General features: G+C 42.6%; 2 protein-coding genes across 3 annotated transcripts; both read right to left on the bottom strand.

The window, feature by feature from the left end:
- Window positions 1-1,373: 1,373 nt before the first annotated feature.
- Window positions 1,374-37,417, bottom strand: LOC142951873 (supervillin-like). Its single transcript, XM_076093729.1, has 29 exons — window positions 37,082-37,417; window positions 25,682-26,192; window positions 22,495-22,529; window positions 19,968-20,023; window positions 18,220-18,317; window positions 16,786-16,885; window positions 15,298-15,932; window positions 14,941-15,073; window positions 10,517-10,664; window positions 9,932-10,015; window positions 9,520-9,606; window positions 9,048-9,231; window positions 8,734-8,906; window positions 8,004-8,165; window positions 7,591-7,727; window positions 7,308-7,455; window positions 7,036-7,181; window positions 6,681-6,856; window positions 6,347-6,482; window positions 5,826-6,126; window positions 5,360-5,514; window positions 5,056-5,158; window positions 4,713-4,920; window positions 4,491-4,624; window positions 4,221-4,376; window positions 3,906-4,049; window positions 3,595-3,704; window positions 2,889-3,044; window positions 1,374-2,777 (listed from the first exon to the last, which is right to left on the bottom strand). Exons 2-29 carry the CDS (start codon window positions 26,050-26,052, stop codon window positions 2,691-2,693), a joined length of 4,563 nt encoding a protein of 1,520 aa, XP_075949844.1. The 5' UTR covers window positions 26,053-26,192; window positions 37,082-37,417; the 3' UTR covers window positions 1,374-2,690.
- Window positions 37,418-38,989: 1,572 nt separating this feature from the next.
- Window positions 38,990-43,976, bottom strand: LOC142951874 (glycylpeptide N-tetradecanoyltransferase 2-like). Of its 2 annotated transcripts, none has more exons than XR_012954615.1 (12): window positions 43,847-43,976; window positions 43,648-43,750; window positions 43,239-43,383; window positions 42,340-42,458; window positions 42,112-42,203; window positions 41,456-41,572; window positions 41,136-41,306; window positions 40,417-40,525; window positions 40,064-40,234; window positions 39,781-39,948; window positions 39,473-39,606; window positions 38,990-39,154 (listed from the first exon to the last, which is right to left on the bottom strand). XR_012954615.1 is itself a non-coding variant. In XM_076093730.1 (12 exons), the coding sequence occupies exons 1-12, from the start codon at window positions 43,864-43,866 to the stop codon at window positions 39,131-39,133; spliced, it is 1,377 nt and encodes a 458-aa protein (XP_075949845.1). In that variant the 5' UTR covers window positions 43,867-43,976; the 3' UTR covers window positions 38,990-39,130. The 2 variants fall into 2 exon arrangements, 1 of the variants encoding a protein (XP_075949845.1); XM_076093730.1 differs by having other exon boundaries at window positions 39,473-39,610.
- Between the last annotated feature and the right edge of the window lie 28,113 nt (window positions 43,977-72,089).

Below are 72,089 nucleotides of genomic sequence, written 5' to 3' on the forward strand. Positions count from 1 at the left end.
TTAATGTTTGAATATGTGTTTCCTTTATTAATAATACACACTTCATATACATCTCTCTCTGTGTATTAACAGTATGTCAGTGACCCCGGGGTGTGTGATGCACAGATGTGCTGCATCACAGCTTTGAGTCATGAAGAACCTGATGGAAATGCATGGCTGTTTTTGACACAATTGTTCGAGCTCAATTAGTTCTTGTTTGTTTTATATGTTTGATGTTCCACTCACCACTTATTGATTATGTATGGCCCCAAAAGGCTGCACACATTTTATTAAGGGAGAGCTTCACAGAAGGTAGAGGTTGGACGGACAACGCCCCCTGGTGGTTAAATACGCATAAACACACGGCAGCACAATCAGAGTTTGATGCATATTTCTATATCAATTTGACAACTTTAGGGGCAACAATTTAACAAAGAATTCGTTACTTCCCCGAATTTTTACTTTCAGCATCTTTTCACCGAAGGTTTTGTTTTTTGGAAACCGAGAGCTGAGCTAATAGGAGACTTAATTACTTACATTTCATAAAGTGGACATAAATGATGCCTCCAAATGACTACTAATGTTGCTCCGCATCTGCTGGGTGTGTAAATGCGCAAGTTAGCCAACAAGCTACTTTGTCAGCTTGTTTCTGCTGCTAGCAAAAGTGACCAAGAAAAGTGTATTGCAGGTTTTAATTAATGCCACTATAGTGGCGTCAAACCCTAGTATTTCTAAACTCCTGAGTACAATAATATGTGTAACAAGGAGCTTACTGAGCTAAATAAATCAATACAGGCAGATTTGTCTGCTTGAGTATTTTTTTAATGAAATGGGTTTCTAACAAAGATTTCAAAGCTTCTAAAGAAACTAAATTATATATGCAACATCCGCAGAAACGTTCTCACAGTGGACAGTTTGACTTGTCTGACACAGATGTTACTGATAACATAAATACTGGCTGTGTTCAGTTCAGATAAAGTAGTTCCAGGGCTCTGGTATTGTGCTCACTGATCATCAGAATGCTTTCTGAGAGCCCTAACTGACATGGAGCCATTGTTGCTCAACACCTGTACTTTTTCTGTTGTATGACATACATGCCTGCCATTAAAAAAAAAAAACCTTGAAAGGAGTTTAGAAGTGTAGTGCCTCTGTAATGTTATGTTTTACTGGTCCACTGGAAGAGTACAACAGAAAAAAACACAACGAAATAAATGTACATTTCTAGTCATACCAAAGAAGTATCATGTTGTATGTCTACTGCAACAACTTCTAGCCGGCTGTTGTAATATTGATCCCAATCAACCGTTCATGCAGAAAGCATTCTATTACTAACACAGGTGTTACTACTAAGAAAGGCCAACATGCTGTTAAAAAAAGACGATCAGAACCAAACGTGTTTTTTTTTAAATACTTTATTTAAAAGGGACTCTTGAGCATTAATATCTCATTTCCCTGCCACCAATGTCGACCGTTATGTGCCATGAAATACAAGCTGGCCTGGAAGCTGTCTCCACACGCAACGCCGATTTTATGTATCACAAAAAAAAAAAAGATGCATGTTGCAACAAATTAAAACACGATTGTTAAGCAAAATATTTTTTTGTGAACATCATGCAGAGAATTTCCTAATTCAGACATCACAGGCAGTCATATCAACAGCATTGTTTATGCATAACATACCATTGCATCACATTTGCAGTACGCACTTGTGGTGTCAGCTCCAGCTATAAAGGCAGTTACTCTCTCTTACATACCCACACACACTTAATACTTTTAAAGATGTACATTTACACACTCTTGCGCACACACACATACAGATACACAAAAACATGTACAACAAGACAAAAAGACTTGATTTGGTCCAGTTGATCAGAGGGCTGCCATCACTGGCACACACGTAGTTATTCGTGAGAACCAGGAAGTATTCAGTACCAAACTTGAGAAAAAAAAAAATTTGTATGGGCCAGTTTCAATGATCCAGACAACAGTCAGTCTCATCAATGTGATGGTTGCAAAGTCACAGTTAACTTTTCATGTTTCAGTTTTCTTTGGGATTTCAGAGTTTACTTTTTCACACCCACATACAAATACATCTACAGTTAGAATAAAAGCTGAATATATATTTTCTGTTATAACTATATAAGTCAGACGTAGTACAATTAAGTACAATCTTGGTTTAAGACCACCGCGTTTCTTTCAAACGTCCACAAATTATAGGGATTGTTCTCTGAACTTTGACTTGTTTTGCTTCTTTTCTTTGTCAATATTTTTGCTGAAAGGATTTAATCACATTTTCCCATGAAATATAAAAACCAATGAATAACTCCCTCAGTTTTAACACCACAGGCAATTCTCATACAAACACAATCTCACATGAAAATTGACACAGTCTGGTGTCAGACATCAAAACACATTCATTTTAAGTATATTACATATTTATAATGTGAGAGTAACTATTTTTTACCATACAAGGAAAACATCTTGCCATCAGAAAGATTAACAATTGCACATAATGATTGGCTAAAATATTTCAGTGATACAGGGAAACATAAAACAAATGGAAGTTATTCAAAATAGAGCAATATTTCAACAAAATTGTATATTTGCTGTTCTTATACATTACAAAATGAGGACATGATTTTCTCTCAAATGTTAAAAAAGCTGCTGAAAACATAAAAAAAAAACAAGATTTGTGTACAAAAAGCTGTGTTTTAAAACAGACCCTTGCTTTTCTTTAGATTATTTTGCTTCCAGTTTGGCAGAGCGTTGAACTCAACTCGACTCATCTCAAGAAGTGTCTGAAAAACATGAAAGTAAGAGGAGAAAAAAAAAGAAAAGTTGATCAATTTTGGACTGTGTGTACATGTATATTTGCTGTATGACAATGGGACTGCAGCCGAGTTCCCGACCTTGAAGTCCTGGTCAGACAGGTAGACCTCCAGCCGTAGAGGGTCCACTCCCTCTGGTAGCGGTTTCCTGGTCAGCTCCTCGATGGAGTACTGCAGCTTACTGAGCTGAGATAGCGCCTCCTTTACTAACATCACCTTGTTCTTGGAGCTTTCCGCCTGCGTACACGTGTCATTCACAGCACGTAAAAACAAATGCAAAACAGAACTTTTGCAGTCTCCACGGCTCTATTTGTGTAGGACTGAATTATACATGAATCATAACAGATTTAAAATTATATTAAAATATGGGTAAATGGATCATTCCTGCAGGAAATAATGCGGCGCACTGGAGTTTACTGAGGCTGAAATGACACTGGTTTCAATCCAAGATGGTGAATTTATGCCCCGCTTGCTACAGAGACAAGGAATTAGGCATTTAAACTCTGTTGTTCTCCGTTTCACTGCCGTCTGTAGAATTTATACTCTACACTTTTTATTTTCTTCACACTGAACATGATTCTGCATGCCAGCTTTAAATAGACATGTCTGGGGCATGACACCTTATCTGAACAGATCTGGTTGAGTGAGGTGATTTGGATTCCTTCTAGTGTCAACATACTGTACATGGAGAACAGCAGTCTCCTGTCTTAGTTGTGATATACTGGGAGAGCGCTCTTAACCCCAACTGAGACATCACAATAACAAAAAGAAAAAAGAAGTCTCCCACCTTTGTGATACTGGTGTCCTTCTCCCAGTACGGGAAGATGTTGGTGAAGGTGAGAGGTTCACAGCCTGCTAGGACCAGATACGCCAGAGGGGGGCGCCGAGGGTTCTTCTCTATAAATCACACCACAGTGAAGAAGATATGAAAAACATGCGTTTGAGTTCAGTTCCAAATTCAGATATCCACTCTATCGGGACGAGTAATAGCAGTATTTCTTTAAAGACTATTTGGGGAAGTGTTTGACTCCTAACAATGTCTGGATCAGTTATTGTATATGCAGACTATTTATCTCCAGTGGTCGTCTGAACTCTGACCTTTGCAGTACTGCAGCACAGTCTCCATGGCACACTTCCTCTCGTTGTTCCAGCGCATCTTTGCAGAGCCGGTGCACTGCGTGTCTTCGGGCTGCCAGCCCTGCCACAGGTACACCTCCATACGGTTATCCAGCAGGAACAGGGCTGGAGAAGTTAAGACAGCAGAGCACTTACGTGTACATCCAGTAGCACCGAGAGGTAATGTAGTAATGTTAGGCAGACAGCAACAATAAAACATATCCACCGACAGAGCAGCCTGTGAAAGAGTCTTTTAAACACACCAGCACCTGACATGTCTACAGGTGTGTGTGGTACCTGGCTGGTGTGCGGAGTAGAGGTTCTCCTGCAGGAAGGGCATGGCCATGACTCCCTCCGTCACCCTGGCTGGATACAGCCGCTCCTCCCCCTCGAACAACCCGGAGCTGGCGCTCAGCCGGAACAGCCGCGGTGTGAAGTTGTACTTCCCTGGATCTGGAGACAACACACACACACACATCTGGTCACACATTAGCAATACATATTTTTCTCTCTATTTATTGCTGATAACTAGGAATTGGTTTTAAGTGTGTGAATGTGAGGACGCACCTTGCAGCATACAGTCGTAGGCCTTCTTGTCCTGCGGGCCCAGAGCCTTCTTGAACTCCGCGGGTTCAGATCCTTCCTCCACCTCCTCAACTTTCACGCCGCCGGTGCTGCTCAGACCCAACTCCGAGGAACACCTTGAAGACCCAAACACAGAAACACCGTCGGTCCACCACGTTATGTCCATCCACAGGTCATCTATTTGTCCATCTGCCCTTTCCTTACCTCTGGGTTAGTTTGTCCGCGGCTCTTTTGGCCACCTGCCTGGCACTCGCATGTGCTTTACAGCCGTGCCACAAGAAGAGAAGGCCTTTCTGAGCATTGAGAAGCACCAGGCTGGCACGAGAGCGCAGACTGGCATGCTGGCGATCTACCTCCACCAATGAGGCCTCCACCTCTGCCTCACCCCGGACACAGAACAACCGCCAGCCAACTGGAGAAGTGAATCAGAATTTTTGTTCAACTGTTTGATACAGTATTTTATAAAATGAGCCGAAGTCTCTACATGAATCCGCAGTAATACAGCACATCACTGAAAACAATAAACAATGTTTTTGGTGTTTTGTACCTGTGTTTTGGGCATAATCTTCTCTACTGCCCTTGTGGATGATCAAACCTCCCTGGAAGAGCTGCAGGAAGCACGGAGGCTCTTTTCCCTCAGTCACCAATACCTGGAGAGCCAATCAGATACAACGGATGAAGACAGACACACTTTGATTAAATCCTACTTGAACACAGCCATTCATCTGTTCATATCAAGTTAATAGACGAATGGAAGAAACACAAACTAACTATGAGTCCTAATCAGGAAACTTTACCTTTAAAAATGACATTTTATTGATTGTGTGTGGCTATGACGGACTGATACCCACTTGTGACCCCCTGTGGCTGCCCAGCTCCACTGTCATCAGAGCAGATGTTCCTTTCTCGCTGATGCTGGAGTGACTGCCTTGCCAGAAAAAACAAGCGGTCCTCTCTCTCCCTGGTGCACCGGCACTCAGCTCCCCGGGTTTCTGCCGCTTACCCACTGACAGAACAAAACAGGAGCAAACCCAGCGGGTAAAATCAGGATTTCTGCTTTTATTTTGGACTAAAATGTAAGGCTCAAGAATTTCTTCTTTCTACACCTTGTTAACCACACTTAACTGTGCTTCTTCCCTCCAAGCACAAATGCCGTTCTTCAGTTGCACTCCATCACGATTAAAAAGCGAAGTCAGGCAGATCGATGCCATTAATCTTCCCCCCGGTCTTACTACTTTGTCGCCGTATTAAAACCTCCTATTTAACACGTCCGCTGTTTGTTCTTTAGGCTACCTCTGTGCCAAACGCACGACTCACCGAGTATGGTGATGGAGTACTTCCAGCGGATGATGTAGGCGTCGGCCTCGTGCAGTTGGCCCAGGCTCTCTTTTGGCACTTCCTCCTCTCCGTGCTCTTTGATGTGCCAGGCGTCTACAGCGACTGTAGCCAACTCTGCCTGTCGTCCGTCATCGGCCCTCACCAGGCCGTGGCCCCGCTGGACGTTCACCCCCTCCAGAACCGTCTTCACCGGCCCCGGCTCGTTGTCCAGCAGGGCCTTGGCGTCACATGACTGCAGCTCCAAGTCAAAGTTGGGCCGTTCAATGCAGTGGACGGGGCTCTGAGCAGACAAAGAACATTCTCAGTTAGTTTCAAATGTGTTGCATTAGTCGGGATATTCATGAATTTAACAGCTACTTCTTAATTCCTTTAAAACAGATTGTCAGATATCTGCAGATTTAACAGGCAACGAGAAAAAAAAACACTGATTCACACATTACATGAAGGCAGGGTCACTGCTAAATTAAAAATCCAAACACCCGTAGCCTAATCTCTTCTACCTTGATTTCATCTGCTTGAGCTGCTTCCTCCTTCTTCCTCTCGGCCCAGTCCAGGAACTTCTCTCTGAACAGGGACGTCTCATTGTGCTCCGACAACCGGCCAAACAGAGTCCAGCTCGGACGACCCTCCCCCTGCCTGGAAATCACACAAAAACGTCTCCTCTCAGCAGCTGTACTGGCAAGATAAAACCACTAGGGGCTACAACAACACAACCAATAACGCTCACTTTATATCAGATAAAACTGCATTTATTAAGTACAAAGCTAGACAGATGGATACAGATAATACAGTTATGTTAAAAGCTATTAAAAGGGATCAACATGTGATACTCACTGAGGCACATCCGAATCTGTGAAGGAGGCATCTAAAGGGTTGACTCTGTAGGTGCTGTAGTCATAGCTGCCGCTGTAAAGCTGTTTGCCCAGTTTCACAGCAACTTTTCTGTCACCCAGGGGCACGTCTTTCCCGTGCCACACGTACACTTCGCTGCCAAAATCAAACACTAAGACCTGGTGTGGGGCGTTGGCAGCAGTGGGGAGAGAGAGAGAGGAGATGGATCGCAGTTAAAAAACAGATACAATGTGTATTCAAATGTCTGTCAGGACTATCACGGGTGCTTTATGAATATTTCTACCATCTCTTTTCACACTTTCTAAGCAGGTCCCAGACTTGGGAGTAGGGGTGTTACCTCTTTAGAGTCGAGCAAGGTGACACTTGGAATGGAAGCCCAGGCTTCTTCGTGAGGCACCAGTTTCTCTCCCTGGAGTCTGTACACCCCGTTAGAGTCCAACACCCCATTCTCATACAGCTCGTCCTCCTCTGGCTCCCCTGCCCCTAAAACACACACACACACACAGCACAAAAAGACAAGGTTATGAGACAAGGGCTGTTTGTGCCTGAGTTAAATACAAGCTGCTTGTAATGATGTTGGAGAGACAGATATCATTAACGAGTATGAACCTCTGTATTGGGTTTGTCCGCCCAGCAGGCTCCAGAACTCTTTGGCCCATCTGGTGTCGGTGTTGATGCCCTCCTCCAGCACCGTCACCTGGGACGCCTTACACCCGAGGTCCCTCTTGGCCTGAACAAACGCTGCCATCTCCGACGCCTGGCCGCACAAAAAGCACATTGCACATGTCAACATCTGTATTCAAGTGGAGAATTTGACGTTCTGCGTCGTCCCCCTGTCTGAACATTCAAATCCCAACAACTGGTTGCGGATCCCGTACGCGAGGTTCTCTACCTTAGCTTTCTCAATCACGTTGGCAAACTCTCCGCTCCACATATAGCAGTGCTTCGGTGTTATGAGCAGGAAGCAGTCGCCGCTGTTTAAAGAGTGGGCTGTTGGCTCCACCAGGCGCACCTGGATGTGCCTCCGACCTAGAGACAATGACAAAGCAGCTTATACCTCCAGACTCCAGCAGCCTTAATCTGAAGCATTAATCACTGACATAGATATGTAATTGACTATCATTTATTTGAGGTTTATTAACTTTACATTCTTAAGGAATAGCACAGGAAGCACACCTGAGAGTTTCTCTTTAACAGCAGTTAAAGTCTTTGCTTTGGTTGTGGGTGATAGAGCACCATACCGCCACTCAACAAGTATAGATAGAAAACAAACACACACACAGTTGATTTGCATGTGTTGCTGACCTTTGATGCGAATGAGCATGAGCTTGTTGAAAGGCAGTGTGCTGTTGTTCGTCACAACATCGGTGGACTTCACGCTGCGCAGGTTCACCTTGCGGAAGTTCTCCTTGCTTGCGAGGCCCGCCAAGGCCACATCAGCCAGGTTGCTTTTGGAGTGTTTTGCCACTTTGAGGGAGAGAAAAAGAAGAGGGACCGGGGACATTAAGAAAGGAACAGAGTGGAATTGAGACACTGATCATTACTATTCTTTAATCTAATCTGCCATCTTGCTAATTATAACAAATAGAGACCAGATGTAAAGCAGAGATCTTAAGAGATAGAACTTGTTTTCTTATTTCTTCTTTCGTGCGAGCAGTGCTAGACTGCTTCCTCTTAATTTTCAGGTAACCTGTGAAAAGGTCACTGAGGCCAGACTAGTCTGTGAAAAGTATCGATGGAGAGGAACTAAATATAGGAAATAAGTAGCAGACTACACTGAAAACGATCTCATACTTTTGCTGTTGTTTTTATGTTGTTGTTGAAGTTTCAGAACCAGCTGAGCTCAGTGCAACCTTCAGAAACCACTAAAAGCCAGTGGAACGTGGTAGGTTTATCAGAAACAACACAACAAACCTTGGTATAGTCGCTACACATGGTTATGGATTAAACTTTTGGTGATGCATGAAAGTAAGAGTCTTAAGCCTTGCTATGGAGAGAACATTCATAGTGCCAGAGTCAGTATGAGCAGTCTTACTCCTCTCCACTTGGATCCTCTTGGTCTCCAATGAGGCCACGTTAAGCCTCTGCTCAGTATAGACCTGGCGGATGTCGTTGCGGGCAGCCAGAGCCCGCAGAGGGTTCCTGGAGCCCTGGTTCCTTCTGTTTGGTCGTACTGCTCTCTTGTGCTCGGTTACAGCTGAGGTGAGTCTAAAGACGTACATGTACACAACACAGTGGTCATTTTCCATTAAAGCAACCAATGACTCTTGAGAAAAATAGGAAATCCTTAGTCATTCAAATTGTCAAAAATACTGCCGTTCATTATTGTTATGATTTATAGGAACTAACTTTGGTGAATTGTCCTGAATCTGGCTGAGATCCTCCTCCGTCAAAACCACACCGGAGTCGTGGAGTCTCGACGGGGACACAGTTTTGTAGAAGTTGCCGAACGTCTCCTCGTCATCCAGAGTCATCACTTCTTTCTCCGTCTCTGCCGTCACCTCGACGGTGGAAGTCCTGCTTTTGCTCACGCCTGACCGACCCGCCATGGCAGGAAGCAGGAAGGGGAAAAGGTGAGTCAGATATGAGCCAAATGTTTTGGATATCCTGTCCTGTGAGCTTACGGGCTCATGTGCGTGTCATGTCCGTAATGTTCAATATACACGATGTCTATGTGTCAGTAAAAGAGAGTTAAGATTGAAATTTAACGAATGTGGATTAAAGAATTTGTAGACATACATACATATACATAATAGATCCTCCTTAATAACTAATACATATTATCTTGTGTGGAAAACAACAACAAGCGAGGGTACGGTACCTTTACTGTGGAGCTTGTCGAGGAACGACTCCAGCTTGTCGAGCCTTTTATCTCCTTCCACTTTGACATCAGTTCTACTGGAGATTTCTGTCCAGCAATAACAAACAGCATTACTCATAGCTAAGAACACTCAGTGCTACAATACAAAACATTGGCATTAATATTGTTTTAAAAAAAGGTATCAAATGCTTTTAAAATGACCAGAAAGATTAAATTGAAATCTGTCATCTGGACTAAACAGCATGTTATGACACAAATGGCCCAAAGAGTTTAGTTCAAGTAAAAATATACTTTCAATATTCACAACATCTGCTGTAACAACAGATGTATCGGGTTAATAACTTTATGGATTAACTGAATGATTCACACACTGATACGTATGTAATAGAAGTTGAAGGGAAATGTCTCCTACCTTCCAGTGGCTTCACGGGCGTGGCATTAGACTTCTTGCGGGAGATGAGAGTAGACTCTTCCTTTCCGGTGTCTGTCACCACACCTGGAGGAAGACAAGGGGGGAAAATGTAAGGCTGCAACTAACGGTCATTTTCCTCATCAATGAATCTGCCGATTAATTGTTTTGTCTAAAAGCAGTGGAAAAAGTCCATGGTAGCATATTAAAAAGCCTTGTATTATCAGAACAACAGTCCAAATGAAAACATATTTTTACTTTCAAGTATGAGAAAGACAAGCATCAAATTCTCACATTAGATGAAAAAGGTGTTTTGCCAGAAAAAAAATAACTGAAACTATCAGAGAATCAAATTTGTGCCAATTCATTTTCTGTTCATCAATTAATCAATTAATTAACTCATCAACGCAGCTCTAAAGAGAATTGTTTTTAGGTCCCATCTTCACAGGTTCAACAAGGAACGTATCCAAGTACCGTGATGATATCCTTGATAGGACCAAATGCAATGCAGAAAAATTGCGTCATGTAGCAGCACGGAGAGTCTGCAAGTCTGACTGTCACAGCACAACAGCTTGTGTCAAGCGTCACCTTTCTTGGCCATGCGTCCAGCCACAGTGAACTGGACAGAGTCGTTGGCGGCTCCCTTGCCTCTGCTCTTCCACTGCTCCTCCTTGTCTTTAAGGACCTTCATCCTGTCTGCCAGGGACATCTTGGGCCCCAAATCTACACTGGATTTCTGTTGGAACATTAGGACTTTCATTATAAAAAGGAAAGCTGGCCATGCACTCCACTGTCTATTCATGTCACACGGGGAACAGAGAGTTACGAGGACACAGCGAAGTAATCATGGGTGAGCACAGAGCGAGAACAGGAGAGACTACAAGTGATGGTGAAGGAAGATAGTAAAGCAACGAGGAATACATTTAAAATGGAATTATGAAAGATATCATTACTTTCTTATTTTTTTTCTGGGAGAGAGTGAATTATCCCAAAAACAACAACCTCCACAAAAAACATGAAGAATGTCGAGTCCTGACAATAAAAAAACAAAACTGTACTGAGGCCATCTATCACCAGCTATTCATTGGAGCTTTCCTTACGTGATTTATTCCTGCTGCCATTTTTGCACCTGAACGCCACCATTAAAAATGAATTAGCAGAGGTTTACTGCCCCCCCTGGTCCCCCTGGACCCCGGGAGCTGTAATAAAGTAATTAATGATATTCCACTCCTAAATATTTGAAGCGTTTTACGGCCCTGCCAGAGCTTTTACTGGCTGCCACCCCTTCATCCTTGGCTAACAATGAGCAAATTCACTGCGTGTAATGTACCATGAGTTGCACACGGGAGAGAGTCTCGCTAAGGGAGAACCTATCTCCAGTCCACAGTATGACTGCACGGGAGAAAAATGCAGAGCAGATAACAGCATGAAGAAAAGTTATTGTACAAAACATTCCAACTTTATTTTCTATAAATTTGTCTATCTTTGTCTTTCTCGCTTTAACTCAATTCTTGAATGAGAATTATTTCTTCCAAACGATAAGTTCAAATCTCTGAACAATTAGTATGTCGTTCACAACAGATTTGAATTTCTCGTGAGCTCAAGCTAACTGCACATGTTTTGGGACATTCAGGCAAAAGATTAAGTACAATTGTTTACAATTTGCACATTAACTACTTACTTGTGGCTCGTTGATGAGTTGTTTCTCAGTAAAATTGCCTTGTTTACACAATGAGCCATCACATCTTAAAATGAACCATTCGATGATCAGAATCTGTCAGACATACATGTATATTCCATAAATATACATGACATGGTGTTATATACTGTGCCAGGGAAATCAGAGGACCGCATTTGGTCTTTACAACTGACAATAACATCGTGCATATTTACAGCCCACTTGAGTTTTCTCCGTTTTTGTATTTCTATGTTTTTTTTTCAGTTTATTGTTATTTGTTAACAATCAGAAGAAGGCCGTAGGTTGCAAAAAGGTTGAGAACCTTAAAAAACAAGCCTGAGGAATCCTACGTGCTATTTGTCCTGAATTAATGTGACACATGCTACAATACACAAGCAGCAATGTACTAACAAGAGAAACAAGAGAAACACCAGTTTCCCTCAATCCATCTTCCACTCATATAACACGTAACACCCTCTCTCTCCGTCTCTCACTCACTGCCCACAACGTTTTGTACTTTAATGTTAAACAGGTTGCCCAGAGTAGTCAAATATTAGCCTGACATGAGACAAAAGTTCAAAGAAATGCATTTAATCACACTGGCGCGCACACAGAGACGACACACTGGGTCTGAACATCAAAGTGAACTCTCGCAGATTTCACAACATAAGAATACGATACAGCTTCTGCACATGTCTTAAACCGAATAAGACAAGCTGGGATGAGACATTCCTCTTTTAATACTTTAAACTATTAATACTCAGAAACATGCTAATCACATTAGTCCCTTAGTATAATGCTAGCGCTTGCAAACTACAATCGCATTCTCACACACTTACAGACGGACACAGCTCCTCCAGCTAGCAGCTCATCTCTGGAGTCAATCAGAGAGGGGAAATACCTTGGTCTGACAGGACCCTCGAGAGAAGGGGGGGGGGGGGGGGGGGGGCTGGGCCTCAAACCCCCACAGGAAGCCATTTTTCTCAGCCCTGTCTTACTGTACAGTGCAGGCAGCACCTCAGCCAAACCTCTGACACAGATATCGACCAACCGAGGGCCGGCAAACCAGCATCCATGTACCAACAGCAAGTGTGTTGACAGCTCTGATTTATCAGCGGTAATTCTCAGAGGGTGTGTGAGACGCTGTCCAGAGCACAGGTGGAGAAATAAGGGCTACAATAACATTGAGATAAAGTCCATGCAAAGAGGCACATGCACACGCACACTCACCTGAAGGGGCTGGGAAAGGTTGACAAGTGGGTGGCAAAGTCAAAGAAAGGGGGCAGAGTCCGCAGGTGAGGACAGAAGATAACTGGAAAGAAGGGTTAAAGGAGGAGGAGGAGTCGCAAAAAGGAGATAAGGAAAGGAAAATTAGCAGAGGAGAATGAAGGAGAAAAGAGCAAAGCACGGCAACATTAGACTGCAACAGCTGGAGAGAGCGGGTTTCAGCGTGGAAGACTAGAGATGAGACGTGGGTCATTTAAAGCCTGGCACAAAGTTTGGGAGGATGGGAGAGAAAGGAAAAGGGAGATAGAAAGCAACGCAGGGTGTGAAACTAGCCTCACGGTTTAGTTGTAATCAAGTGAAGATCTCTCACTCCGTTGGCGTATTTAACGCAAAAAAGTTTGATTTCTTACAACGCATTAACTTGTGTTTTTAAATGAGCTATTTCAAGGACATCCTCCAATACACTCATCTTCAGTGGATGGTCTGAATTTAGATTAAAAAAGCATGATTATTATGATTAACAATACTTATTTAAGACAGACCTTCTGTAAAAGGAATTTACAACACAGCTGTGATGCAGAGAACAGCTTAGCAGGCTTAACAGGAAACATCTGGAGCTGGTTGAATTTGACCATGGTGTGTACCATGCATGTCACATTCCCTGGGCCCCCACATATCAACCAAACAGCAACAACATCTGCTCCAGATTGGCAGTGTATGAGATAAAAATGACAAACCAACGGCCTTTCCTCGAGAGAGAGAGAGAGAGAGAGAGAGAGAGAGAGAGAGAGAGAGAGAGAGAGAGAGAGAGAGAGAGAGAGAGAGAGAGAGAGAGAGAGAGAGAGAGAGAGAGAGAATGTAACAAGAATAGACGCATGAAAGGAAATGCCCCATAGCTAATGTTGACATGGCATCAATGCCGATAATTTATCCAAGCCGTGTATTATCTACATCTCTGAGGTGAGTTGGTTTCACAGAGTTCTTACGGTCGAAGCCAACGAGGCCAGCAGGTTACAGACCAATTCACAGGCAAAAACCTCGGATACAATTAAAGTGGGAGTTGAGGATGCAGTTTGGACTTTGTGTTGACTTATCATAATGAAGACAGACCACATGACATCAGTTTCCAGTATTTAATTGAGTGGGGATTTGCTCAAATTGCTGGCTGTCTGTACTTACTTATTAAGTGGCTTTTTCCAGACTAAGAGTGGATTTATTCGAAGGTTAGCTCATCCTTGGAAGAAGGATGAGCCCAAAACCAGAAATCCCTCAAGAGGATCATTGATCTGGACAGACATCAAACCAACAGATGCTCCGTATGAATAAACATGACATCATTACAAACTCACTGTCCAGTATTGACTGTTTTTGGGGGATATCCGTGTGGCACTCAGTTTGTTTTTTCCCCCCCACTGCTGTCCAATTCTTTACTTGCACTATCCATTGAATGGTTATCATGCTGTTTTTCCACTTTAAAACTCAGCAAGGGTGGTCATGTTTGAACAGGAGAAGAGCATGCAGAAACCTGCATGCACTTCTATCGCCACTTCAAAAATACGTCAGTTATCTTAGCATGTGTTAAACATTAAACCCCCTCGACGCTGACCCGTGTTTAACTGTATGACGTGGATGTTTCTATACATGGAAGTCTATAAAGAACAAAAAGCTTGCTTATGGAGGGAATTGTTTGTTTTTTTGTACTTTGCGGACAGGGGCATTAGCTTGGAAGGTTTGCAGGTGTTTGGTCATGGTGTAGGATTGTAAGGGGCGTGTCTCTCTCTTTCTCTTTGGGAGCCCAGCTAAGCCCTGGATCTCTGGGCTTTGGCGTCACCACTCCCAAATCTGCTGCACCCCACAAGCCCTCCTAACCTCACATCCTTATGGCAACAAGTCGGGGGGAAATAAGCTGATTCAGCAGAGCAAGAAATGTGTCCAGCAGCCAAATCCTTCTTTCCCTGCACACAAAGCTGAGGGCAAGCTTCAACCTGTGGCAGTAAAAACAATGCACTCCAACTCCAGTCTGGTAAACCTGTTATTCATACTAACTAACCAACTGCTAAACCCCACAACAAGAAGGAAAGAGTCTGCTCAATAAGCAAAAATCTACCTTTTTCATCCAGGCATTTTCAGCATGTTGGAGTTTGCCGAAGCGATCGGCCAGTGATGTGTGGGTCAACTCGGATGTTTTGGGCTTCTTCGGTCTATCCTTCTTCTCACCTTCACTAGTGAACTCTGCCAGTCTGAAAAAGGTAAAAGACACATTAGTTCTTTCCCAATTAAATAAACTGTCGAACCTACTTTTGCTATGCATTTCAGAAAGACCTAAATGGAGCCTTAAGTCTGGCTATTAAATACAATTACAGTCGGGTTCTTGTCCATTTAATATTTTGTAAATTCTCTTTTCATAGAAACAAATATGCACATTTCATCCTAGTGCCTGCTGTGTTTGTGTACATCCAATGACCTCTGTTTGAGCGAGGAGCCCTGGCTTCCATCCAAACTGCTCTCCAGTTCCTCCACGTCCTCCGACACCGTGGACGTCTTCTCCGCGCTCTCGTCAGACGAGGGACTCCGCATCTCCTCAAAGCTCCCTCCACTGCCGCTGCTGCTTCCCTCTCTCTGTCGTCCGTCGATGCTGACGCGCCCGCCGTCTGCGATATCGTCAGTTAATGACTCATCCTCTCCGTCATTTTCCCCATTGACCTCTTCCTCGATCTCCTCCCCCTCTTCCTCCTCTTCCACCTCTTCTACCTCTTCTACATATTCCACCTCTTCCACCTCTTCTTCCTCCTCTTCCTCCTCTTCCTCCTCCTCCTCCTCCTCCTCCATCTCCTCCATCTCCTCCATCTCCTCCTCGCTCTCAGGGTGGCTGAGGGTGACACCGGTTTGTCGGGCTGGCGCGCAATCCGGCGCCGAGCCCTCGCTGTGGTCAGACTCCATGCTGGTGGAGCGGCTTTTCTTTAGGATTCCCCTGATGCCCCGAGACCCGGAGTCTTGGCGCTGCAGCGCGGCGGCGAGCTGGCAGGGAGGAGAGGGAGGGGGGGAGGCGTCTCGGTTCTTGCTGAGGGGGAGAGCCCTGTCAGAGAGGAGACTGGAAGGCTGATGTAGAGAGGGAGAAAGAGAGAGAAAGCTTTTATTACTACCAGCCATAATATTTATAAGAGCTGGAAAAGCGGATTAAAGTTGGGAGACTACTGTCAGTGTATTCTATGGTCCTTGATTATGGCGTGTAACTCGCTCTGACCAGAACAACTTTTTCCAATGTCAGCTCCTTTGCAGTTTCCACACAAGCAGCAAAACCCCCTTTTTTTCTGTCTTTTTTTAACACACACAAACACAAACTCCTGGACGTAAGTAAGAAGAGAAGACGAAGACTTAAGAGCTTGAGAAAAATGAAATGACTGTGATTAGAAAAAGGGATGAAGTGAAGGCTTTGCAAGACTTGTTTGGGATGTCACTCATGTTTGTTGCTTTTCTAAGAAAAGAAAAAAACGTGTGAAAGTGCAACGCAACCAGGCGGTCTTCTTAAATTAAAAACACTGGAGTGTGTAATGCACGGGGTCATTAGTGTGTGGTATAAAGTACGTTTACATACTTTCATTACCTTCTGAGAAGATCTAGGATCTGAGAAAAAGTAAGAATGTGTGTGTGTGTGTGTGTGTTGCAACTGGATATCAGCGACATGAAATACAATCTATAAGTCAACTTTAAAAAATAAATTTAAAAGATAATGTAATCTAAACCAGACCCAGAGGTAAGAGAGCCAACGTTAAGGTGAGTAAGCGTTTTGGAATTGGCTCGCATGCGGTGCAAAAAAAAGCAGTGTTCAAAAATATGATCTTTCCAAAATACAATCCAGAGGGATGACTTTTATATTTCAGCCTGTTGAGTTATGGAAACCATGTGGCATTTAAAAAAAACAAAAGTATAAAATGGAAACAAAAATACTGACCTTTTCTTCGACGGTGGAAGCATTTTCATGCGACTCCTTCCATGAAGGTTCATCTGTGGCGTCTTTCTCGTCCATTAACTTGCTTTCAGTTTTGGGAAGGCTGAAATATGAGCGGAAAAAAAGATGACGATGATGGAAGCGGACAGAAAGAGAGAAAAAACAATATTTTTCTTCATAAATTTGATGTAAAAAAAACAATTCAGCCATTACATAATGGAATTTGCAGGAAAGAGCTGGCTGCAAGGTGAATTCAAACCACACACGTATGAAACACTCATTAGTCTGCTGTGCCACCACATCTTGTACTGTTATGAATACATCACTAGTGGATAGGGACATAATAGAGTACCATTTATATTTACGAGGTTGTACACTAAATGTACTAAGAGTAGATAACCACGCTGAACTGATCTGGTGAAGCTTGAGCCAAAGTTGACTTCTACACAAACTGCAGAAGATTTTGTTTTTGCCAAAATTAAGAAACATGTCACTTTGTAATTCATGTAGGGGCGGGGCCAGCATAATGGTAAAGACACTGAACTTCAGACACCACTGAGCTCATAATCATCTCATCTTGCGAGTGCTTTCTGACCCTTGACAGGCGGCGATGCTCGGACACATTCACTTTTGCTTCGAGCCTGCTTGTCATCTCCTGAGCAACGTCTTTGTTATGCAATCATTTTCTGTTTTGTCGCAGACTTAACTATCTATATGGAAATGTTTGGTTTGTTGCATGCAGGCCAATGGAGCTTTGCTGAAAAGGTCATCTACATCTCTACATCGAAAAGATTCAGTTGCAAATAGTCAAATGTACCGATATCACTTCTGACTTGGGAGGAAACTGAAAGCAGTTTAAGTGTCAGTTCAAACTCCATGTGGACAAAAAGGGACAGGAATGAACTTATGGTACTTAAATCCCCCCCCCCCCCCCCCACACACATATGCAAACATGGGGGGCATTTCTCATAGATGATAATACAGATACACACACTCTCCAGCTCAGTCCAGTCTCCAGTGGTTACAGTGCTAAATACAGTGTTGCTCTCACTGCTGCAGCTATTAACTACAGCCTGGTTTGGTTTGCATCACCATGGCTACCTCACAGCCCCGTTGTGTGTGTGAGAGTGTGAGTGTGTGTGAGTGTGTGTGTATGTCTGTGTGCGAGAGATAGTGAGTGTGTGCTATTAAAGGCAAGCTCTGCAGGTTTATCTGGTTTATCGCTCCAGCTGTTCACATCATTTGACAGCCTTTCAGTTGGTCTGTAGTTACCTCTGTGCTCCGCTCTGTCTGTGTGTGTGTGAGAGTGTAAGTTGATTTGAATCTGTTTGTTCTGTCTGCGCCGTGTTGTGACGTACGTATTGTGCCGCAGACCACTGCATGCATTACTCAAAACTTGTGAAAAAAAGAAGAGCCCATTCAAAGTTCAAATCCTACCTGGTGGAGGATTCTTCTTCGTCACTGCTCATTCGCTGACCCTCGACCCCGTCGTCGGGGCGTCGGCCACTGCTTCCATCCTCCGACCCCTCCTGGTCCTACAGGCAGACAGAATGACGGCCGTGGCCTAAAGGTTGGGATTGTGTTTGCGAGAAATTCTGCTTATGCCCGACACTAGCTGTAAAAAAACTAACCGTGATAAGGGGAGTGAATGAATGAACGAGGCTCCACCCACACACTTAAGCAAAGCAAGTAGTTAACCCTTCAAATGCTCAGTTGAGTTGCTCATGCCAATGCTGTAGTTTGTGAGTGATTGTGAAACAAAACTACCCACCCAGAGTACATAAAGTAAAAACTAAAACAGAGAGAGACGAGTACTGCATTCTCTACATCAAAGTCCACTCAAGGGAGCCATCATGGTTTGTTCTTACTTTTTTTTTTTTTCACCATCTTTAAAAGGTTGAAAATCCCTTCCAGAGCATCCTTTCAAAAGTTTAAAGGTGTCCTACTTCACTGAAAAGTCCATTGTCAGCGTATGTGGGCTGGAGGCTTTCAACGTCACACTTGTGTAAGTTGCATATTGCACTTTTTTTCAAACATGTACAGTGCAAACTATCCAGCTGTGTGAGACGTGTGTCACTAAACACTTAACTGAGGCCCTGGTGCGACCTGAAGAGAAGTGGATCTCCAGCTGTTAGCCAAGCAACAGAAATCAAGTGCTCCTTACTCACAAAATGACACAGCAAAGCTTATAATATTAGAGGCCTCTTTCAAACGGACTGATTCTCTCTGATTATAAAGAAGGAACTTATTTTCCACTCCAGCAGAAATGCATTGCCTTCATGTTTTTATATCCTGGGGAGGAAATTTAAGACATAAATGAGCTGTATCTTTCTCCAGAAGTCCACATGCACACATTTTATTGCCTCCATCCGTGCTGGAGAGCAGACGTACTGTAACCTCACTCCTGCTCTGTCTCTGCTGCTGGAGACACTGACTCATCGGCTCTCAGCAGGGATTCGCGGTGGAGAGTTCAGCGATAAGGGAAAAGTGAAGACAGCGAAGGGGCTAATCTGTCAACGCTGATGACTTTCAAGTGAGACGCGTAGAAGTAACAAAGATCTGGGTCAAAACAAAGGACGGGGAGACCAGGGGGAAAAAAAGAAAGCAGTGTGATTGTGAGATAGTCTCTTTGTGGGAACTTGTTTTGCCAGCAGGTTTTGCTCCCATCTGGGTTCACTTGGCCAACCTTGGCACTGCTGCTGGCCTGAGAAGGCCAAGTCAGAACAGCTATTTACATCAAATATCAGGAAACCTAACCACTTCTGAAACTTAAGCAGCCTGGGAAAGACACATTCATGTTTAAGCACACGTGCATATATCTCCCATAGGATTGGGGGCATTATCAAGATCTCTAGACTTCTTCTTCCAACCGTCGCTTTAAGACGTCCACAAACTATGTGTGTGAAGTCATGACTTTGGCTAAATGTGCATCCAGGTGCGGGGCAGCTCAGTGCTGTATGGAACGGCTCAATTTGTTATTAATGGAGCAAAGATCCAGGGGGGGGGGGGAGAGAGGTTGAAGCGAACACCAGCTGTGGTGGAAAGGGCTGGGACTAAATCAACGAGGACACTGAACAGAGACTGTAGATAAATATCACTCATAAGTTTATCACACACACAAAATCAATCAACTATATGAGACATTTGAATGAAGGGAATTAGAAGACAAACTTAAAATAGCGTACTTTAAAAAGAGACATGGTGGAAGTCCTCTTGGCTGAGTCCATAGGCTTCTCGTCATCTAGAAAGAACACGCACACAAACACATGTATGGTTGACAATGAATACAACAGTGAGAGGACATTTTGAATTGCTTCCTGCCAGTGTAGTGTCACATGATCGGTCAGGGTGTCGCCTTAGAATGAGGGTTTAAGGCGGACACGGCGTGGGTTTGGTATCCGCAACGTAATGCGTTGTTGATGGTCTGGGAGGCGGTGAGGAGGAGGCACGCTGGCTTTTTTTGTAAATACGGTAACAGTTGCACGCAAAGGCCGAGCCGAGCACAGAGACATAGAGGGAGATTCAACAGGTAATTCGATGCAGGCCTGTGCATTACACATGCACTAATGATATTTCTCTGGTGGTCGAATCAAAAGCAGCCCTGAGAATATACTCTTCTAATCCGCACAAAAGGAAACCATTAAATTTAATGATACTCCAAAACAACACAAATTTCTTAAGTCAGCACACTCAAATCCATTCTCCCACTCTAAATCCGTTTTTTATTGCTTTGACAATGAGACATTGCTCGCTAAAATCGTTCCACCTCCAAAGAAAACAAATGAACAAACAAATCTGAAAAAGTGTGCCTGGCAAACTCCCCCATTTCAAATAGAAAAAAAGAAAAAAGCTAATACTTTAATAAATTTATGTTCCCAAGCTCCTTCTGCTGTCCAGAATTGACCCTGATTTAGTTCAGATGATGACACATTGCAGACCGGTGATTCCCCGCAGACCGAACTCTCTTAGTTTTGAATCCGGTCCAATCTTTTTCACATCAGCATCCATCCAACATCCAAGAGAGAGACGGAGGGGAAAGAAAGACTCCACTTAAGTTCACTGACTTCCAGAAGTGTTTTCATCCATCTCATTAGACTGCTCAGTCAGAGCTCCTGAGAGCTTATTTGATGGGCTTTTGACCTCGTAATGGCCAATAGAGTCTGAGGAGTTCATTAAATCTGCATAATGTTTTACAGCAGAATTAACTCCCCCCCCCAGCAGGGAAAATCTAATGGAGAGTATTTAAGTCATAGTGAGCTGAACTCATTCTGAATGCACTCTGTACTGTGATAACACGCATCTAACTGAGGGCTTCTTACATATATGTTTGTATTGCTGGCTGAGGGAACGCTGACTCATCAGCCGTGCGAATGCACCGCCGAGGCTCTCACACTCTCTTGCTTTCACTTTCACACACACACATACACACACCTCGATTACAGATGTGCGAACACTGACTGGTCTTTGTTCCTCTTTCTGCATCTTTGGTTCTTTCTAGTACAATTTCTAATCCCGTCTTCCAACCAGAGAATATCTTCTACTTGAGGACATTCTACTTCTCCCAAATAAAACAATAGAAAACCATTAAACTCAATGGAGGTTAAAATGGGTTTAACTTTTTACGATGTCATTTTAAATACTTTATCAAATATAATTTCTGTCAACAGACCAGAAAGGCTGTTTGACGAAAATGCAGCAGTGAGCAGATAATTAGTAGCCACTGACTGTTTCTGTGCTCGTGTTGTGTTTTATATTTCATATTCTCTCATCATAGATCAGACCCGGTTTACTGAGAAGAGGGTAGAACCTGTGCTGCTACAATGAAAAAAGGCTCTACCTCAGCCAGTAGGTGAGTCAGCACTTTCGTGAAATACACTAATCATGATTTAGCTCTGCCATCGACTATTAATGCCTACCGTGCACATGTAGGTGGAGAAAGCCTCTGATAAAATGCAACATTTTAATCAATGATTGGATTGAAAAACTAGCAAATACAAGAGACTGGACGGCAGACGGGCTTCACCTTGGTTTCACTTTCATGTCCCTCTTGCATGATTAAATAATAAGTTTTTGATTAAATGTGAGGATCACTTAGACTTGGTCTGCCACACTTCCTGATTAACTGAGTAGGTCGAGTTTACATAACACTGCTTCACACGTCTTGAGATACTGACGCCTGGGACCTTCCTATCACCTCTCTCTCTCTCACTTTCTTTCCGTCTCTTGTGCAGTCGAGCGTTCACACGCACAGCCGTGAGCGGAGAAACACACACAGACCAATTTGGTGAAAAGGCAGGAGGCCACTGACAGAAAGACGGGCGACGGACAGACTGACTGACAAGACTCCGGATGTGGGCTCAGGTGGCTGAATGAGAGTGGGAAAAGCAGCCTTAACCATTGTCTCGAACATTATCTCCCTTATTTTAGGAAAAAGAAACCCATCGCTTTGGGCAAAACGTTCTCTTAATATTATAAAGTGCACCAAACAGAGCCAGAGACATCAGTAGATTGGTTTCCTTTCACTCCTCCTCAGGGGCAGAGTATTAAACAGCCGGCATCGATAAACCAGGTAGGTGATCTGACATCAAGCAGTGAGCTCAGTATTCCTTTAACGCCGAGTAATAGAGAGAGACCTTGAATGAGTTCAGGGAGAAAGCGGTCCGTGGAACGAAAGAGGATCTGAGTGCAGTGAGAGTGAAGAGTTCGTCTTACCCTTTGGCTCCTCTGTGTCATCGGTTTCCAGCAGACTAGGGGAGAGAGAGAGAGAGAGAGAGAGAGAGAGAGAGAGAGAGAGAGAGAGAGAGAGACAAATGAGGTCAGCCTCTAACACACTGATGTGACGACAGAAATTGTGTCTGGCAAAATTGAGGTTTGACAGAAAAATGAGAATATTAAGTCTTAATAATCCAAAAATTGTACTCTCAAGCCACCTAAAAAGGTGTAATATAAACCAAACTAGCAACAGAGCTGCACCCCCTTACTGTGCTGCGTATGATACGCATCTTACAACAATTACCCGTGCCGCTCTTCCAGTCCCATGTTGCCGATGATATAACAGCGGTGCCTGTGTCGCCTGCAGAGATGGCCACTCATCTCGCAGTAATGGGCGTTAAATATGGATGGGGACAGCAGCTGCCTGTGGGGGGGGGGGCAGCGATGATGTATCAGGAGGAGGGGAGAGGACTGCTTTTAACACAATGGAGACTTCTGGTGGGCGTTTGGGAGGGGTCAGAGGTCACTGAAGAAGGGGAGCCGGCACTCAAGCTAATGTGCTGGTTCGGGGTTGAGGACTAGAGTTTGGTCAATTTACGATTTTACCGGTCCGTTCCGGTTTTAAACCAATTACATTTCATGCAAAGCGGCTGAACCGTCATTTGTCATTATTGCACGTTCTAGGGAATACTGGAGTCACTACATTCTCATTCATGGGCTCAGTGACGCCGAATCAACCCCACCCGTACTTTGAGTGCCGGCTGAAGGGGAGGAGCTGCACGCGTCGGTCCTAAGCCGCCATTAAAAACTAACCACAGTAGAAGAGTAAAGCGCAGTGCAGAGAGGCGACGAGAGGAGCAGTAGTGAAAAGCACAGAATGACAAACACATTCAAATCAAGGCAGGGAAGTCATTCATCAAACACAGTGATAATGTCATCCACACAACACATTAAGTGAAACAGGAAGAGAAGAGGATGAAGAGAATAGAAGGGATATAATCATCGTTAAAAGATTTCATTTGAATGCTTCTAATTTGTGCACTTCAATGTTGGGAAGCTCAGTTCTTCGAATGGCACGTACTGGAACGGTATAATGGTTCAGCCATGTAAACAATAATTAGTCCAAATCCCATTCAGTCCTGTGTATAATCCAAGGTGTTTGGCGAACCCCAAAGTGCCACTAGCCCAATTTACTGGCGTTTACTACACATGCTTGATGACACGCAGAGCATCAAACCCCAAATAATACAACATACGCTTCACACTGCAGGTGAACTCCTACGAATCAACTGCATTTTTGTACTGTGTATGTAACATGCAATGATGTAAAAACACTTGCATGAAGAGTTAAAATGTTCCCTATCCAACAATCTCACTGTGCAAACGCTGCACGGAACTTTTTACTACCAAATCAAGGAACCTGATGTCACTGTGTTGTCTCTAGAAATGAGATCAAGGTGGCCAAAAAGATGAGATTCATGTACATTAACAGGTAACAAGTTAGGTACTTTGACAGGACATTTTTATTTTCTTAAATTACTACGAGGGATTTTTCAGTAACAGATCATTGTAAATGTTTTGGAATGTCACCCTTCAACTGTAACCTCACTAGGACAGGAATCTTGTCTGTGACAGTTGACAGACAGTTTTTATTGTCGCTGGAACAGCTGAGTCCCAGTTTCCTTTGTGCTATTCCTGTAACAGACACACGCCAACATTGTGGTGAATATCTGCTCCAGTCATAAAGCACTTGCAACTCAACCAGGACTCTTTAATATATTGTTTGATATACAATTCATGATTGCCTGTACGGATGCTTAATGAAACACAAACAACCCCAATTCCCCCCCTGGGATTGAAGGTGAAACATAATAAACACACTAATATCTGGGGATGCCAAGTTATTGGCTCATAATAACAGTTTCTATAGAGCCTTCTCTGTTGAACTCTGTATGTGGCATAAGAACGCCTGCACGCGAGACGGCACAGCTGGATGTCACCACGCAGCCAACGTCATAACAAAGCTGACAAGATTAGTAGCCAACGTGACAGGCACGCGAGACAAACACGTCAACCCTGTCTCTGTAATTAAAAATGTTGTCCAGAACTTTGTGTGCGACTGTATTTTGCCAAGTATTTTTTTCCGCTGTGCTAAGCCAAAAACAATTCCTTTCACACTGCATGATGTGCAAAAAAATAAATTAAAATCCTTCATATCCACAATTAGACAAAACCGATGCTTGAACATGTTTTATACTGAATACATTTCAACACTAAATTTGTCATAAGCAGGGTCATTAAAAAAAAAAAAAAACATGCACATAAAAAGCTTTATGTGTCCCATCAGGAGACGATCAAGTACTTGATGGCTGAGATTTGCTGAAACATGCCGCTGCACGTCCATCGCCTTTCCCAATCTTATAAAATAATTGGTCCATAATACCTAACAAGTCATCACTCACACAGCTATTGAGTTGTATTGCTTCATTAAGCACAGGGGATGAAAACTTGGCAGATCCTAATCCCCCCCCCCCCTGCAAGCCCCAATCTGTGACATTATCTCAGCACTCTGTCCATCTCACTTCTTCTCTCTTTATCATCAATCCCCAAGGCTGTTTTTCAAGCACAGACATGTCTGCCTGTGCGCGGCACAATCCCCGGCTTGATTACAGCTCAAACATGTTTTTGCTCCATCTATGCGCAAACATTTTAGAAGAAAATTCCTGGCAACCAATGAGAACAACTCCACAAACGTCTGTCAGGTCAGCCTGACAATACCGGTTTGTTACTCTGAGACGGGCTGAACATGTGAGAATCCCCAAAAGTGACGAAGCAGCTTGCATGTCATCACAGCAAAAATAAATGTAGCATTGCTCCACTTTGCACACATGGCCAATTTTGGAAATGTTAGCGACCATGTTTCCTTCAAACGGAAGATGCAAAGTGTTCTCCGAATGAGCCGACTTGTTGCCTCCTCGTCTTTACTAGCTACACTGAAAATGATGATTAATTGCAATCTATAGCCTGGGTTTCTACTTCTAGCGGCCTTCTGAGTCTCTATGCCTGGACCGCTTTGTGTTTCATGTCTCATGGCCAAGTTTATGTCCCATTGAGAACAACTCTGTGGCTGGTCTTGCACAAACAACAGAAGTGCGCTATTATCTTGTGACAATGTGTATTAACTCACCTCGAATGAGAGGACTCCTTCATGGAGGAGACAGCTTCTGATTTAGAGGATGAAATTGTGTCCGTTTTGAAGTGCGTGGGCTCGTCGTCAGTCTGCTCCTCCACAGGTTCTGCTGCTTTGGTCCTGAAGCCCCTCCTGGTATACGTTTGCTCCGATCCATTATCCTCGTATTTTTCCTTCTCCTTGGTTTCTGACGACACCGTTTCGGCTGCACCGCCAATTTTCCTGTCCCTGCGGACATATTTGGAGGTGACTTCGTCCGTGTTGCCATAGCGCTCGGCGAGCTCCCTCCTCCTTTCTGCCTTGTATCTAGCAATTCGCTCCGCCTTGGTCTCTGGGGCCGAACTCTGCAAGGTGCCTATTCCATCCATTTTTGAAGTTCAAGGGTTCCAACGCAGGTGGGAAGTTTCCAAGGTGCTACTTCAGTTTGTCCTGAACCAGATATGTGGATCGGCTTTCTTGTAGATCTCCCTTGACAGCGGTGTCTCACTCCATTTAAGTCATCCCAGTGCTGCAAACAAGAGAGGCAGAGAGGAAGACATCATTAAAGCGTCATGATCCTAGAGTACAATTTCAGATGACGGGCACTCTAAACCTGTGTAAAGCTGTGTGCCAAGCAATGCTTACACTTCTCCAGCTTTCATTGGAAACTGGCTCAGCTGTAGAGCTGCGAGCCAAGCCCTGCCCCAGCTAACACCACCCCCACACACACACACACCACCCCCACTGTGAGAATGATGTCAGCCAGCTCTGCTCAAAGACAGCCGACCACCGCAGCGAGACTCTCATATAACCTCTGTTCCATCGACTCACTTGGAGCCAGTTGGAAAGAGGGAGGAGAAAAAGTGAAAAAAACACATCAAATAACATCTTCATCCCATTTCATTCCTCACTTAGCAGAGGCTTTGTGCCAGCGCCAATCACCTCTTCAACATTATCCTACCTCATGATGGTTCTGTATTTACTACAAACAAAAGCAGGAGGAACTTTAAATCGCCGCCGAGTGTGGATGTGTTTTTAGCCCACTGAGAGACTAAGAGTATACCAGTCTATTCCCAACCAAATGCATGCTGGGACAGGCCACAGGCTTCAGCTTCCCTGTCCACATCCAGCCCAATAAACAAAGTGAACTTTTAACTAACTTTTCAAATTTAATTTAGGAAGCCGAGTTGAGCTCATTTCGTTCCATTAAGTATTAACGCAGGGCAGAAAAAAACCACACATATGGCTCGGGACGCGGAGGTTTTGAAAACTGCACTCGCATAAATGCATCGCCAGCTGTCAACGGGTGATGATAAAAATATGCGTGCGCCGCTTCTGATCGCACCAAACCAAACACGGGGGCTTTTCCACAGACATTTCTCTCACTTACGATGCTTCGGGGGCTTCTGTCCGAGGACGGCCAAGGACAAGAGAAACGATAAAGAGGAGGTATATTTGTATTAAGAGAGGGGCAGAGGTTTGAGGTAGCCCCTGGCATCCCTCAAATTACAGGGCACACACAGAGAACATTGGTTCTCACATTTATGATCCAGGAACAGGGGTAGGGGAGAAATATATAAATGAAAAGTGCTGTGTGTCTGGACAATGTTAGCAATGAGAGACGAAATAGGGGGGGTGAAGAATGGGTCGAGGCAAGAGGGAATAGAAGAGTGATTCCGGTCATAAGGTGGAATAAATGAGCTGCCTTCTCTGTAACGATGACAAATTTGAACCAATGTCAAGTGCACCCCCGACCACCTGCTGGGCCATAAAACTAACCCGGAATCAGGACTCTTTAAGGTCCCCTTAAAACAAATATGGCTTTGAAATATTACATAGGAAATAAGTGTATATGTCGGGGGATGTGTGTGTGTGTGTGTGTGCATGTCTTCACCTTGACCTCAACTATCCCGCCTCCACCTAACATAACAGTGCTTGGCTAAACAGTGCCTCTCTTGTGTAGATTTAAATTTAGTCTAACCATAAACTGTAACTCTGCAGGACGCCGTGTATTGAGCACCGGAGATGTCCAACACACCTTCACGCTGGGAAATGTACGCTCTGCGCCACGCAAAACTAAATTCACCATCTGTTTGTTAAATTAACAAATCAGCGCCAAGCACATACTATTCCAGGTATAGTGCAGCGACAAGTACCCATAGCCAATTGAACTTAGCCAGAACACACACTAGAACATATTTTAGGAATGAAACCAGGATCAGCTGCTAAAGCTTTGAGAAAGGAAGTCAGTGTATAATATAAAAACCCAACGGCCTATCAAATACGCAGGCATAATCAATTGGTAGCGATAAATCCCCTTCTAGCCAGCCTCAAGCCTTCAAGAGCTCCGCAGCCCAATAACAAAATGATGTCATCGGGGTTAAAAAGCGTAGCGTTTCAAGATAAGGTTTGCTTTGGTTGTGTATTCCATGAAATATAAAATGGTAAAAACATCAAATATTATCTCAAATTGAAGCAGCAGCCGTTTTCCTCATCAAAACCTAAAGCAGATATGTTTAACTTGACTTGTTTTTGGGGGTTTAAACTGAACCGTCACTCCGAAGCCGGTGAATTGCCTTATGAAGGCAGAGCGATCCTGAGTTCGGATGTTGATTTCAGCGCTGTGCACACGCTTACATAACTCACCTAGGTCACTACCTATAAAAGGAGTGCTACACAGTGCACTAAAGCTCGGTCCGTGGAGACCCGGAACATCGAGGCTGCTTTGTTTGGAAGCTGCTGGTGTTATTTTAAGCAACAAGGGGGACTGAAAACACAGTTGTTCGTCATACAAGAACAATTATCATCCCTATCAGTGAAATGTGAACTCACTCGGGAATTTGTTTTTTTACACTGCCAGAACACCCCAAGGTGTCATTACCTATTTATGGGTATTTCCTCAGAACAGACAAGTGGAGCAAGCAGAGACGTGCAGGGCGGCTCTGAATGCGCTCTAATGTGCTTGTATTGATTCAGTGAGTGGTAATGAAGGTGGAGGGGGAAAACCCACTTACTGCACTCAGTGTCACACTTACCACAATGCTTTGTTTCTCTGACGAGAGTGCGTCTGTCTTGCTCAGTATGCGGTTATACCAGTCCTGCCTGCTAAATCATGGCAATATGATTTCTGCTCCTCTAGGGCATGTAAACAAACAGTCCGTTTCCAACCACTGACGTTGTTCTCTGACCTTTTGTTGCCCGTTGGGAGTTGTTCCTGACGACGAGAGGAAGATCTGTCGCAAACAAAGGCCAAACGTGTCACTTCCTGACCCATATCCTTTCTTCATGAATACTCGACTAATCAGGAAATGTTACTCATGAACCTGGCAAATGTCCCAAAACTCTTGAGAAAACTTTGAATGGGTTCAACAGCCAGACATCCAATTCGCTTTCAAAACAGTATCAGATTTAGTGTCACCATTTCCTCGAATAAGTCTAAGTGCTCCATGATGGCCCCGTTTTTTAAATATTTACTGCTCTGCAAAGACCTCCAGTGATTATAAGCGGTTACTTTGGATTACATAACAGGCCTGTTCTACATGACGAATGCAATCGACCACATAGGCAGAAGTTGCAAAAGCCAAGACGGGTTGAAGGTTATTTAACAGTATTAATTATACTAACGAGAGTGTATTCATACACTTGAACATTCAATGTTTAGGTCAATTTGGTTAAGTTTGCATTTTTACTTCTACCACTAAAAGAAGCTGGACATTTCAAATGTTTATCCATTATTTTCAGCTAACTAGTGCAACCATTTAGCCAACAAACTATGTATCTATTACTTTTATTTCAACTGTTTACTTTTAGTTCAGGGTTTAGACCTCTCTGCAATCCTGGTTGGGAACTGCTCACTGTAGTTTAACGTCGTCTGTGGTGTGTTACTGTCTGGTGTTTTAATTTATAAGAACATTTCAAAAGGTGAGTCAGCGAAAAACATCAGATGTCATTATGTCACCGTTACTCACAGCCCACTGTTTGTCATTATCTACACGGGTGAAGCGATGAGAAAGCAGGCTCGTTATGGGAAAACAATACCTGTCACGCATGAGCTCACTGATTTATTCCAAGAGTCAGACAGGAAGCTCGCCTCAGAGGCAAACGCTGACCTGTAGCTCACCGGCCTGTGTATCTTTTCACAATTCACATGTCCACACAAGAGGACAGAGCAGGAATGGAGGCTACACCCGACGCATAAACAGTGGATTTGAATTGAAAGTAGGGGATTTTGACTGTATAAAAAACTCACGGACTTCCTCTTCAAGAGAAGCTTGAATAGACAAAGAGACGACCTGCAAACATCAGCGAGACTTTCCTTCGCTGTACAAAAAAAAAAAGAAGAAGAGAGGAGGCGGTTAAAGACACAAGGCGGCTCCAAATTAAAAAAACACGGTCATTCGAAAGGGAAGAGGGTGGAGAGTAGAAACTTTACTCCACTGAGAAAACCAGGTGCCAGTGCTTGGATTGCAAAGACAGACCGGCGGTGCATTTTTAAGAAACGTTTGTCAACCGGTGCAGCCCTGGGGAGGTTTCAGCCAAGGCCAGGGCTCATAAAAGGAGCAAAAACAAAAGATGGAAGTATCTTCAAGTGACTTTCAAAAGTATTGTTTACCTTGCTTTGATGTTTGCTCACGTAATATGCTTCACTAACTATTCCAAATCTTAGTACCAATGTTGGCCACTGTAAAAATGTTGCATGTTTGTGTGCATGGTTTGACTGCAACCAGGTCATGTGACCAATCATTGACAGCAGATAGGCCCGAGTACGGGTCCTCAGTCCCCAAATCCAATAACTCCATCTTGCAAATTACGCGTCGGCTTCTAGCCGATCCATCCAACCAAACAAATGCACCAGAAACCGGCTAGGGAGGGGCGCGGGGTTCCAGGGTGTGTCACGCGGTTTTCAAGCCACCCTCATACAACAATCAACCACATACTGAGTGGCCAGTGTGTTTCTCATTAAAAAGCAATCATTCAGCACAAGGCGGTTTAAGTGCTTTGCCTGAAAACCACTGGCGGAGTGAAGTTTTAATTGCAATTGTAGAGGCTCTTCATCCGGTTGAAACGGGCCTCCACTAACAGAGAGCTTCAAAAGGGTGATTCTGAAAAGGGGGGGGGGGGGGGGGGGGTTTGTCTAACATGGCTAAAGCCCCTCATTCACATGACTCAACTCTCCCCTGACTGTGAACTGTAAGGAAATAGGAAAAGGGGGAGAAAGGGGGATTTGGTGATGGGACCCACATGTGGGTCGCAGGATATTTTATTAGGGTCACCAAATAAACTAGCAGAATGTCTTCCATTGTTTTTTGTGTAGCTTTATATCTGCAGTACACCTTTGGGCCACATGAGGGAGCCTGAATGTTTGTATTGTTCTGATAATTGTAGCGTTCTGATAACATTTAATCTAATATGAAAGCTCTAGCGTGCTTTCTCTTTGTTTTAGTGACAACAAGAGCATGTTAGCTCCGCCTATATGCATTTATTTGGTCTAATTTTATCAAGTATTTACGTGTGTTTTCAATAACACATGCAAAATACAAAGTTGTGATTTATCAAACATGTCTGTTCAAAAATGGTCAAGAATAAAAAGCACAAATTCGCTCTTCTCGGGATACAGAGATAATTGTGTCGTGATAATTTGTCATTTCTAAAAAGCGGGTCCCCAGAAAAAAAGTTTTGGAAGCACTTTGATAAAGGATGCAGGGTGGAGAAGGATGGAGGACAAAAAAAAAGGAAGGAGGGTGGGTACAACAAAGAGAATGAAGAGAACTGCAGAGATCAGAGGGGGAAAGAAGATGGAAAGGATTGAGGAGAGAATGGGCTTTAGTGGGGGCGGATGTGATCGCTTTGTGGGGCAAGTGTCTCCGGGGTGCCAAGGGGCCCCAGTCTGGTGGTACGGGGGTGGAGGGAGGACAAGATCTGCTGAGGAGGAGGAGGAGGAGGAGGAGGAGGATGGGGCAAATGCCTGGGCCTGAGACTAATCCATCTCTCCCTCTCCCTCCCCTCCCTCCCCTCTCTGTCTCACACAGACACAAACTCCCTCAAATCCCTTTTACCAGAAGTCCTGCTGACTGTAGCCAGTCACCCGAGAGGCAGTTGACATAACAACCCCCTGGGTACTCATGCCTGCGCTCTGCTCTGCCTAAGTAACCGACACTATAAAAACTGTACTGACCTGCTCGAGACGGAGCTACCATTGTCACCGGGCAAAGAAAGTGTGCTGCTTTCCCCTCCTCGAGATCTTTGTCATGGGGGTACAACGGCAGCGCACGTCATTCAAACGCAGTAAAGCAATGACATTCAACAGAGAGGAGCATCTGTGTTTTCCTCTATTTTGCATTTTTTTTTTTTTACAGGCTAGCTCTTTGTCCAAGCCTTCCAGCTTTCTGTTGACCACATTCAAAGGAGCCATTAAAATGTGACGTATGGGAAGGCAAACAAGCAAACTCGCACAGAAACACACACACACACCGCAGTGCACACCGACACGCAACCGGAGGATCACAATAACAGGCTGACAGAAATACACACAGACACACACAACAAGGCTGCAATCATGGAAGCTGGAGTGTGGAGAGGGAAGGGAAGGGAAGGGTGGGGTTTATGGGGCTTTATCTTGCTAGGGGATCATGTATGCACGCATACTCGCACATACACAACACAGTGTGCTACGTTGGAGTTAATGTGGGCCAGCAACAAACACCCACACAGTTTTCTTCTTTTTAAAGGGACAGATGTACTGTAGTAGCTAAAGTTAAAGCACCTACCCCCACACCGCTTGCAACCCTTTGTTGCACTCTCGCATACAGAAAGCATTGCCTCACTCAAGCAACACTGCGAGGGCATTACATTTGCCGATTTTTGACTGAAGGTGTGAAAAAAAATGTGCAAACTGACCGAGACAATCGTCGCTGCACTCAATCAAAGCCGTTTCAACTATTGGAGGCCAGTTACTTTGAGTAGAACTGATGTTTCGTTCAATGCATGTTTCCTCTTCTCTGTGTACTTCCAGCATTTATTTTACTAGTTCCTGAATAACAATGCACGACAGCAATCATTCCACTCATGATAACGTATTTACATAGATGTTGTGACGGTGCTTTGAGTTCCGGCCTGAACACAGAAATGAGGGATTTCTTCTGTCACTCTGTACAGTGAAACTACAGAGCCGTCTCTCCATAGAAACCATCTAATGCGATTTTCCCGCTTGTCAACAACTTATCAACACGGACTTCATCCCCGGAGTGGCCCGCCTGTGGGCTACAGACAACATTGAACAGAGAGGGTGACATTAGGGGCGGGGTGAGGCAGGGTGAGGGGGGGGTCAGTGGGGTGGAATGTCTCATCCGGTGAATCCTGCTGGTGGGGTTTCTCTCTCTCTCTCTCTCTCTCTCTCTGGTGTCCACTGTGCAGAGCAGACACCATCTGGCCAGCTGGAATGCCACTGAGCAGGGGGTGGAGGGGTTAAAGGGGTCCTTGCAGGGGGGGGGATGGGTCTCCATGGCTGGGAGATGGAGTATTGTAAACCATGTAATGCCAGCTAAAGCCTTTTAAGTGAAAAGGTGGCCATTGGAGTCCTAAATCATTAGCTTCTAGCAGTGTTATACTGAACATATCACATTCTACAGTACTTTAATACATTTTACAGCATTAAACTGGTGTTGTAGATTACAGTAGGAACACTAAAATAACAGTTTAATGGCTTTTCTATACAGCACAGTACTGTAATAATGTTTACAGTATTACACTGTTGTTGTAGATTACAGTATACTACTGCTAACAGATACATTTGCTTGTGTACGTTTTATTAATGGATGTTACGTGGCAACTTCTGTCACTCTCGAACACAAAGGCAACACAACCCTGGTTGACGTGCACAGAAAAGGTTGCCCATAAACTCAGTTTTGAACATAGATTCAAAAAAACACTCTCTGGTGTTTTTTATTCCACGGCTTTATTTTCAGTTGACGGTGGTGTCAGATGAAATTCTGAGCTCTGGCACGGAGCTAAAACAAAAGTGAAATGTAGCACAGAGAGACGCATGCCGCTGCCCCTACACATGGAAACTATTATGCGAGCGCAAATCAAATGAAAGTCTGAAGTATAACCATATGTTTATGTGCCATGCAAATATTACACTGGTTAACGACGTCATTGAAGTGGGCCTCGGCTGTGCAGTCGCTGAACAAATACAGTTAGCGTCTTGGTGACGAAGCTGGAAGCGGTCCACGCTAACTGCTAGCTAGGTTTATAAATATGTCTTAGTGGAGATTAGCCCGGGGGTAACCCTCGAGCACTCGCTCCTGTGGAGTTCCTATTGCTCACTTTGTCACAACCCTTTCTGCGTTGTATAAATATTTGTGCTGCAGAATCTCTTGGCTGTGCAGCCGACATCAAACCCTTCCGAGGAGAGAGCGTGGGTCAGACCGGAGAGAGACGGGGTTGAGTGGATCCTGGCCTTGTTGCAGCCAAGTTTTGCGCTTCATCTGCTACCTGTTATTTAACTGTTGAGTAGCACATGTAGGGGAGGCTTAAGACTCAAAATGCTCAGTTCAAATACTATCTTACTGACCATGTGAAACAAGAGCTACTTCAAAAAGTTCATCTTATTTATGGAGAGCTTTTAAATAAGGCCCACTGTTCCCGAGTGGTTTTATTATGAAAACAAAAAACGTAGGATCACAAACGTAAATGCAAAATAAAACACGGAGAAGCCTTTGTGCTCCTTCGCTTCTCTGTTTGAATTTGACTCTGTGTTTTTGCATCTCTGTCATTGTACTTGAACAGCCAGGGACAAGGACAACAATGTTGGACTGATAAAAGGTAAAGAATAGACAGGATTGCTATGAACAAGTAGTGACAAGAATTTATATAGTATATACAAAAAAAGCACCAATGAACAACAATAAAATTTAAAAAAAGTAATGTCTCAAGTGTTCTGTAAGTTGTAAAAAACAAAAACACTGAATGGATGATTATATACAGTATGCACATGTTACGATGCCTCTATACTGTATAGACACTAGTGTGTAGGATTTATATTGACGGTGACAGATGATATGTATATTAAAAACTGTAAAATTATAATCTGTAATGACAGCTGTGGACACTTGGCGTTGAATGGTTGTTGACAGTGACAAGGTGACAATGACTAATGTTAAGTGTCTGTTGGAAGATAACTGCTCTCGTGTCTGGTTGTTTTGGTTCTGTAGCAATAGTTGCATGTGCAGAAATGTATGATATGAGAAGTTTTAATAAACTAACAAAACATTCTTTTATACGTATAGGACAGCAATCAAAGCATCACACTGCCGGTCCAAAATAGATATAAAAGTAAAACCTTGCTCATTTTGTACTAAACTGAGGCGATCTGGGTGCACAAGTGTACTATTGTGTGCCTTTCCCCTCTTCAATCCTTGTTTAAAAACCTTAATTAGCCATTTAAATCGAATTCACAATCCTAATTTAACAAGAGGGTTGTTTACATCTCTTCAATTACTTTTCAGCTAAGCAACCCTCTGTGGGAGGCACACTCACTCAGTGCACCGGACATAAATCTGGAACTCGCACCTTCATGACGGAAGGTTGGCAAAACAGCAGCAGGAACCTACAAAATAAAAGCCCAGTGAGAGGCCATTAACTGATCTGAAGCTTCAAGAGAAGCCAAAAAAAACCAACAACACGATCATTCAAACCCATGCATTCCCCGCTATAGCTCTTATTATTATTATCTTATTATTCAGGAATTGAAAGTGGATAGTTTCACTCTTGAAGACTTGTTCTAAAGAAAAAAACTAAAGAATAACAAGTTGATGTTACAGCGTAGAACAAGACAAGTCTCTGCAGCAGGAACCCTCATCTACCCCTCCAAAAGCCCTCTTTCCATTGTTGAGCAACAAGATCCCTGCAAGGGGCAACGCAACGCCTGACACGAGCCGTTCAGGTGAATGCTAAAACTAAACCACAACCACACACACTTCTGCTGAACAACAATGGAGGATCTGTCTCTTTGTTTGGGGTCTTTACACGGTCCACTGAGGAGGCAGGTAAGGAGCAGCAGAATGATGCAAGCACGACAAGGGCCACTCCCTGCTCGGACAAGTTTTTGCTCCAGGCGTTAAAAGTATGCACAGGCTGGTTATCAACTTGCTTTTTTTTTTCTCAACACAGCATCAGTAACACTAAGCTGCATGCTATTAATTAGTTAAAAAAAAAAAAAAAAAAAAAAAAAAAAAAAAGTACAGCAAGCATGTGCAGTCTTGCTCTGTGCCCGGCACACAAACACAGTATCTCTTATCGAGGCATGCATTCATTTTCTTTCTCGCTCTTGCTCAACACCAGCTGGCTGAGGAAGGTCTCGGTAAACCTGTTGTGACACAAGCCACTGAGATGCCACACAGAGGGAAAATTACAACCTGGCAAGCTTCAAACACCATAGCCGTCGGATACGAAGCTTCAATTGGTTTCCTTCTATTCACCATTCAAGGAACAAAACAAACTCTTTCAACGATTGATAGCACTTTTACACAGCACATGTAGAAGATACAGACTAATGAACTCCAGGGGATCTCGTTTATCTCACTTTAATTACTTTATTTTGAACGTAAACATTTAGAATTCACAGCCTGGTGACAAATAATAAGAGGCAGGCCTGGTTAAAAGTCAGAGGAAAAAGACTGGTGTTTGAAATGCACACTGAATAAACAAAGGCTGCACCTCACAGAGGGCACAAGTCGCCATATCGAAGGAAACCAAACAGGTCTCATCCATCTCAAAAGTACACACAGCAGCATTACCCAGGGCAGCTTGCAGGTATTTGCATGGCCGTGGCAGCCTGACACAGGTAAACATGACTTTGATTCCAAACCATGTTGTCCCAAGTTACATAATCTAGTTCGTAGTGACAGTATACTGTCAGCCTGGTCGCCACAGAAGAGTTCAGACAGTTTCAGCTCTCACGCTCTCTTATCGCGTGGTCTTCACAGGTGGTTTTGCAGAACTCAACCCCAAATGCAATTCAATGGACTGATATGAGGCGTTGTTCTCTTAGATGCAGTAATGCACACGCCTTAACATAACGGTATAGAAATAGAAAGTATGGGTATTTCAAGTGCAATATTAAAAAGCAATGCGTTTTTTAAAAAAAGCATTCCCTCCAGCGTCTATTGTCGATGAAGGAAGGAACCTACACTGACAAACGCAATGGCAGCTGTCGGGAGTGTGAGTGTGACAACATAACACGCATCATATCCTTGAATGTAGCATTTCGTACCGTAATATCCGTGCATTTCCTGAAACAGCTGTAAATGACTTAACATCGGTTAGAGGAAGCTGTGGTAGTGCCTCGGTAGTACTGCAGCAACACACTCGTTACAATGTTACAACATAAACTGCCACTTTATGCTGTGAGTAACATACCTGCGATCCTTTACGGGGGTCTGCTCGGGCGTCAACACACGCGGCGACATCCACGGAGATATGTCTGTGGGACCCTCGAAAAAGACAGCTGTTCAATCAAAACACCACACTGCTGCACGTTAACGCTGCAATGCTAATGTTAAACAGTTCAGCGCGTTACTGCACTGACGTTCAGCCGACAAGAGCGAGTCCTCGACGCAGATGAAAGGAAAAAGTAGAGGGAAAAAAACTTTTCTTCTTTATGAAACAGTTTGGCTTCCTCCGCTCATCCTGCACCGAAGCTAAGGGGAGACGTGGCTCTGTCCTGCCCGGGCAGGGTGCAGAGGCGGCAGTGAAGATCGCTGTCAGGTCCGGTCAACTTACTTCAAACTCAAAATGCCTTCTCGCCTCTGATTGGCCCAAACTCATCACCGTGATGCGTTCACGTACCCCTGGTAAATGCAGGCTCCAAATTATGACTTGTTTGCAACGTTTGTACGTGTTTTTAAGTGGAAGGTGACCACTGACAAATTGCCTTCACCCAAGACACATTTTTACAATAAGTATTTATTGCTTCAGCTACTTTAAACGTAAAACAAAAATGTGCTTTTAAATATAATTAGTTGAAAAAGATTAAAAAAGCAGAACTTTTGGTTTGTGACCCTAAAATTGATGCCGTGTGTACTTGATTAGCTTGCAGCCCATATAAAAGTGATTTAAGATTTATTCTCTACTCAATTTGCCAGATTATTTCATTTGCTTCATTGGGAGGGGCCCAAAAAGAAAAAACTATCCAATATTTCTCAAACAAAATGCATCGATGAGAAAAAAAACCCTGTTTTTCTTACGCATTCAACAATAAAATGCGAAGCAGATGATGTCTGCCTCTGCACTCCCAAATAGTTGCTCACAATAAAAGGCTCACTGTAATGTTAATGTTGCAGTGCACCCTGCTGTTCATAATTAGACATTGTGTGCACCTCGTGGTTATAGATAGTTATCAGGGGATGTTGCATGGTCTAAAACAGGGGCGTCTTTAGGATTTAGGGACATTGGGGCCTTATGCTGGGAGGATCCTCCTGCTCCTGCTACTTCTAACACTTCTTCCACCCCTCTTGATAATTGATTACAAATATTGTTTCATGTACTTGTCAATAAACCCGTTCTGATTTCTGATTTCTGACATCCAGATAAGGAACAAACACGTAATCTTATAAAATAAAAATATAAATCCTCACACAATACCTTGGTCATGGTAACCTATACCTTTTTTTGAATGTGCTGTGCTGTCCGTCATAAGTAATTTGGAGTTATTTTGCAAAAAGAAAGGGTTCAGCGTGGACATGAGCATTAGATCTTTTGGTTTTGGTCTGCCAATACTGGTCAAACAACTGGGATTTATATGGAGCCCGAAAGTAATCACCATCTTTACCCACAAGTCCACCATATGGCAGCATTTATCACCCTCAGCTGTACTTTTTGTTAATGCTAATATGGTGACTATGGTCCATTATATTGCTAGTTGAACATTGCTGATGTTAGCATGCGGCTCACAGCACCACTGTGTCTCTGTACAGCCTCACAGAGCTGCTAGTGGGGTTTGTAGACTCTTGTCTTTATATGATTGATGCACCTTTAAGTCCGAAAGTTTACAGATTTCCGCCTCTGAGATTTTTTGTTTTAATTTAATTTATGCTGCATGAATAAATATTGGACTCAACAGCAACTTGTTTCTGTGAAAACAATGTCGCTATACACTCGATAATCCATCTAATGTCACCAGAGGTTAAAAATCCCTGTTGAAATACCCAAAGACACACACACACACACACACACACACACACGGTTACTCAGTTCTCCATCATGCCAAAATCAATCATTTCCTGTAGCAGAAACGCTGAATGAATGAACTGACATCCAGATGATGAATGTATTTACAAATGGAATTTGTCTTTATTTCTTTCATTGATTTGTGAGTGTGCTGTTTTACAGATTGCCATTTTTTTTGATGCCCACTGTGCTGCCAACCACTATGGTCTCTCCACCTTCACCACTCCACCACTTCTTAGGTTAGTTGGGGAACACCAAGCCCACCTGCAAAACATACAGCCATTACTGCTGGCAGCTGTCAAACATGTCAGAGTGATTTCTCTGCTATATTGACATAATTTCCACCTGCTTTATTGTGTGGCAAAAAAAGGAAACGTATATCATGAATCTGGGCACATAGAAACAGTTTTGGCCGAAACAAGTTTTGGCAAGGTAATTCTAGATATGTGTTTTAGTTTACCCCCCCTAACGGCTTGAATGACCAATGATTCAATGTGTGTATTAGAATTTTCCAATGTATATTACATACACAGAATAACAGTGACGTGTCTTGGCAGGAGGAGATATTACAGTATTCATTACCTCGTCTGGGCTCATATTAGGACAAATCCAGTTGTACAGGTAGTAATGAAGACTCTTGTCCATGACGCTGAACTTGAGGTTATCCAGAAAGCTCTTGTTATCCATCACGTCGAGAGCGGAGAAGACGTCAAAACCTTTCTGTCAGTGAGGAAATGGAGCATTTATTTTGTTATCAAATCTACTCATCAAAAAAGATACATATTACCCTTCAAATTTTATTCTATAGATCATTTTGAGTACATTGATCATTTAACTGCACGTATGTAGTTTGGAGGGAAAGCCTTGTGCACTTTTTCAATGGCACTCACAGATTTAGCCAAGACCAGTGCGTCCTCCATGAGGTCGACTGGGTCCGCGGCGGTGCCGGCAACGTAAAGGAGATGAGCTGCTCTCAGGCCAGTGTGGACTGGGTGATTCAGCACCCTGGAGGAGACGCCGTAGAAACTCACCACGTCTGTCAGTGTGCCAGCATCACCCTGCATGTGAGGAAGGGAACACACTCTTAACTATACTGCAGCATAATGAGCTTTAAAGTGCACACAAAAGGGTGAGGACCGCTCTAAATCAACATCACAAATTGTCAGGCCAGACCTCTACTACATAGGTGTCAATCACGTTCTCTCTGGGTAGCAGCCAGTGCTCTACTTCCTGCAAAGACAACCTGGAGCTGAGGTGAAACTTGCGGAGGTTTGCCTGCAGTAGTGAGTGTAACCCCACCACATCTTCTTTAGTCAGAGGGCGCAGACCTGGAGTCTTTGTCACCTGGGAGAGACAGGAAGAAAAAACATGTTCAGTAAGCGCCATAGAGTTAGTTGCCTGCATCTTTAAACATTTTGCATGCACCCTTTTGGTCAGTCAGTTGAAGAGACTGTGTGATGGCAGGTCAATGTCACACTATAATGGCACTAATGGGTTGTAGTCTCTAGGTGGCAGCACAAACTAACCTCAGGCAGACGGTAGAATTTGAGAGCTCTCTGCAGATTCATGTTCTGTCTCAGACCCGGGTAGCTCACCTCTGTCAGCTTTCGGGGATTCAGAGGGCGATGCCAGTACCTAAAATATTTAGTTTGTTTATTTGGTAGGGACACTGAAGGTGGAATGTTGCTTCATAAGATAAATACCAAACATGACATCCCCATTGTAACATACTTGTTTTGGAGAAATAGCATTAGACCTGTACTAAAAAACAAAGACTGCATGTTTGCTAGTTAGAGGAACGAGAGTGAGTTTAATGTTTTATATAAATCTTCACGGTGTTAAAGACCCTGGCAATGTGTTTCTCCATAACATGACACATTCTTGACTAAATAAGCCATTAATGCCAAGTACAATTTTGGGTTTCACACTCAAAAACTCAGCTCATCTGCTTCACCAGGACTGGGCGGGTGTGGTTTGATCAGATTTGATTAACTGTGACCTGTCACCTTTCTCCCCTTCCTCCAAATGCAATCTGCTGCTTCAAACGAGTAAACAAAGCAAAGACAAAAACAGAAATCTGCCATGTCAAATGACCAGAATTCTCGTGACTTCGGCAGAACATTTTGTGTCCAAGTCAAAACCCATCCCTCATATTACAGTATCGACATTCTCCAGGGGCTTTAACAGTGCTAATTGTGGCTTCACTTTGCCTTTGAAACAAATGTGAATCAACCCTGTCTACTACCTGCAGGAGCTTAGTGGTGTGGGCAGCACTATGCCAGCTGTGTAGACAGCCTGGTGGAGGCCCTGCTGGTTGACCCGTCTGGTGAGCTCTCGGATCAGGACTGGAGTCATCCGCTTGAGGCGCAGCTTCTTATGAACACACAGGAGTTTGACCTGTGCCATCCGCTTGTCCCTGCAGGCGAGCACGTCTTTTGAGCATTTGCTTCGAGACACTCGAAAGTTAAATTGCTACAGTTTTGTCGGCAAGTGCTCTGAATGCTAATACAGCTCACCGGAGTTCACACAAACACACATCGTTGCATACATTTATGAGCTACTCACGTCTCATACACGCGGACCTCTGCAGGAAGAGCGGCAATGAAGCCGACTAACTTGTTATTGGTGTGTACTCGCACGCCACAGTTCCACTGGGGCAGCCAGTTAGGAGGTTGTAAAGCCCTTAAGAGGAAGAGAGAGACATTGTCTGCAATATGGCTCTGTGAGTACATGCAGGGGTAGTTCAATAAACTCTGATTAAGGACAATTTAATAAAAGTATTGAGCATGAGATGACTCAGCTGAATAAATACAGCAGCTTTCTTTAACCTCAGGGCCAAAGACCTGTGCCAGTTCCTGGAATGCTAATGTTAATTATTCGTAACAAAGTACATTTCTTTTTGTTTTGTTCCCTGAAGTATACCGTTTATGCAGATCACAAAGGAAAGCAGCAAAAGTGAAGTGAAGCGATTAGAGTAGCCGGCTTGTAATTGATAACGGTTTGTCGGAGGGTCAGGCTGGAAAGTCGACTGGGAGAAATGATGTCGTCCTTTTCAGACTCTCAACGCCATCGTTCCTTTAGTGCAACTCAGAAGCTCAAATTCATGTGTTGCAGTCGTACAGAGCAGTTTTAAAGTGCGCTAATGCCAGACGGAGGGGGACATGTTTTCAGCAAGTTTTGCTGGAACCAAAAGTGACTAAATGCGCATGCTTGAAGCTTACCATTGTAGATACTCCAGCGAGAACTCACACCTGATGGTGTTGTCATCCTCTTCCATGTAGTTCTCGTTGAGCAGAGTGCAAAGCTCTCTCAACTGCAATGATAGATGAAAACATGGAGAATGTGAGTCAACATTTCCTTAGATTCACACTAATAAAAGCACCGTTCCTTACCTCTGAAAGGGATGCATGTTTCTAACTACATAGAGTAACTTACAGTATGTAACTTACCACAGTAGGGCTGCTCAGGTCCAGAGTGTCCCAGGAGAAACCTGAAGGTAGAGAGTAGGGCTCCTCACGGACACTGGCTTCACCTTCTACGATTGGGCCATGAGTCACAAAACTGTCACCTGAGGACGCAAATATAAAGAATTAAATGAGGTAACTTAATTCTCAATGTTGTAATTATAGCGAATGATTTATGGACTTATGGTTATGTTTTTTTTTAACGACAATACTAAATAGGATTATAGGGTTTTTTCTTCTTCTTACCATTCATTTATTTAAAATCCATGAAATGAGTTAAGTGGCATTAGAGGCTGTAATCACCAGTGGAGTTATAGGTAACCCGAGCAATGTTTTGATGATTTTTTTGTGTCATGTTTTCTGCCAGTGTAATACCCTCAAGTGCCGTGCACACATGCACAACCAGGGTGAATATGATCACACGTCTGCCAGGGTAACTATTTCTTGACTGACAACAGTAACTTCCTGAAGTCTCTGCCTGGAAACTGCTCAGAGCTATGAAATAATCCTGTACATTATATCCCATAACAACAAAATCAATCTCACTCCCGGCTCCTCACATGGTTTTGTACTGATTAAACAAACAAGACATAATGTGTTAATTAATGAGCTTTAGAGGTGCTGGTAGATGGGTTTTTTACCGTTGGACTGAGCCAGGCTAGCTGTTTATCCCGTTTCCAGTCTTTATGCTAAGCTAAGCTAACCGTCTGCTGGCTGTGGCCTTATATTTAACAGACGAATGGTATCTGTCTTCTCATCTAATCTCCTGTAGAAAGCAAAAAGGGTATATCCTAAAAATGTCAAACTTTTGCTTTAGTATAAGTTTGAGCAAATGCTTTTGTTTTTCAACAAATATTCGCTGGAACAGGAATATCACGTCCTACCCAGTCTGGGGACAGGCTGTGTGTCCCAGAAACGGTAAGTGTGTGATTTGGCCTGCTGCAGGGTCTTCGGCAGACTTGGGCCTAAGGAGAAGAGGTGGAGGGCTCTCTGGATCTCCTGCTGCTTGGCTTCTGGAAGAGAGTCCAGCTAGGGCAGAACAAGACCAGCAAGGACAAGTTACTATCATCTCTCCCAAGAAGATTGACGTTTGGCCGTCACACAGCAGCATAACTCAAATTGATTCCTACAGCCAAAATCGGTGATTTCAAAAGACACATTTTCCTGTTTCATGTGTGATGGGCATACAGGACATCCACGGGCGAGTTTATGAATATTCACATTGCAACAAACACAGACCAGCACACATACATCACTGCATGTATGCACTCACACGCTCAGGAAGACACAAACCATAGCAAATGGATCCCTGGGTCCCTGTGGTTTCCAGGCCTCTTCCTTCTTCTGCTTCATTTTGCTCCCTTTTAGACTCTCCTCCACTGTCAGCATCTTATCACTAAAAGACATTTTCACACACTGACGTTCTTGTATATTGTAAAGGGGATTTTTACTAACTGAAGAAACAGAGAGTTGAAAACGCTGTCGTACTTACAGCAAGTTTGAATCCGTCATTGTGAACAAGTGCGAGTCCTTGACGCTGAGGGTGAATTCGGGGTGTTTTCTAACACATTTGTGGTTTTTCAGCTCTTATCTTGGCGAGCAGCGATGGGAGGAGAGCGACCGCCTCAGTCACCCAACCCCACTCCCACCCAGTTGATAGATAACAATACTAACAATTAAATAAACTTCTCACGGTCTTCATATGTCAGACAGCTGCTGGATAGAGCACTACAGCAGATTAAAGCTTCTAGCAGCTTGATCCCGGCTGCAGATTTAATTGGCTGAAATTGTCTAATTGCAGAGTTCCCATATAGTCTTCCACTTAAAAGTCAGCACTTTGTCCTGAACTTTGTATCTCTTATATACTTGATAATCTTTGCCTGTGTTCAGTATAATGCTCAGTATGTTTACACTGACTTTGACCACAGGCTTATTGTTAAATTGTTGTTCATTGTTAAATACATTGCAGTGACAAAGCTATACAATCAAGTAGAAATCATATAAGTGGTCACATTTAATTCATTCTCAGAGAAAATCTCACTCAACAAGCTTTCTGGTCATACTGGCTCCTTTTGCAGATGCAATAAGGCTAAAAGTAGTTACATCTTTTAGCCTTTACATATCTAGATATCCAGGCTCTATTCATTACTGAGGCAGGATAAGAAGATTTGAATGGAATCAGGATCACATATTAACTTGTGGTTATGCCAGTGAAGCAAAGTCGAATTTAAAAGAGACTGGACTTTTTCAGTGTTATGTTTTTTCTGGGGAAGGCAGGACATTGTCTTTTAACTTCTTCTCATCCTAGATTCAGATTTTGTATCACTCCTACATTACATTTATTGTAGAAATGAATAAAGATATCAAATAGTTTTGTGTGCGTCATGGTGATCCATCAGCAGCCACGGAGCTTCTGCCTGCTGTATTAATTGTTTACTCTTTCTTCATCCCTTGTATTGTGCATCACGTACGTTCTCCTAAATACACCCCAGGAGAGGTTTACTGCAGTCCCTGTTGAGTCTATTGCATGCTGCTTGGATTCATCTGGGGAGCATGTCATTTACAAAGCCCAATATAAGAAATCACAAATTTGTCCTGAGGGGCTTTACAATCTTTACAGCATCCTCACGAGTGCTCAGCCCTTTATGTAATATAAATCTGTACAACCAATTGTGCTATAAATGCTCCAATCTCCTTTGATCTAAGTGTTTTAAACTGTAATATACAGGTAGAATAGATTTTTCTTTCATTTATAAAGTGCAGCCTGGAGCTATTTCTGTCTCTGCTTCCTGGTTCCACTTATCTTACCACTGAAATGCAAATATAGGGAAGTATGCTAAAAACACCTGTCACCATTTAGGGTGAAGGAGTGGAAGTTGTGCGGTATAAGTACTTAGGAAAGCTCATAGCGTGCTGATTGACAGCAAATAAAAGGGCCGAGGAGCTTGTTCCCCCTTGAGGTGTTTCAGCTCTTCTTTACTGCGATAGAGAGGAAGCGCCGCGCCTTGAGACGCAGGCAGGACGACCAAACTGGGGACGCAGCCGGCTCAGCGGCACACCCTGGAGGCAGCAAGGCAGAGGATGAAGGCTAATGAAAGCCCCAACTGAACAACACACAACACGTCTCTGGTGAGATGATGCAGCCTCAGATACCCTGTGTGTTTGTGTCTAACTCTATATTTAGCATTAATTTCTGTTTTGTTTTACTGTGTCTCTTTCCTTCTGAAAAAGACTCAATGTCCCCACCCCTCCCCCCAAGGGTCGTCAAAATGTCCTCTTATAGCTGAGCCCTCTCGAGTCACTGAAGGAGTCACTCAGTTTTATTGTTGCATGTGGAGAAATTATTTATCAATTTTGTCGTGAGAGTAGGGAAGTCATTTTGAATGTATTAATAATTTGAGTCCACCCGAGGCGATTACTGTCATGCTCCACACGCTGACAGCAGATTTACTATCTGGTCATGTCAAGAGAAACTGATTAATACTGTGATTTGCAGCATAAGCATGCAGGAATACACATATGTCAACATAATGTGATCACTCTCGATATTTGATACTTATTATTATATGTGTCTATTTGAACTTTTTTCATCATTTCATATGACCGCCAGCATAGAGCTTGGAGTCCTTTGTCGGAGACAAATACAAGCTGGAAACACATATGGCTGAGTGAATGAACTTCTTAATCAAACATCACAATATATGGAAGTGTTCAAAATCAGCATGTGCTTGGTGACATGTGTTTGTTTGCAAGAATAGCAGCACATACAACAGTTATTTAGACCACGAAACCATTATTTTATGCAAATCATGGCTCAAACTACAGCAATGTTTCGGGTATTGAAAACATCCGCATCCCCAAGAAGAGAGGACATTATGAACAAGCGGATGAGCTGGGCAAGCTCCTGGCTGTATACATTACATGAAGGAGCCATCAAGTGTGCTATGCTTTTTCTAATGGTTTTCTCTGACGTTTTCTATAGCTGTACCTTGTTGTGTTCTCCAGAACTAATCCCTCAAGATCCTGTATTGCTATTTGGGATTTTGTTTTTGTGCTCCAAGCTGGCTGATGCACAGAGATTCCCTTATTCTTGAGGGGGGAAAAAAGGACTTTAAATTGCCCGGTGTGAGGAGCAGATTGAGATTGAAGAGGCAGAGGAGGCATACAGACAGAATGTTACTCATTGCTTCATTTTATTTACTACCGCAACATATTCATGCATGTCATTTTGTAGATTTACTTGTTTCATGATTATTCTGTGATTCCAATGACTGTATGTGCCTTAATCCCTAAAATGCTTACAATAAAAATGAATGCCAGATGTTCATACCCAGGCCTATAGATGGTGCAAAAACACCTGCAATAATGACATACACCACTATTAAAGCCAATCCGTGACAAACTGCAAAGTGGCAATGTGTTGCTTTCTGCTCAGGGGATGTAAGGATAACCAGGCAAAGGTGTGTGTGTGTGTGTGTGTGTGTGTGTGTAATTGTGAGTGTGACTGTGTTCTGCTAGTTTCTCCCCCCCCCCCCCCACCACCACACACACACACACACACACACACACACACACACACAGACACAGTCAGAACCATTACTAATCTGTAAATAGATCTGTATTGCTGTGATCTCTCTGCCGAACAAGATCCTCCTCGCTTTGCCTCGCTTTCTCTTCTTCTTTCCCCGTCTCCCTCGTCTGTCTCGGTGTCTGTAACTCTGTTGTTTGCGAGATTGGATGAATGGGAAACAATCTCTGCATCTCTCTTTCTCTCTGCTGACTCTTGTCTTTCAGTTTCTCTGACTCGCTGTGTCTCAGATTTCTCTTTCAGCCTGTTGTCGCGTCCTTGTCTCATTCTCTTTTACTTGTGCATTAAACTCAACTCGATTCTTCTTGACAGCCGTGAATGTCAAAATATGTCACGGTCTCCATATATATAGTAAATATTTCTAATCAGTGCATCGGAATAATTAGGCCATTAAACATCTGTTGTCTTGTTTGTTTGTTTCATCTCTTTCTTCCTCCGATTGTTTCTTTTACTGCCACTTTAACAGCATAAAGATAAAGGGCAAAACCACTTATATGGTTTTCAGATTGAAGGTAAACATGCTCCTCCAAAGGTTCAGGAAATTAATCAACTACTCTCTCTCCTTATCTCCTTTCAGGTGATGTCAAAAATAGGGGGTATTTTTCCGTGTCAGACTTTTGAAAAAAACTATAGCGATGACCTTTTTTATCCTTAAAGCTACGTTGTGTTTAGGTAGTTTTTCGGTATTTTCAAATCAGAATCAGATGGCATTGGGTGTTTTTCCAAGTAATTGATTGAACTCAGCAATCAATTCTTAGTTAATTATTGGTAGTGATTCTTTGTCAGTTAAATTCTACTTGGTGGAGTGTCTTTAATCAATTGTTTTTATTCCCCAACCATAAAAAATGTTAGCATTGAATGTTCAAGAGTACCATAACTCAATGTAATTTGCCATCCTCCAATATCAGTGTTCTTGTTTGTCGAATAGGTTGTGGAAACAGTCTTGTCTCAGGGCAGGAACTATACAACCCATCCCGCACTTCCCCCTCACACACCTGTCACTCACCCTGATGGGCTGTCTACCTTAAAAACGGTGTCTGGCCTAAGGCTGAGCTAACTGCCTCCCCCCCAAGGGTGAGGATAAAACAAACAGACTGGGAACACACGGACGTAAATTGATAAATAATACAACCATTTGACTTTTTGTTGTTTCGACACCAACAAATTTCATGTTGCAACATTACGAGGAAACAAACCTTTGGGATCAACTCCTGGAAAGTTGAAAAACTTTTTCAAAATAAGCCATAAAACCGGAGCTGAGAGTCTAACTGTCTGGTTAAATTGGAGAAGGCAGCACCAATCTCTTTCCTGACTGTGGGATTACTGCAGGCCTGGCTTTCTGGGTCCTAATCAAAATCCTTTCATCAAAGAGTCCAAGATGCTACTTTGATGTTGCCAACAACTCCAAAAATTAAAAGCTTGGTTTTGTCCTGATTGGCGGATCCTCCCTCCTAAATCATGCAACTGCAGGACCTTGTTTGCTGATATTACTTGGCCATGTTGCCGGGCCATGATGAGTGGACAGGACAGTATTTGCATTCCCCTTGAGCTCCATGCTAAATACTTTCTCTCCGCGCCAGATTGTGTTGTTGAAGAGGTCTAGCTTTTAATATTGAAGCTGGCCAGCTGTGTTATTGGTAACTTGTCATTTCTGTCTATCGTCTATCTTTGTCCATCTTACATTTAAGGCATGTAGCTGGCATTACGGTGACAGTAACAGCGAGCGAGCAGGATTCAGTGTCTTATTCAAGGACACAGGGGATATAAATCCAGGAGAAAATGGCTGTTGTGGGAGATCGAAACATTGACTTTATAATAATGACCATTACATCTACAACCATGGATAACCTCCATCTCACCTTTCCTTTCTTTTCTACATCCCCCCCCCCCCCCCCCCCCCCCCCCCGTCTCATCCTCTTGCTTAATCTATTCCTGCAGAGGAATGACACCGAAAATAAGACACAGACACACTTTACCTGCCTGCGCTGCACCTTTTTACAATTTATTTGACCTCAGCTGAAAATATAAAAAAAATCCTCAACTCTCAAGGCCAAATCCTCAACTCTCAAGGCCAAACAAGACACAACAATCAAAAGAAAAAGGTAATTACTTCATCATCCTTGACTGCATGTTCTTGAAGGAGCAGTGTGTACACACGGACCTTTTCAAAGAGCCGGTCACCATGTTTCAACTGTAGCCCAGAAAGGACAAACCCAACACTGGCTCTATAGAGCATTTTCACGTTTTTGCCGTGGCAGCTGTGGTTTTCCTACACGCTAAGCACACAGGAGAAGTTTCAGTTTGTTGCAATCTGCAACCTCAAGTCCTACACACTAACATCTTTAAAAAGTTTGGAGACTTAGTTACAGAGAGCTATAAACCATAGACTGTATACAAAGATGGACAAAGTTCACGTTTACAGTTTCTTCCAATCGTTTAAACTTGTTTCCTGAGACCGTAGCTCAATTTCTCAATACTCCTAACACAAAACTAAAACCGTTTTTTGGTCAAAACTCCAGAAATCTCTTGCAGAATGAAACTCAAAAATGCACTCAAATCATCTTCTAAAAACTGATTCTTCCAACCAAAATGACACACACACACACACACACACACACACACACACACACACACACACACACACACACACACACACACACAAGATGTTTTGCTTCATATATAAATGTATACAATTTGTGTAGAAAGTGTTTTCTTTTTCTTCTTTTTTAAAGTTTAGGGGTTGTTTTGGCCCCAAAATAGGTTGCAGTATAAACACATACAGTATTATCATAAACAACTGTTTTGTTTTTTTGGTCAGGATAGGTTTAGGCTTAACTGTGCTGGGGTCTGGGTTGAGTATGTATTGATGATATAAGTGAATGCATTGCCTTTCTAAGTATGAGTGGCTTGTTTGTATTCAAGGCATCAATTTCATGGAATATCAGGGTATTCAATATAGTCAACCTCTTGCGCATCAAGTAAATTCCACATTTTAGCATTTGACATGAAATAGAATGAAATAAAAATAAAGATTATCCAGTTAGGGGCCAATGATGAGATTCAGGAAATAAGCCGATTTGGAAATTATAATTGGAAACACGGCAGAGCTTTAATGCCTATTTGATCTAAGTAACATTTCACCTATAGAATGATCAAATGATTGAGATGAAAGACGACTGCCTGATGAGAGTGCCAATTCAAAACAAACACCAAGGTCAGAAAGCTGGCAACCCTGTGGGAAGAAGGCGCACGACAGGATACAAGTATGCTTAACACAATGATACAAATGTAAAGCATAAACTATGGGCACTGAACAACAAAGACTGATTTCTGCCTAAATAAGGAGGACTTAACTGGGACAGGCCAGTTGTTTAGCATCAGGGGATTTCATCGAATCCATCTGGGGAACTTGTGGCACATTGAATCAGAGCCTTGATGTAAGAGCTCAGTGTTCATATTCTCTTACAGGGTACGTGGCCCGTAACTTCAAACCCTCTGGTGCTGCCTCTCTGACAGCTACAAAACACAATCATGTATCGTTTTCGGAAAAAAAAAAAACGCTGCCAAGAAAGAGGCCACAATAAATCATAGTAAAATAAGAGTGCACCACTGTGTTTTTACAGTAGATTACTGTGATGTGTGGCTTTTTTTTGCATTCAAACTCCTGTCAAGTACAAAAGCAGACCCCAGGAACTAGATTCCTTTGAGCTCAGCAACATCCTAAATATTTGATCACTTACAAGTACAGTACATACATATACATTTGGCTGCGATTTAAAGTACACATTTCACTTGAAACACATTTGCAAATCACCGTTTGAAATGTATTTTCAGCTGTTTTCCTGTTAATCCTTATGTCAGCTCAGTCAGTCAGTTTCAGACCTCAGTAAAAAAAAGCAAGCAGTGCACAATTCAATGCACTCACTCAGGGATGGGTCTGAAAATTAAGAAGCTGGACATATTTTATTTTTCATAATTGTTCCAGCAGATCAACACAAAGCTGTTTTCGTCTCCTTATTGCAAGGTCACTCTTGAGTGTATTTCATTTCAACATAATTTTTTCATTTTTACTTATAGAATAGTTTGGCATTTGGGGAAATACACTTATTTGCTTTCTTGCGAAGAGTTGGATGAGAAGATCGATACCACTCTCATATCTGTCAAGTAAATATGAAGACGCAGCCAGAAGCCGGTTAGCTTAGCTTAGCATAAAGACTGGAAACAGGGGAGACAGTCTGGCTCTGTCCAGAGGTGAAACATATTCATCCTCTTACCAGTCGATTTGAGCAGATTATGAACCGTTGTCTTGTGGTCTTGTTGTCACTGCGAGGTTGTCAGGAAACCAGTTGAGACTCCGGGAAGAGATAGCGCGGAACATAACCCGCTATAGAACCACAGTTTGTTGTTGTGTGCGGATTAAACAAACAAGACATAATGTGTTAATGAAGTGCTGGTATGTAGATTGTGTTACCTTTAGACAGAGCAATGCTAGCTGTTTCCCCATTGTTTCCAGTCTTGATGCTAAGCTAAGCTAACCGGCTGCTAGCTATAGCTTCATATTCAACGAAACAGATATGAGAGTGGTATCGATCTTCTCAAGTGACTCTTGACAAGAAATTAAATATTTCCCCAAATGTCGAAGTATTCTTGTCACATTTTTTGGAAGTATGGATAGTGATTTACCTTTTCATTAGTTTGTGTGGGTCACCACTTAGTTTTCAGGGTTAAAAACTCCATTGAAACTTTTTCATTGTGTTTCATTTGTCAACTGCGAGTGGAGACTAAACTACTGTACTAGCATGTATATGCTGTGTCTATTTATTCGACGGTATTAACTCCCTACTCGATTGTTTTCCAGGCAGACACTAAATCCTCTGTTGGATTTTTTTCCATGGCGGTTTGTGCATCCCAAACTTCATCAGTCACTTCCATTATTTCAGCAGCCAAACTAATTTTGTGCGTTAAGTCAACCTCCATATGCTGATAGAAGAAGTAGACAAAGCATAACAACCGCAGTCAAATTTACTAGCATTTATTGGCTGTCGGCTATAATTACTTTCCCAAGCTGATTGTGTGCGATGTACTTTATGTGGGATGGAATTGGAAAGAATACGAAAACAAACACTTACTTCATACAATCACTATGCAAACTAAAACCTGCCAACAATATCCTGCCATCCCTTTGTTTGTATGGGTTTTGTTCTATTTCTTGTCTGCTTGTGCAAACCTGCGTTTATAATCCTTTGTTCTCTGCAAACAAAAAACTTTGTGACAAGCCTGTTTATAAAAAGGACGTTATAAATAAATTTATCTGACACCAATATCTCCAGAATCATTTTGTAACCCATTTAAATGAGCTAGTGACCTAACTCAGGATGCTGAGCCAGTTTTTGAGGAATGCTAAAGAAGAAAAGTTGAGGCTTGAAGGAAAACGATTTTCACTCTGACAGCAGCCTTAGCATCAGACAGATCAATCTGTTAGTTCAGGAAACAGTTTGGCTCCATTTGGGACACTATTTCATCCTAATTTCATCACAAATCATCATGACAGGAGATGCAACGCTTAAGAAATTCCTCTTATTCTCTATTATTACCATGTTCTGTGTGTTAGTTTCAGAAATCATCCCACAGATCACCACAATTAATCCTCTTCTTTCAAAAGTTGACTGTAATCCGATCAATCCGTTACTTGCCAAAATCTGTTATTACATCAACCTTTAATTTCAGTTGAAAAACTTGGCATGATCTCAGTGTTCTGGAAAACCTTGAGGTCAGACATACAAGTTTGTTCAAGATAACGATGTGGGTTGGATCCAGTTTAGATTACTCCGTTCGTACATCTGAATTTCACCACAAGTTGACATGACAGAAGTCAGAATAGACGGATGAACTGAACAAAGAAAAGGAGGAGTTGAGTGGAGAAATTAATAAAAGAGGAGCTGTTGTTATGGAGGGTGTCAGTCTGCGAGGGACTCAGCATGGGAGCTTCCCAAATTACTTTGCTTGGGAAATGACAAGACAATTAATAGGATCCACTTGGTTTTGTGTGTGTGTGTGTGTCTGTGTGTAAAGCACGGACAAGGCGCATGTTTTGACACATTTTTATTGTGTTTGTGGGTATGAATGCCTAAATGTAAAGTGATAAATTGCATTGAGCAATAGATGTTTCAAGAGATGTTTCAAACAGATGTCCTTAGTCTTACACTTTTTTACCAGTGTTATGAGTGTGTGTGCCCAAATTCTTCTCCTTCAATGTAGAACTCATGATTCTCCATGAAAGTCTGTTTTTATTGTTCATTTGCGCATGAAACGTATTTACTGTAATGGGGGGAAACATTTGTTACTGAGTGTGAGCATGTGGTTTTTGTGTGTGTGTGCGTGTGTGTGTGTGTGTGCGTTTCTGTGTGTGCGTGCCATACAGATTAGCTTCTGATCCCTTCGTAAACCAGAAATCAATAGGTCTCAGTCTGCATTCAGACGGTTAGACAGACAGTTCTGCTTCAAAACATCCAAACATCCCGTCTACTTCATATTCAGAGCACACAAATGTTTCTCTGACATCTATGAAAGACAGAGAGGTAGAAAGAGGCGAGAGGGGGCAAAAAAAAAAGAAAAAAAAGAGAGGAGGGAACAGGAGTGAACAGGTCTAATTTTGACATTGGTGAAAGATGTGTAGCAACACACACAAAGACAGACAGACAGACGAAGAGTGAGGAGACATCAGCTCAGGTTCCCTCCTTGGATAGAAATGGAGCGAGAGAGAGAGAGTGGGGGGGGGGGGGGGGGAGGAGAGGGGAGAGAAGAGAAAGAGGCAGAAAAAAACTGATATATATTAAAACTGCAAGCAGCGATGATCGGACCCTCGCACCTTCAAGCACCTCGGGGGTACTGGCAGGAAGCCGGTTTTTGAGTTCTGAGAGGGCTGGAGCTACAGTGTAGGGGCGAAGCAAACCACCACATAGAGACAGAGACAGAGTGCAACGTGTCATACTCTGAAAACCACAAACAAAATGCCTTTAGTTAGCTAAAAACGTTAGATTTCAGCACGTCAAGGGGTTATTTTAGCACCCTATGTGTACCAGGGGTGCAGTTAATAACTAAAATGATGATGGAGCAAGTCAGCCGTTAGCGAGCTAACGTTAATTAAAACTCTTTAAAACCGAACCCTGTTGCCGGCGACAGAAAGGGGCATGCAAAATTCAAATTACCGTAACTCCTCAACCATTTGCGCAATCGACGTAATTCCGACGGTGAGTCCATGTTTAAAAAAACAAAATGATGCATCTTAATACTTAACATATTATGAGGTGTGCATATACAGTTGGGAATTTAACCTGATATCATGCTAATGGTAAAGTCAAGGGGTGTTCTGCAGTTTCATCCACCTTCAACGTGGTATATCCAGACAATTTAATGGGAATTTGTGTTTTGTGTGTCTTGTTATGACCTGAATCGTTGATCAAGTGGGAATTTTGACTTGCTGGTAGCTGAAGATGAAACTTCACTAATGGTCATTAGGATCCAAAATTTGCCCCCGTTCGTTTCTGTGCCACATTTTATGACAATCCAGTTGTTGAGATATTTCCCTCTGGAACAAAATGACTGTAAGACAGACTAGCTGACTGAACAAGCAATATTGCCACCCCTTTTAAGGAAAAGCAGGCATAGTGTCGTACTCTTCGGTGGGAAAGCTCAGAATAACAGGAGGAGATGGCACGCACTTACACTCGTGCACACATATGGATGTGAACAGATACAGGACACACACACACACACACAGACTGTACATGCACATGCACATGTACATCTTGTATGCTGAGCCAACACTGGCACAGAGAGACTGGCAACGCTTGGTTGGCTGGCTGGCAGAGACAATGGGATTGGAGTAATGTGATTGAACGAATCCGTCGGTGCAACAATAGGAGTGTGGTTTTCCGGCCATTATTTTAGGGGGGAGAGGAAAATCGCATCATACTGTGAATCAGGTTGAAGTCCTCTGCAGCACAATGAAGGACCACCTGCTGTGAATCAATTATCTATGAAATGAATATGCTGTACATTACTGAAAGGCCTTTCTCCATTACCATGTATAAACATACATACGTGTGTGTGTGTTAAAATGTGGAAATATTAGGCAAACGTAATGCGCCATGTTGCGTTGACAAAATGAAAGCAATATCATAATTTGCACTATGATTTCATAGTGAAAATATTTGCGGGCTGGATTAATTAACTGTTGGCATTTGCCTGTTTAAGGTAGCAGTTGGTGAAAATACATTACATTACAGCTTTTATCCAAAGCGACAATTCAGATTCTATCACATTATAGGCACAGTTACGGGAGCAATTTTGGGGTGAAGTGTCTTGCTCAAGGACATCGACATGCGACTAGCGGAGCCGAGGTTTGAACCACCGATCCTCTGATTGAAGGAAAGCCCTGCTCTCCACTTAGCCACAGTCGCCCGAAAATAAAAATTCAGATAAAGGCTAAATTGGATTTATGGTTTCTAGGGACATGGATAACCTGGTTAACAGACCTTGAAGTATAGTAGCATGAACAATGGCGGTTCAGAGGGGTTTATCAGAGCATAGATATTGTGCTGTAATAAAAGTTTCCTCTTACTGAAAATAGAGAGGGTCCTTGAATTTCTTGGTTTGCTCCTTCTTAGATTACCAGCAGATTCATTCAGCACAAACATTACAAGGAGGAGAGGGACACCAGGATGCAATGCGGTAAGCCATACACACATACACATATGCAGAGACATCCACCGGAACATACAGAATACACAAATATATGTGGGCAGACGATATTAAACACGTAAATAGGCTCACAAACACACTCGCGTTTTCAGAAAGCACAGCCACAGATGGAAATGGTTGACAGTGCAATTTGTCAGCGACTGTTCAATCAGTATCACGTCTGTCCAACTAGCAAGCGGAAAACACACAAACAACCACACACACAGCTAATTGAGGCAGTGCAGTGCTTGTGCATGAGAGAGCGTGTTGGAGAGAAATGTGTTTACAGCATGTGGATTTCTGGGAGTATCCTCTCTTGAGACCACAGTACAGGGACTTCAAACCAAGAATTATTTCTTCTTCAAATGTCGTACATCCTCCTCACCGTTGAAGTAGACTCACAATTGTTAATCCAGGTCAAAGCTACAATCCCCAATTGGCTTTGCCCATTAAATCCGCTTCACTCATGACTCAGGAGATGCAGACCAGACTCGGAAGAATTGCCACAGAAAGATTTCTTAAGGCCTGAAGGTTTCTTCATAGTGAATGCAAGATGAATTTTAGGGGAAAGCTTTTGCATATAAAGTCAAAGGAAAGTTGCAGTTTGCCCCAGTCAGCACAAACTGAGTCATGAAGCATCTGCAAGAGTTAAACGCATTTATTGAGTGAAAAATGCTTTTCCCATACTGTATGACTTGCAACTCAACCATACACTGAGTAAACTATCGTGCTATTGGTGCATTGGCTCATTCAATAAACACAATCGGGAAAAGTGTAGCGTCATTTTTGATTTCTTATGCAGTTGAAAAAGTTGCACACTCGCAGGAAACACCTCAAAGGATGTCAAGGGCCGAGAAAGGCACATCGAGCACACAGACAGAGATCTGACAGGTCAGAGACACAGAGGGCTCCCAGTGGGCTAGTCTGCATGCATTCAAAGCCCTGCAGCAAAGATGGTTGGATCTCCGGTGTCTGGTTCTTTAAACCTCTCCACTGGTCTGTGGAGGTGATGAGTTTGGCTCCGACCAAATGTTTCCTACCTGAAATCTATTCTCTTAGAAGACTGGCCTCCCTGTATCTTGCAGCTGGATTCTCGCAGCTGGATTCTCGCTATGTCATGAGATTGTGCGAGAGTGCGCTCGAATGTCACACCAAAATACATCTTATCAGGCTACAGGTGTGGCTTAGGTGTGCGCGAGACTGTTTGTTCTGTGGCGACGCCTAACGAGGTTAGCGTAGATCGTGCAATAGCATCAGTTATATCAAAACTGGAGAATATTTCTTCATTGAAAGAAGAGCAAAGAACGGCACCGAAGGCTTTCCTCGCTGGAAAAGACGTTTTCGCTCTTCTCCCGACAGGCTGAGAGAAGAGTTTGATTGACAGATGGTTCAACAAGGCATGTTGCACTAATAACGTTAACCAGATGTTGTAGTCAAAAAAACACTTTAGACATCTACACGCATTGTGCCAGAGAGGACATTACTCGATATTAGGCAGGTTAATCTCTTGATGAGGTTTGAGATGTTTGTGTTTAGAGAGGTGAGGATGATGCCAAAAAGGGAATAAAGAAACATCTTTGGCTTTAACGCAGCAAAATGATGTAAACTATTGATGATGAATTGAGTGTAATCTTAAACCAACCTGTTCTTAATGCCAAGGTGTCAAGTAACGCAAAGGACTTTCATCCAGGAGACCGATGTTCATTTCCCGTGCAAAACTAAGTAAACATTGGACCACAGTCATAAGTCACGTGAGTCGTTAGTCACGTGACTCACGTGCGCGGTATTCATGTACGTAGTCAGGTTAAGATCAAACATGCTCTTCTCCTCAACCTATAACTAAGTGGTTTTGTTGACTAAACCTAACTTCTTGTGAAAATGTAACTGTATTTTGAAAAGACGCTGAAGTGAGGTGACTCTGGGACCTCCAATAGATGGCTGAACATAAGAGAGGAGCAGGGCAACGTTTGTGGTACTGGCGAAAGGGCGAGTTTGAATAGTTGTTGGACATGATTGGTTTTCCCACCACTGGGTAAAATAGGGTTGGTGAGCTGTGTGTGTGTGTTAAAGCGTGCACTGCTGTGGGGAAAGTGTCAGTAGAATACATGAATCACTCAGTTGTTGATGCAGAAAAGGGGGTCAGGCAGAGCTGATTCTTTCTCTCCTTTTTCCGTCAAGTGTTTGATTCTCTTTCCTCTCCTCCTCGACCCTCTTGCGCTAGAGATCTTACTCACAGAGCCACTTCCACACATACACACATTTAAAAAGTACATTTTGACCATTCTGTTGTTATATTTTGGATTCACACATTACATCCCCCACACTCCGGAAGTGACTCAAAGGAACCAAGGCTTAATTTCTCCCTAATTTAGCTGGCAGAGGTTCCAAAACCCATTACTGTTACATCACCTGTGCACCCAAGCCATCCTGCATGGATGTGGCAGTTTTGACATTCAACCAACATTTATTCTTCAGCAGGAAGAAAACTAGTCGCAGTATAATGATGCAATTGCAGCTCCACAGATGATAGCTCCATATGCAACGTGTGTCAGAGTTACATGTAGTGGGGGGGATGCTGACTATGAAAGGTCTAATTAAATGCCAAGAAACAGACCCTCAGTAATGAAAAATGAACTGAACAGGAAAAGCCGGTCCTGGCTGCAAAACGTGGGAAGATTTGTCCCCGAGTCCAGAGAGGAATGGCTGAAAGAAAAATGGAAAGAGAGAGAAAATAAGTATTTAAATTGAATGATAAAAGGAGCAAAAGCTGTTTAGCAAAACACATTCAGAAAAAATATGCATATTTCTCACAAAAACAGTTTCTTAGTATCAAAAAGGCTGACAAACAGCTAGACTATCCATTCTGCACCAATTTGAACAAGATGTTGGAGAATCTCGAGTCACAGATGGTCAATCATTTTAACAAACAAAAACATTAGAGCTAAATGGATTAGTCTGACTGAAAGAACAGTAATTGTTAACAGTTAATAATAAACTAACAGTTTCAGTAATTTATCCAGAAAAAAAAGCCACACTTTGCAAATATTTAGCTCTTTTTTTGCCACATGACATTTTATAGACCAGACCAATTTATGGATGAATTAATGCCATAAATGAATCACCCTTATAATTTCTCAAAATAATGAGACAACTAAATAAAAACGTGTAGTGGTTCGTCCATAGACTGTACCTAAGAAGGTTTCCTTCCTGTTTATCACCTGATGGTTCACTCAGAGTGGCCATACTTACCGTCAGCAGGTGTGCTGATGATCCTTTTCTGCCACTCAGTGATGGTGCCCGGATGAGTAAACTAATGATGCTCACGTTTAGCTGTAATACGGAAAAAACGTTGCAAAGTTTTCACGAAACAACCATGGGAGAAAGAGAAAACGTCAGTCAATTTAGTCGCCATTCTCAAATACTTCACCTTCATCCAGTAAGTAGATACACGCGCAGGAGCGTCAGCTGCGTAATTACCCGCAAAGCAACCTGCTGCTGCCGCTAGCTTTCTCCGGCTGTGGAGGACGTGTAACACCTGACGTCTGGACTGAACCATGTCAATATTCACCTGAGAGAGAGCTGGCTCACTAATGGGACTATCGGGACATATTTCCACTAAAGAAATAAGGTAAGCAATTTAAGCTCGTTTATTGGGCGTCTTTGGTTTGGATGAGGCTGAATTTATGGTGTAAATTAGTTTGGATTTTGCGCTGTTGTTTGTTGGATGAGCCTAACGCGACAGGTGAAAGGATGTGTTGCGCGCTTTGTTATTTGGCCGCCGTGCCACGCTGTTGTTTCAAGTAAGCGTTGTGGCTTTTAGTGCCTGTTTATTGTCTTTCTGCATGGTGTGTCTGCCAGCTGTGTAGCTGCTGTATGCGAGTGTGTTACCCAGTGCCAAATAATGCAGTATGCTACCGTGCCCTCTACCTGGTGTAAAGAGCATCATTTTTTTTCCCAGTTTGTTGATGTTGGTGCCCTTAATGTAAAATGATCGGAAAGTAGAGTTATAATTTCCTGAATTAAGCAAAACAGCACTTTAGTACCTAGTTTAGGGACAGGCTGGTCCGACTTGTTTTTTTTTTCTAAACCCACCCAGAATATTTCGGATTTAAGGCCATAAAATAAGTAATATAAAAAGCCGAAACTATATTTTTTAGCAATTATTTACACTATCTATTAATATTTTATCTTTAACCTTTTTACTGATATTTTAAATTTGCACTCTTTATATGCTATACTCTCCTATTTTGTACTGCAACTGCTGCTCAACTCATTTTACTCTCAAGAAATAAAGTTTGCTTTTGTTTTTATCTAGGGCTGCCCCCTCTTTGTCGCTTTTTATGCTTTTTTTTCATGCTAAATGACTTATTTAAAAGAAAGTTATAAGCACATCTCTAGTAAACACAATCATTTAATCAATTAATGATTAGGTCTAAAAACTTCAGAAAATGCCCATCAGAAGTTCCCCGGGGGATGCTATCAAATTGCTAGCAGGCTGTTACCCTATCGAATACTAGATTGGATATAATTCTATTCCTTAAATAGACAATGAGATGCGTCAATAAATGAATTAATTATTGAAATGGACCGTTGAGCCATCTAGTTTTCGATATTCCCCGGGCCAACAGTCCCAATCCTAAACATATTCAGTCAAAATAAGCTGGAACTAGAAAATGTTCGGCTCTTTTGCCTGAAAAGTTCCAAAAATGATTGAGCAATTATCAAAGTACTTCAGCAGCATTGACAATCATCCATTTAAAAGTGTTTCAAAAGCACCTGCAGAAGATCCCTGCTGTGGTGGCATAATGAATACCCTGAACGTGTGTGGCACATATTCCCTCCCAAGCCTTTTTCCAAAACCATGCACATCAAATGAGCTTGAGCCTCAAAAAAAGAGAAAGGAGAGCACACAAAGTTCTCTCTCTGGGAAATGAGGGTGTTGATTGTTGAAGATCAGGGACACACTGAACTCTCCCAGTAGGAAGTTGAATGGTAAATGCACTTGTTGTATAGCGCTTTTTATACAAGTGCAGGGGCTACCATGCAAGGTGCCACCTGCTCAGCAGGACTATAACATTCACTCACTGTACAGTTCACGGGAACAATTTGGGGTTGAAGTGTCTTGACCGAGGGCACATCGACATGGACTAGATTTTCTCTGTGCCAGAGAATAACAATGAGGAGAATCCAAAATTAAATACTTAGTCCGCAAAGTGGACTAAGCATGTGGAAACGTAAGAGGATCAAATATTTAAGCCAGAAAGCCATTGCAAAGGCAGTAAGGCAGTGTGGATTTATCTTAAATGAATCAGATTACACCTTAATCCTTAAGCACATTTCTACCATATCATTACAGGTCTTTCTGAAATCCCCAAATTCACACTGATTTAATCTTGTCTCTAGACGATGATAACACCAGGGCCCACTACTTTAAAAAATAATACATGGATAACAACAAAATTGGGCGAGATGATGGCCGGCACTCTGGTGGAAATGTAGCTAAAGTGAGCACATTCAGGTGTTTTTATAGGCTAGAGCTTTCAGGCTTCTTTGGAAGTCAATACATATCTTACTTTAATATATGAATGGCATCGTCCTACTATGTATGTACATTTGCAAATCTGTAAATAGCCAACTTTACAGAAAGGGCACAGCAAAGAATACCCTAAACCCACTATAGAGACCCAGTGAAGACACCTCGATGTATTTGATTTTAGAGCTTTTTTCTTTGCCGCTGCAGTTTTTCCCTGAAGATCAATAAAGTTCATCTTATCTCATTAGCACGGTTTAGGGCCATTTAAGGGATCAAAATGAAATGAAAAACAAAATGGAACTGCAGATGGCAGAAGAAAATTTCACCAGTTGTGGCCTGAAAAAAATGCACACAGACACGTCTAAATAAAATGGCAGCTTTGAGAATGGTTTATTGATTTGTGATCATGCCTGCAGTGGCATTTCAATCATTTTTAACCAGCAGAGGAAATTCCATTAAACCATTTATTACAAATGTCAAGACAACTGGTGTGTGTGTGTGTGTGTGTGTGTGTGTGTGTAGCCCATGTGTGTAGGCGCTCGCTTGCCGTTTCCTGAAAGTTTAAGCAAGCTTGTGTATGTGAGAGCATGAGTGTCTTTGCCCGTGTTTTTATTGTGCGTACTATGTATATAAAGTGTGGAACCGTGTGTGTGTTGACGGTGTGTTTGTGTGTGTGTTCACCCACCACCCATCCTGCAGGGAGTTTCAGGGAAGGTTCAGACAAGTGTAGAACACTCACCATGAAGAACAGAGAGAATAAGTGGGAGGAGACAAGGCTCAATGGGGACAGGGAAAGAAAGAGGAGAAAGAGAACAGGAGAGAGAGTTAAAGAGAAATGAAGAGAAAGATTGGGGGGGGGGGGGGGGGATAGCCAGTAAGTCAGACAACATGGAAACAGTTGGAGAGAGCTGCAGACAAAAAGATAGACGTGGTGCAGCTGTGAGCGGAGACACTGGTTGTAAACATCACATTTATCACATCAAGGCTCCAGAATATCCTTTTTTCCACTAGTATAACTGGGGCTCCCTTCTGAAAATCGTATTAGCACGAGCACAAAATGTAGGTGCAACACTTAATTGACACACAACGCGTATCATTGATAAAGGCTTTGGTAATAAATTGACAAATTACAGAAAAATCAATGTGCTGTGCTATGCTGTATGAGACAAAATCAATAAGTGAAATGGGGCTTTTTGAGACAAAGACGGCAAATAATAAACTGTGCGTTCGAGTCCCTAAAAGTTGTTTCCCCACACACAGGCGACCCATTTTAGCGAATATCCGAAACCCGAAATAGACAACAGAATGCCAATCCAAACATAATCAAATATTCAAACAAACACTAAGCCGATACCAATCCATTAAACCCGAATCGGTCCTGATACTGATCCTTAGTATTGGCTCAGGAAATCCCTGCTCTGGAGTCAAAGAAACAGAGAAACATAAGATAAGATAGAAGTTTATTAAACCCGAAGGAAATTCTTGTGCCGGAGTGTCATTAAAGATTGCAACAGAAGAATAGCAAAACACAATAGAATAAAGATGTAAACGTATGTGAACAATATAAATATACGTTAGCAACCCGGAGGAATGAGAGGAACACAGGACTACTGACAGCAGTAAGAGAGGAGAAGGAAAGTATATTTAAAGAAAAATGTATGTTAAGTTTAATTTCTAAAACATAATGATGATAATAATAAAAAAACAAAAAAATATATCACTGCTGAATTTCTGATGTTGCAACCAAAGTCTTGTACATTCTGGAGCTGTGAGGTGACATCTGAGAAAAAGCCCTGACGTGCAGTGTGTTGCAACAAGCACAACATCTGAGGCAGAGAGAAAACAAGTTGTTCTTTGGAGAACTTCTTAGTGAATCACATGGAGACCTGGACCTGGATTGGACAGAGGGCAAGAAAGAAAGTCGGAGAGACAGAGAGCTGGAGAAATGGTGTCAGAGGAACAGAGACCAAAAGTAATTTTCAGTTTCTGTTCATATTTAACTTGTTTGTTCAGTGGAGCTTCATCTGTGTAATTGCAACATGGTTGATGGCATCAGTAAACTCAAAACTACTAGTTAAACACTCTTCTACACTTTTTCAGTTGGCCGTCTCAAGTGAAAGATAAAAAGAAAACACTGCAGGACTTACACGGACTTGTGTCATTAAAGCAGCACATTTGACCTGTCGCACACTCGCAGACATGTCGTTTTTTTTTCTAAGAAAATGTGTCTTCATGAGTCCGCGAGTGTTGTTTTTACACTTTGTGTGTCTGCAAGTCACGTTTCCTCTTAAACGGCAGTGTTTTGAGGCTGCTGTCTCTGGGCATCGCGCGCTGCCTCTCCAGCTGTGCGCAGCTGCAACCCTGTGCGTGATGCACCCTTCAGAGGCTCCACTCAGCCCTGTCTGGTATTTTTTATTTGTTATTAAGTAAGAAACATTTTTGAAAAGGTTTGGTGTGTTTTATGCACGTTTCTTATCCAGAGGGGCTAAGCAAAATGAATATCAGAATAACAAAATGTAATAAATAAGGACGCAATCCTTCTCCTGCTACCTACAGGTTTGTTTTTTATATTGACTGCATTGCATCAGATCTTCTGCAAATAGGCAACACTTCTCTACTCAGGTTATTTCCCACAAGCCTTGAAAACTGCAGTCATTAAGCCACTCATAAAAAAATAATGATATCGACAACTCGCTAATGAACAATTACAGACTCTTATAAAACCTCCAATTTTAAGTAATTGAAAATGTTCTTTCTTGGTTCTAAACAATTTGGATGTTTTCCAGTCAGGATTTCGAACCACAGCACGGACGTGATGAACTGGTTTGAATTCCAATCGAGGTACAGCGTCTTCTTAGTGACTTTAATATGCTACAGTTGGTTCATAAAGCACTGAAAGGTTTTGGGGCCAAAATACATTTGTGATCTTCTGCTCCGTTGTGAACTGGTAGGACCTCTCCGATCGTCGGGGGGGGGGACAGGTTTGTTTACTGTCCCTGGAGCCAAAACTAAACATGAAAAAGCAACATTTCGTTTTTATGCATCACAGATCTTGAAAACTTGAGATCTGCTCGAACTGTTCAAATTGCAGCTTAAAACTTTTTGATGTCCTTAATTTACTTGAGACTATTTATTCATATCTTGCAGTGCAGCTGCAGTCTAATATGTATTCTACTTTTTGATTTGTCCTGTTCTGCTCTATTTCATTTTATCTTCTCTTTTTAATTGGTTTTACTCTTTTTAAAAACCTTACTCATGTTTAAATATTGCCTTGTTTTATTGGTATACTTTCTTGATGTCAGTCATATGTTACAGACTCTGAACTGCCTTGTTGTTGAAGGCTACCATTGTCTATGGTTCAGGTCAAGCCAAATACCACAAGTAAATGCAAAGTAACACATGCAGCTTAAACGGGTTCCTTCCTCTTTTCTGTACCATTTTCATTATAAAAGAAAAACTACAAGATGCCAACAGTTAGTTTGCTCCTCTCCATTGCCTTTTCTCACTTCCTCCCTCCTCCCTCTCTTTCTTTTCTAACATAAATCATTGCCGACAGTCAATAAGCTCCTCGTCTGAAAGTTTTAAGTGGCCACCAAAAGGTCAGAACGTCTGAAACACCTCAGAGAGAGGTACGAGAGCCCGGACGCAGACTATCTGCTGTCTAAGCAGCCCGAGCGATGACAGTGATCCAGCACTTCGCAGACTGCAGCTGGGTCCTTGCCTTCAAGATACAGAACGTATCTGGATCAAAAGCTCAGACGATAAATGACAGTCGAGAATGTCTTCAATCCAATAAATCTCCTAATATGAACCCAGACCGTGCTAAGACACCACTCTGTATATATCTGGATTGGATTGATTCATGATGTTTGTGACTCCAAATATATGAAAATGAGTCATTATTTAGTCACTGCATCTCCTGACAGAACAACCCCACAGTGTAATTTCAGCCTGCGTGCACATTTCTTTAAGTTTAGCATGGTTGAAACAGAGCAGCTAATGTTGGTAGCGTGAGGAACCTTCTAGCGGGCTGCCGAGTTCCGTCCCAGCTCCGAGGAATGGGTGTAAGCTCCGCCCTGAAACAGAGATCAGAGGAGAGAAAGGGAAGTGAAGAGAAAGAAGTTGTTTGCGTCTGCATCGCAATGCATCTTAGAATCCAGAAATGTCCACCACTCCATACTGTATTGGATTTTTTTTACGATATTGTTAAACTGACCAGCTTCTTAGATTTTCTTTGTTTGCTTTTTGGCCAAAAAAGTCGAATAACCTTCTGAAGCAGACGTCAGTGAGTCTTTACTGTCCAGTTGAGTGGTCGAACAATTACTCAGAAGAATTCATTTGTACCATCTGTTTTTTTCTTTTCATAAATTCAGGACTTTTCTCGTTGACCACAGGACAAACAAAGTACTTTCTACAAATGTTTGTTCTAGTGTGTGTGTGTGTGTGTGTGTGGGCATGCATGCGTGCCCGCACATGTGCTCCTTATATTTTGGAGACAGATGGCACAGTCGAAGAAAATCTATAACCTCATCTTCTTTTGACTTCAAGGCAAACAGACTGGTTTCATATGTTCGGTTTTGCTTTTCTTGCCACTAGACACACGCACACCCACATGCACGCGTGCACACTCACTCACAGTTACACTCGCATTCTCGCAATACGTCTGTCTGTCTGTCTTTCTAAATCTTTCATACCCACACACAGTCTGTCCGTCCAAATAAATGTCTTTCTTTATGATATCAGGATATTTATTCCCGTCAACTTCTATTCTGTCACATTCATATTTCCATGTGTGTCATCTGTGTGGTACTGACTGATTGCTTCTTATACTCGAGTGTCAATGGGCAAAGAGAAGGAGGTCATAGCCTCCTATGTGCAAATGATGAAGAGGGCCGTTAATGGTTGGATGTGAGTGATGTTACTTCCAGAGAACTGAGAGGTGCAGCTATGCATGTGTGCTGTTCATGATCTATATATTGTGTGCGCCCACGGTGTGGATGGATGAGCGGTGACAGTTCTTTATGGTTCTTCATTGCTCTGGTTTTCCACTGTATTGAGAATCAGTGCTTTATTATTAGTTAGGTTTGCACTTGGGAACAAAACAAAGCCACAGAGTCAACTTCAGGACCAAGAAAGGCTTCACAAAGCAGCAAGAAAGAAAGTTATTCGGGCAAGTGAGTGCAGTCAAGGTGTCCAGTAGTGAGTAAGTCGTCTAGATAGTTCTGAAGCTGGGGTTGGCCAATGCTACTGGTGCAACGGATCATGAAAATTACAGTTCGGATCGTATCACGGATCAGAGTTTTTAATTAGCGATCATTAGTGATCCATATTGGCAGATACGGATCCTTTTTGTTGTTTGATTATAGCAGCTGGCCTACAAGGCTCCAGTCACTGTCACTGTCCCAAAAAATCATTTCAACCCTTCCAAATTCAGTGTAAACCATCAAAAATTCAAAATGTTATCCTTTTACTTTGTTATAGTCTATAGTGTTTTTTTCTTCCTAAAAACACACAATTCAAATGATTAGGAAATTAAAAAGACTATTTTTATTGGTTAAAACAAATCTTGTCATCAATAGTTTTAATGATGCATTCTAATCTACTCGGAGTGTAAACGGGTCATAATTCATCTTTAATATCTATTTATGTTGTTGTGAAAACTTCTCCTTCAAACAACTGGATTTATTCAAGTTTCTCACCAAAACTACATTTCACGAGATTACATGTGAACACATCATGATAACGTTGTAATTTACGTTTAGCCCAGTACTTATTTCCACCAAACAGAGCCTGATTGCATCATAATGTGAACAGAACCTTCGTAAATTGGCCATTAGTGATGCTACCATTGTTACAATATAGACTGTAAGACACTGTTAGTTCTGCTCGTGTCAATTTCAACACGGATTGGTTGTTTACAATGTAACATCACCAGGGATTAGTGAACAGAAAAGCATTAATGCAGATGTCCTGATCGCATATTTTGACTGAATATTGGCGGATAACGATGTCAGTAAAACTTTATTTCACACTGTGATGGTTAACGTTAAACTGTGTTGTTAATCCGCGGTTCACATACAGTACGTGCCGAACCGTGAGGGAGGGGGGGGGGGATCCGTACGGATCACGTATCGACAGTGTGTTCATGTGATAACCGTATCATCATCAAACATATTTACAGCTGTTGGCTATTGGGTTTTATGTTTTGCCTCACTGATATAACACGGCAAAACATTCTAACCTCTAGCTCCAAGCCCTCGGAACACTCTCAGTCGATCTACCGGTGGTAAATAAAGGTGATGATAAATGATGTACAGTGACTGAGGGAATATTTTTTTATTTAGCCTTACTAGAGGGAGCAGCATCAGTGAAAGAGCTGGCTGTCAACTTCAGAGAAACCATATCTTTGGGGTAATGCCCATGTTTTCATTAGTGAACTCGCAGCGCACGCACGTCGACGTGCACGGACGTACAGACGCATGCACTGTATGTTAAGCATGCGGTCTTCCCATTTCTCACTCTCCGTTTGACTTTCTCCCTTCTTTGCCCGCCACCACATGCATGCGAACACGTTACACATCAGGGCCACATGTACATAAATGCTGTATGTGATTAATGTTTGCGTGTAACATCTGGACTCAGACACTCTCTCTGAATATTTAGCTGACTGGCCTCCTTGGAGAAGATGCACTGAGATGGAAAAATGTCCGAATATTTAAGATTCAGACTGGATACACACAGAAGCGCATCATTTATTTAAAAGCCCTGTGAGTCATGTGATTAGACCAGGTTTGCTCTGTTTGTTGCCCTAATAGTAAAGTCCGCTCATTCCTACTATCCTAGACAGAATGTGTGTGTGTGTGTGTGTGTGTGTGTGTGTGTGTGTGTGTGTGTGTGTGTGTGTGTGTGTGTGTGTGTGTGTGTGTGTGTGTGTGTGTGTGTGTGTGTGTGTGTGTGTGTGTGTGTGTGTGTGTGTGTGTGTGTGTGTGTGTCCTGCGGTCACAGCTGATATGTTGCCAACTCCTCAGTAAGGAAAGTAGCTATTGGCTGTCCTAGAAGTCGCTAAATGACGTCATCGCCTAATTTGCATAATGGTAATTAGCGCTGTAGGAGAGAGACGGGAACAGCGGCGTCTTTGCGCATGCGCGATTCATTTGCAGTCTGGACACGGAGAGTGTGGGTCTCCTCTTTCTGCAGCTGGGACTGCTGCGCGAGGAGCTACTGTGAGACTAACTGCCTCTGAGTGCTTTGGGGCGGGGAGGGGCTCACAGCAGCTCCCGCGTGCCGAACGGTACATGCTTTCACGTCAGAGTCAAAACACCAGAAAAGTCTCCAACAACACCAGAAAAAGTAGCTAGATTTGTCGCTAGTAGCTTTTGACAAAAAAAGTCGCCATGAGGGTTTGGAAAGTCGCCAGATTTAGCGAGAAAGTCGCCAAGTTGGCAACACTGAATGTGGCCCAGACAAGGACTTTGTTGCGAAAGCATAGCGCCCGCCCTCCGGTTCCCCCTTCAAATTAACACAGTTAGCTCCGTCAGCACTGTCAGTTTACACTGTTAGCAACGTTAGCACTATCTAAGATCTGGAAAATGACATAAAAATAGTTTAGCATATGTTGAAGCCCTTATATGTTTATCACTTTAAAGCTATGACATCCATTGTTCTCCAAAGTTTTGCCGGAATCTCATCAGCGTCATCTGTTGTGAATGATGAATCATGAATGCCTGATGAATGAATAGTGCTTTTTGTTATAGCCTGAGCAGCAATGACTACTTAAGTAGATGTTTTGCATTAGTACAGAATTTCTTGAGAGGAATTGAAGTCAAACAATGGTTGTCAAAATGGATATGAAATAAAGTGTTGCCCTGCCATTGCACACTATCATTAGCTTCAGATTATGTTCTCTCAAATTGCTCTTCGTTCAGTCATTAGATTCCTTCCGTTTTTGACCATCTGTGGAAGCCTCTCATTTCATATTGGACGTACTCAGACATATCATTTTGAGAGTTTAGAGTCTAGACTTTTAAACACTACTATGCAGCTCTTTTTTTTTAGCAGCTATGCAGCTCTTCTCTTCACATTTTCTATCATCTGGAAAACCACAAATTATATGGCACATATGCCAGTAGGAGACAAGCACATCATAAGGCCTGGAAGTCAGGCGTGTTTTATCTTTTCAGCCTTGGCGGGTAAAAAAAAAAAGAAATGATAAAATGTTTTCTTTTTTAGTATCTGTGCAACATACTGCCTATTTAACATAATGTAATCTGTAATACAAAGTATGAGTGGAGACAGTTTACAGCTTTTCCTCTTGTTTTGGTAGGCTTATGTTGACTTTCAACTACAGCTGTGGTGTAAACTGTAATATTTATTATAAGGGTTAGAAATAGGAGGCAGGGATACCAAGTCAACAGGGAGAAATTCACAGAATCAAATATGACAGGTTTGATCTACTGTATGTTTATAGTCAGTCTCTCTCTCAGTGACCATGCACATTGATCTAGAACTGAAAACTACAGCGTAGCCCAGCAGCCTCCTCCTTGTAGGTTCAAAATAACAGATTGCTTGTGATTGTAATCCACTTTAAGCCTTTTGAATATCAAATGTCACTGGATGTCGACGATGTGTTCAAAGCATGTGCTATTCTAATTTGCGCTGTCTCACTCCTTTCCTCTCCCTCTTTTGTAGTTTTTTATTTTTTATTTTTCCTCAAGACTCCTTCTCAATCCCTCTGACTTTCATTCTGTCTTTCAAATCCCTCCCGGCATCCTTTCATTTCCTCCTCTTCATTCACCCACCGAATTAAAGCTAGTTTTATAGGAGGGAATCAGCAGTGTTATTATCAGCAGCAGCACTGAATAATGTCCCTCAACACAGGCATTGCAATCCCACGATCAATAAGAGGCTTCAATTATTGAGTGGGTATTGGTGTGCAGTTTGCATTAGCAGTCTCATAAATGATTAAACATATTCAGTCTGACCCAGCATTGTGTGTGTGTGTGTGTGTGTGTGTGTGTGTGTGTGTGTGTGTGTGTGTGTGTGTCTAAAAGCGAGAGCGAGGGAGATGGCTTTATAAAGCCTACTTTGCTTTGTCGACTTACAAAAAGCCTTTGACTTGGCGCGAGGGACTGTTGTATGCAGTAATTGAAAAGCGGTATTGATGGTCAAATCTATGACCGCACTGCATCACTGTGGAGCAAAAATATGTTTTCATAAGGACGAGCTGTGTGCCAATGCTGTAATACCCGCGGGTTCTTCAGCGTCTATGAACCTGGCCACAAACTAAAGCAGTGCAAAACAAAGGGTCTCAAACTCTTTGACAGGGAAATGAAATGTCTCTTTTAAAAAAAAAAAAGTACATTTTCTTGATTATATACTTACAAAGTTTTACTTAAGTGAGAATTTGAATGCAGGACTTTTACTTGTACTGGCATTGATCAATGACACTGGCTCAGTGGGTCTCTCTCTTCCTGCACTTTCATCATCAGTGGCGAGTGAGTCAGAATCTCGTCTCTTCCTCCTCTCTCGCTCCTTATTTTACTTAAAAAAAAATAATCAGCTCCATTTTTTGGAACACGGTAACAACTAAATAGATTGCTCGGAAGAGTTTTCCATTTAAATAGTCAAATTAGTCTGGCAACTGCTCAACCCTCGCTTGTCAGGTTGACTTTTGTGACTTCAGACGGAGACTGGCTGATGTCTCCACTACATAAATTGTATTCTAAATAAATAAACATGTAACTCACACACTCAAAAAATGGTCCTACTGTATATGGGAGCGTTTTTGGTCGCAGTCTGGAGCCACAGTTGCACGTTAATTTGCAGACACTGACGAGCTAAAGTTTTGCAAAGCAACACAAATTCATTTAAATCCCACTGTGGCCCTTTAGGGACTGCGTGGAAGTTTGCTCTATATTTGTGGAGGGTTTAGTCTTTCTGATCCTGGCTTACACCTGGTTTAGTTTGTGACAAGAGACAGGATGTTGGAATAATTGGTCTTGACTGCATACATTTTGAAATAAATCATCCTTCATTCGGCTTTAGAATCCACATGGATCTTCAGAGCTTGATGCTATTTATATATTATACTACAAAAACACAGAAAGATTCCCGGTCGTTAAACTGACCTGAAGAGCATCATTAATGTAGTAATAAAGCAGAATGAAAGTAAGAAATAAAATTAAAAAGATTAAAACTGTCAGTGTGAGTGGGTTTGTGGCTTAGTGATGTGTAAGCGTATGTGATTATAAGTGTTGTCAGGTGTGAGAGGATGAAGCCAGTCTCATACTGTGTGAATATGCACTTTGTGTGTGTGTGTGTGTGTCAATGGGAGTGTGCGCATGCATGTGAGTTTAACTGCCCATTATAGTCCAGTGTGAGTGCAGTCAGCGTTTTCAAGCCGCTTTATCGTGACAATCAATAGGTACATTAACCGTTTATGGAGCAGCAATACTACGTGAATATTGAGTGGACATTCTACATCCTGCAGTTGTTGCCAGAATTTGACTTTAGATGGAAATTAATCAAGAGTCGGACAAAAACATACGTCAAAGCCACACTGGCTCATACTGTCGTATTTAAAAGCATGCGGAGGCATGTCGGGCGCCCAACAGGTTTCCATTAACATTGTTTTATACCTGACAACACTAAGAGCTGAGTTTTAGTGCTCAGCCATCTAAGTACTGAATTGTTGGCACTTTACCATGTGGGTGGAACAAAGACGGAGGCCTACATGCAAAAATATAAGCCTGAAGAAGTTTAAGAAGTGAGATTTGGTTGAAACCACAACACTGGTGCCTCATTGGACGGACGAACACACTCGGATCCTGAAAGACAAACGGATAACTTGCCACCGCACACTGCAATGAGCTG

This window comes from Anarhichas minor, unplaced genomic scaffold (genome assembly GCF_050575085.1).
Source record: "Anarhichas minor isolate MPS153535 unplaced genomic scaffold, ASM5057508v1 ptg000017l, whole genome shotgun sequence".
Classification (NCBI taxonomy): Eukaryota; Metazoa; Chordata; class Actinopteri; order Perciformes; family Anarhichadidae; genus Anarhichas; species Anarhichas minor.

Bases quoted from the DNA above. Each gene is read 5' to 3' on its own strand.
- LOC142951873 (XM_076093729.1), bottom strand. From the start codon at position 26,052: ATGGATGGAATAGGCACCTTGCAGAGTTCGGCCCCAGAGACCAAGGCG. The intron at 16,886-18,219 runs GTAGGATTTGAA...CTCATATTTCAG, and splicing joins GAAGAAGAATCCTCCACCAG to CCTTCCCAAAACTGAAAGCA. The intron at 4,377-4,490 runs GTGCGTCCTCAC...TGTTGTCTCCAG, and splicing joins CTACGACTGTATGCTGCAAG to ATCCAGGGAAGTACAACTTC.
- LOC142951874 (XM_076093730.1), bottom strand. From the start codon at position 43,866: ATGACGGATTCAAACTTGCT. The intron at 43,751-43,846 runs GTAAGTACGACA...AATGTCTTTTAG, and splicing joins ATGACGGATTCAAACTTGCT to TGATAAGATGCTGACAGTGG. The intron at 40,526-41,135 runs GTAGTAGACAGG...TAAATATTTTAG, and splicing joins ACACCACTAAGCTCCTGCAG to GTACTGGCATCGCCCTCTGA.